This window comes from Mus caroli, unplaced genomic scaffold (genome assembly GCF_978045245.1).
Source record: "Mus caroli unplaced genomic scaffold, Mus_caroli_1 scaffold_11, whole genome shotgun sequence".
Lineage (NCBI taxonomy): Eukaryota > Metazoa > Chordata > Mammalia > Rodentia > Muridae > Mus > Mus caroli.
Window position 1 is genome coordinate 34,433,153 of NW_028227266.1, and position 70,928 is coordinate 34,504,080.

Sequence of the window (70,928 nt, forward strand, 5' to 3'; positions counted from 1 at the left end):
TTAGCGGTAACAATCTCCACCAATATGAGATAAAATAATACTGCCTGACATCTAAGGAAGGCCTGTTTAGTTCCAATAACCACTTGGAGCCGATTCATTGTAAACATCAATTTTTCGTTGATTTATTGAGTTAGGGTCTCAATGTAAAGTCCCAACTGGCCTCTCAGTCCCAACTTGCTGTGTAACCTGGGCTGCTCTCACACTTGAGATCCTCCTGCCTCAGCTTCCCTAGTGTTTACCCTACAGATGTGTAACACTGCAGACTTTACTGCAGACACCTAAGGTAGGAAGATCAACTTTTTCTTAAAACCCCCAGAACTATTTTAGACTTTGAACCCTGTAGTCTCTGATAATGCTCAATTTTCATTGTTGCAGAGAAACTAGGCACAACCAACATAAAAAACAAACGAGCACACCTATTTGGCAGTCAAATGTCAGTTATGGCCATAGGAATTTGAGTTTCACATAACAAAGTGTTTTTCTTTTGAGAAGATATACACACAAAAAATCATGGCTCTCATGCAGAAAAGGTTTGGGTTTTGTGTGTGTTGGGGGTGGAGTTGTTTTGAGACAGGATTTTTTTTTTCTCTGTGTAGTCCTGGGTGTCCTGCAACTTGCTCTGTAGACCAGGCTGCCTGGAACTCAAGAGGTCTACCTGCCTCTGTCTCTGCCTTTGCCTCCTGAGTTCTGAAATTAAGGGTGTCATCCTGCCCAGCTTTGTTTCCTTTTGAGAAAAGATTCAGTGGTTCTCAACCTTCCTAATGCTGTGACTCTTTAATACAATTGCTCATGCTATGGTGACCCCCAACCATAAAATTATTTTTTGTTGGTACTTCATAACTGTAATTTTGCTGATATGAATCATAATGTAAATATCTGTGTTTTCCAATGGTCTTAGGTAACCTCTGTGAAAAGGCTGTTCGACCCTGAAAGAAATCACAACTCATAGGTTGAAAATGCCATTATAGCATAACCTAAGCCAGCCTTGAATTTATGGTGATCCTCCTGCATCAACCTCCTAAATTTGAGGAACACGGGTGTTCCCCACACCTGATCCAGAGAACACTTTGATAACTAAAAAAACATACTGGCAAACTTTAAATGTCCCCCTGAGATCATAGTGTGTATTAACTTAAAACACCTAATGGCTTATTTTGCCCCCCCCCCCCGCCTCTATCAAGAACAAATGATTTTACACATTTGAGAAAAACAACTAAACATTACTCTGAGTTGCTTTTGCTTTTGTTTGCTTGGGAGAGAAAAAAAAAATAACTGTTTAACAAAGTTTGTTATGGCTTGGATGTCAAAGGCTGGCTCTGATGAGCTTAAGAGTGACTGCATCCTGAGGGCTCATCAGTGAGTTAATTACCTTAGATGGGTTCATAGTTAGACAGGCTGCTGGAAAGAGATGGAAACTCTGGCACAACCTCTTCTTACCTTTAGGGATATGTGCATGCAGGTGGTACACATGCAGCCTGTAGGCAGAACATGCATACACAGGAAATAAAAGTTTAAACAACAAAGTGTTCTCAAGTGTCCTATCCTCTGGAGTAACTAACTATAAATTAGATTTACACCTTGCGTCCTTGGCCTGCCATTACAAAACTATGTAAAACTCATTAAGACAAGAGTTACATTTTATTTCTTGTGTATTCTCTCAGTTTCTAATAGTGCATAGTTACAGTAACAATAGCATAGCTCCTCAATAAGTCAGCTAAGGTTCAGTCGTTAAAGAGGTAAGGACCTATAGGTCTCTACAGTCAAGAAAATTCAATCAGCCTCCACTTCATTCATAATTCAGAAAAAGAGTGCACTGAAAGCCAGGCTAGTGACCCATGCCTTCAATGCCAGTACTAGGGAGGCCGAGGCAGGCACATCTGTGAGTTCCAGGACAGCCAGGGTTACATAGTGAGAATCTGGAGAGAAGGGACGGGAAGAGAGAAAGAAGTAGAGGGAAAGAGGGAGAGAGGAAGAGACAGACACAGAAGACAGGCGAGCAGGCAGATAGAATACATTCAGGCCCAACTTTGTCAACGGACACAGCTTCCAGGACCGGAGTTCACAAATCTTATATTGCTTTTGTTTTCCCTTCATGCTTGCACAACGAAGGAGGCAGACTTTGACCTTCTACTGGCCTGATCTTTTGATCAGACACCCTTTAGAATGTATACAAAATCTTGACACATTCTGAGTAGCAGTTAGGGAAGAACACTCGTCCACAAGTGTGGACCAGTATAGGGTGGCAAGAAGGGAAAAGGGTTTATGTGACCTCGGGCCTCTTCCCAAGTCTGTCTCTTGGTTTCACTGATCCTTGCCTTGTCGGTACATGTCAAAAGCTAAAGGAAGAAAAACTACCAATAAAATAAGGCCGAGTGAGGAGAATGTGTTGTTATTTAACTAGTGATCTGCATTCAATTCGGGAGGGATGTTAGGGATCCTGAAATGCCAAGCCGATTTGATTGTCCCCACAATCCCAGGCTCCTCCTGCGGACTGGTCAACAGATAGCGGGGCAGGAGTTGGTGTCTAGACCGCAGAACAGCTCTCTGCAGTCTAGATCGGTCGGAGCAATCTCAATCAGGACAGCAAGAAGCTATGAAACCGTCTTCCTGTTATTGTCCAAGGGTTTAATCCTTACCGAGGTGTGATTGACAAGCATTGCTATCCAATCGAAACTGAGGACAGTACATATCGACCAATCGGAGGACGTAAAGGAGACTGACGTACACACCACCCACCCACCACGCTTTGCGTTGCCTGGAGCCACAGCAATCGTCAGCTAGTGAGGAAGCCCTTAAGTGCCGAAAGGGCGGCTTTGATTGGTCCATCTTAAATTTCTTAAATGAACCCCTACTTGTGATTCGTCCAAAGTAAACCAAAGCCCGGGTGAAGAGAGCGAGGGGTGAGTCCTGGTGAGGAACCTGAGAGCCGGGTGAGGACCAGAGGCTGGCCCCAGACGCCTGGAAGGTGAGGGCTGGAGGCGCGCGGACCACCGAAGGTCATCCTGGCCGCAGGCCTGGGATTACTGCTCAGTTCCCAGTGTTCCCAGCTGCGGTGCTGGGAGCTGATGTGTGGTGAACCCTGCAGACTGAATCGCTGCCTGCCCAGTAAAAAGGGCAGGACGCTGAAGCACCCTCTTTCTGTCAGTCAGGTGTCACCTGGTCTTTAGGGGTCGTGACAGTTGATTTTGCTCAGAGGTGCATGTGATTAACCAACAAAGATTAGGAGGCATTAGCCTAATTTTTTTTTTTTTTTTTTGGTTTTTCGAGACAGGGTTTCTCTGTGTAGCTCTGGCTCTCCTGGCACTCACTCTGTAGACCAGGCTGGCCTCGAACTATGAAATCCGCCTGCCTCTGCCTCCCGAGTGCTGGGATTAAAGGCGTGCGCCACCACGCCCAAACGAAGCTGAAGTTTCTAAAGTAGGAAAAAAAAAAAAAAAAAAGTGTAGGCTCTCAGGCTCTCACTCCTCCAGTTTGTTGATTTTTGGGATAGGCCTTGCTAAATATCCCCGGGAGGCCGCCTAAAACTTACGGTCAGTCCTCTTGCCCCAGCCTTTTGAATGCTAGGATGACAGATGTGTACTACCACATCAGGCCATTCTAACTATTTTTGAAGGTTTGGAATAAGCAATTAAAAAAAAAAAAAGTTAAAAAGAGAGCTGGGTGTAGTGGCGTTAATCTTTAGTCCCAGCACGCTGGAGGCACAGGCAGTCAAATCTTTGTGAGTTCGAGGCTAGCCAAGTCTACAATGCTTTACCGAGGGGGGGAGGGGGGGAGATTTCTCCAGAAAGGCAATCTTGTCCAGTAACCTTTCATTTCTATTGCGTTCAAGGACTTGGTCCCGAAATTGGGGGTACGGGCAAGGTATCATCCACCAGCAGCCTTAAACCACACTGCCTTATCTGTAATTTCCATCTGCCCCAGACAGCAAGAAACGGGTATTAGTTTTCTCCCTTAAGATTCTCAGCTTGTCTTACAGAGGTGGCCCACGCCTTTAATCACAGAGGCTGAGAGTTCTCTGAGTTTGAGGCCAACCTGGTCTAGTTCCAGGACAGCCAAGGGTACACAAAGAAACCCTGTCTCCGAAAAACAAAAACAACCAAACAAAGATCCTCACACAGCCTAGTGGTGGGCACGATTTTCATCCAATGAGCCCAGGGTGCAGGATTTTTGTTTGTTTGCTTGTTTTTCCCTGGAAATTGGGTGAAAGGGGCTGTCAAACCAACCTTAGGTGGAGGAAGAATTCAAGACATATAGATTCAAAAGGGTCCAGAGAACTTTATAAGGAACCTCACAGCCTCCATCACAGGGAGAAAAACAAACAACAAAGCACGTGACCTTGTCTTGCTTTTGTCAACTGCTACACAGTGTTTAAATTTATACAAATTGTTTTTTCCTACTCTAGGTTACTTGTTTCTAACAAGTTAGAATTTACTCTTAAAATTGTGTCGGCTTAAGCATCAACTCTCAGAGAATATTTGGATGGTATTCTGTGTCTTAAGTAAATGGACTTTTTTGTTTTGTTTTGTTTTAATCAAATCTCACTAACAAATAATTTAGCTATTCTCAAGACTTGGTGTTTTAGCTCAGATGGCACAGTCACACCTAGCATGCATGAGGCCCTGAGTTCTACCCCTAGTGTGTCATAAACAGGGAGTGGCCCACTGTAATCGCAGGGAAGGTAGATGCAGGGGAATCAGAAGGTCACTGGGGCTGGAGAGATGGCTCAGTCCAGGCTTAAAGCTCCCTGTAACTCCAGTTTCAGAATCTAATGTCCTCTTCTGGCCTCCATGAGCGCCGGCACAAACATCACACAGGCACACACACACACACACACACACACACCAATTAAAAAAAATCTAAAAGAACCCCAAAAGAATGGTTTGGTTACGAAGGGCTTGGAGCTGTGTGTCCTATCACTTAAGAGTACATCCCATAGGTGTAACTTGATGTCATCTGAGCCTGTCAGCATCCGTGGGGATGGAAGATCAATGCTTCTGATGTTTCCAGCCTCCGCTGTCATTTATCCCGATTTCTAGGTGATAAGAGTTTGTTCATGTCTTCCAGGTTGTTGTATGATATCCAAAACAGCACAGCTAATCCTAAATAGACATTTCCTTCAAAGAAGCCCATCAGCTCAGCCAGTCAGGCTAGTTGTTTCTGATATGTCTTTTGACCCCTTTCCATTTCCATAGCTAGGATAAGTGTTCTTATCTGGAGAACTGTGATAGTCTCCTAACTCATCACCTGTCTCTGCTCTTTGCTCTCTGCTCTCTGCTCTCTGCTCCCAAATCCTGTAAGGTACACTCTGATGTGGGGGAAATTGGTTCTAAACAAGAGCTCTGCCACTGGGTAACTCTGACCCTCCCTCATGTTTGTCTGTTTATTTATTTTTGGTAACTTTATTTTTAAACGGTCTTACCAAATTGCCCAGCTGGGTCTTGAACTTGAAATTCTTCTGCGTCAGTAACTCAGGACGTGGTATAAGCCTGAAACCACTAAACCTAGCTATTAGTTATAAAAATGAAGAAGTCTCATACGTCTCAGCCTGGGGATATGGCTCAGCAGTTAAGAACACTATCCGAGGACCGAGGTACAATTCTCAGCACTCACATGGCAGCTCACAACTCTCTGTAACTCCAGTCTCAGGGGATCTGACACCCTCACACAGACATATATGCAGGCAAAAGACCAATGCACGCACAATAAAAATAAACATTGAAAACAATTTTAAAAGTAAGTCTCACAAAGTGTTTAAGAACTAGAGGCTATTGAAATCTCTAGTTTGGGGAATGTAGTAAGTAGTGGAGTCTGCCAACCAGATTAATAAATATTCTCATTCTGCTTATGGTTTTTATCTTAAAGAAATGAAGCATCACAAATTGTTAAATTCCTTCTATTCTCTTTGCTGGTCCCATTCTGGTTTCTTCCTCCTCCCCGAGACACTTACCAGAATTGCTGTGTACAATTTATACTCGTTGTTCTGTTGTTGTTGTTTATTATGTGTGTTTGGGGTTGGCGCACTTAACATGTGTGTGCCTGCAGAAGCTGGAGGATAACCTCAGGTGTCATCCTTAAGAACTCTTGTCTACTTCATTTGACACAGGGTCTCATTGCTCTAGAGTTTGACTAGGCTAGACTGGCTGGCCAACCAGCTCCAAGGATCCTCCTGTCTTCTGCGTCTCCAGCACTGGAGTTAAAAGCATTTCTTACATGGGTTTAGTCATCTAACTCCTCCCACTTCCAGAGCAGGCACCTTATTGACTGAACCATTTCCCCAGCCATTATATTTTTGCTGTATGTATATGTGTATATATATGTGTATATGTGTACATATGTATATAATTGAAGATAACTTCAATTTTTAAGATCAAAATGTAAATCATATACTTCAGATTTCAGTTTACAGATTACTTTTATTTACTTTTTTTACCCTCAAGCTATGTTTTTCTTTTAGTTTATTACTTTAAAAAGTTCCATGTTTATTTTGCCTTCTGACTCCATGCCTTCAACGGGTCCACAATGATTTTCTGCTCCTCAATAAGGAAAGCCACTTGACCCCGTCACGGACACACTTAGCACCTGTGGAACCACCCCAGGTCCTGCTGCCCTGCTGCTTTGTCTTAGGCAATCTCATGAGGACTTTATGTCTTACAGCAGGAGCCCCTTGAAGTCTGCCTGGATGTACCCTGCCTGTGGGTTTAGGTTTTCCCAACCTTCTTGGTATAAGGGTGACCCATCCTGCTGCTAGGGGCTTGAGACAACCTAGTTTTCTAGAGGCTGTACTGAAGGAAAACCTACAACAGCATATCAAACACTTGGCCATGACGAGTGTCTCTAAACCCTGTCCCTGGAAGAGGAAAAAGAAAGAGCAGCTGTTGATTTGCTTCTGTGTTTGTGTGTGTGTATTTGTGTCTGTGTTTGTTTAAGACAGGGCCTCACTAGCCTGGATCTAGAGACGCTTCTGCCTCAGGCTTCTACCACAGACACAGCCCCCCTGATAATACAGATGCAGGCCACTGTTCTGGCTTGCAACCTTCTTTTGTCACTCAGCACTGCTTTTGAGTTATATTCATGTGTCTGTGTATATAGATCATGTCTGTTCATTCGAAGTGTTCGTGATGAGAATATAATAAATACATTTAATAGGTGTGCAGCTTTTACGTCCTCTTTGCTATTGAAATTACAATGTCCTCACGTGTGTCTCCTTATATGAGAATTTCTAGAACTATTTTTTTGAACTTTCAACGGAGGTGTGTACTGCCAAGGGACATTTGAGGATCTGTGAGGCCATATTTAGTTATTATTGTGGTTGGAATATGCCAGAGAGCTGAGAATGTTGAATGTTGCAAAATGTTGGGACAGTCCTCAAATGAATTATCACCCTGCATCTTGTATAACTTTTTTTCTAGTGCCCTCTAGGATATTCATTTAATAATTATCTGGGCCTAGAACCTAACTCCATTTTTTTTTGTGTGTTAACATAATGTAATTTTTGGCACAGTTCAGTGAAGTGTAATTTCCAGGAATGTAATTCAAGGGGAAATTATACTGATCTGTGGCTTGGAACTTGTTCCTTAGTCTAGAAAAATCATCTAACTGAAGGCAGCACAGCTCGTGGTATTTGAGTTGCCAGCACAACACACCTGCATGGTCTGCATGCGGAGCTTTCGTTCGCACTCATGGTGATGCTAAGTTTAGGCGAGCATCTGACTACTGTACTTCATTATGTATTCTTGTGTCGTCAGCCCGAACGTTCATACACTTAAACATATGCCGTTTCATTATGAATTACTTCCACTAAAAATCGACTTCTGTACATGCTACAGAGTAGAGGTCGAGTTTTATTGTTTCCTGGTTAGATAATCATCTGTGTTACCACCACTGTGAAACCCTTTATGAACTGGGCCATGAAGCCAGCCACTTCTAGGGAGCATCTCACAAATGCCCAGATCTGTGTCTGGGCTTCCAGTTTCGTGCAATTGGTCCACGTATCTTTGTCCCACTGTCACACTGTTTTAATTACCTTGGTTTCATAACATGTCTGTGGCAGTTGGTGACAAGAAAAGCACATTGCCATTCCTTGTTCTCAGAGTGGTGTTGGCTATTCTTGGCTCTTTACTCTCCTGTGTGAATTTAGGATTCATTTTCCCACTCCTTAAAAAAGAAGTATTTTTGGATTTTGGTTAGAATTGCACTGAGTTTTCACGTTAAGAAAAATTGAGATCTTTTAATTAAACCATCCCCATCTGAAAGTGTGAATTACTTCTCTGTGAAGCCTGCTTTATTCCACTATCCAGGTACTTTTCAAAGGTCCTTGCATAAAGTTGCATAATTTTAGCTGCAAAAATCTGACAAATATGTGTTGTACTTAATCCTATTTACACATGTGTACATATGCCCGCCTATTTTTACTATGCCAGTTTGAACTCTATTCAGATGTTTAGAAGATAGTGAAGGCAATATCGCCTCACCTATCACCTAGCTTTAAGAGATAGATCATGGTGCTGGAGAGAAGGCTCAGCAGTTAAGACACTGACTGCTTTTGTAGGGGTCCTGAGTTCAAGTCCCAGCAACCACGTGGTGGCCCCCAATCACCTGTAATGGGATCCAATGCCCTCTTCTGGTGTGTCTGAAGACAGAGACAGTGCACTCACATAAAATAAATAAGCAAATCGAGAGGGGGGGGCTCGTGACCACCTGGTTCACATCAGCACTTTCATTTTATCCCCGACAACCCCTAAATGATGTGAAATGCTGGGGTACCACATTCTGTTGGCTGTCATATGTTGTATGTGACTGTGTAGATTCATGTATCGTAAAGAATCACTACCTTTTTTTTCAGAGATTCATTTATTATATGTATGTGAGTACAATGTAGCTTTCTTCAGACACTAAAAGAGGACATTAGATCCCATTACAGGTGGTTGTAAGCAACCATGTGGTTGCTGGGAATTGAACTTAGGACCTCCGGAAGAGTAGTTAAGAGTGCTCTTAACTGCTAAGCCATCTCACCAGCCCCAAATCACTATATTTTAAAAAATGTATTTCACTTTAAAAAAAAAAGCTCTCTTTGTTTTATTAACTCTCTAATGACCACTGAGTCATCTCAGAAAAGGTTTTGTACTGAAATATAACACAGACAGAAATGGCATAGCCCACTATGTATATCTAGATACAGATTACTAAAGTTACAAAGTCAGGTGACCAACACCCAGATCAAAGAACAGTTTTATCATCCAGGCCCCATCCCATCACTCAAGGTAAACAGAGCAGTTGGACCTGTTTTCGAGCATTATGTGATTGGAGTGAGTCTACAGTGAACTTTTCACTCTGCCCTTGGCTTGATGCCTGTGAAATTCACCCATACTGTCAGATGCTGCCATGCCCATGATGGACGCGTGCATAATGTTTTGCATCCCTATAGACTGTCTGCCATCATCCTTTTGGCCATTCTGGTTAGACATAGAGATTCTTCACTTGGTTTTTAATTAGCATTTTTTTGGTGGCTAGTGAGGTAAGGACTTTTTACATGTATTGACCAGTCATCCTCTGTGTGAAGTTGGTTCTCATTTTTTTTCTTCTCTTATCTATTTCTGAAATAATAGTAAAATCCATTAATTTGGGTGTGCCATTTATTGTAGTGCTCTTGTCTGTTTGACTGTGTATTTGGAGGTTTTGTGGTTAGGTTCATATGTCCTCCAGGTTACATCTCAGACTAAATTATTTCTCTCAATCCTGTTCTTACTGATACTTTCAAACCTTTACATATGCTTTCTTGTTACAAATATTGGTCCATTATTTTATTTTGTTTCACCCTTTTGTGGCGAACCTCACAAGATGAAGTTCTCCATCCTGGCCATTTGCAGTGTGCAGTTCAGCAGTGCTAGCCTGTTTACGTGACTATGAAGCTAGGACCTCTGTGTGTATTCGGTGTCTTTGCCTCCGTTCCCTCCTTGCCCTGTCGTTGCTTGTGTCTTTTGTGTGTCTGCCTTGTGTGTCTTTTTCAAATTCAGTGTTTTCTCACTTGCCTTTCCTGTCATTTATGTAAAGAGCTACTTTAAAAAAAATCCAGAATGAGAATCTTTCAGCAGTCAACTCTGCGGTGATTGCATTTACTATGATCATTGATGCATAATAAAGTGAAAACTTTCACACTCTGTGTGGCCCAGTGGACTGCAGCCACTGCCTCATTTGTGGTAGACAACTGCTCTGCCATTGATCCCACCCTCCCAGCCTGTTTTGTATTTATTTTTTCTTTAAAATTTTTGTGTGTAATTTGGGTGCATGCTTATGTAAGTGTGTGCATGTATGTATTCAAGTGTTCCTGTGTGTGTAATAGTTCTTGTTACTAATATGCAAGTGTTTGGTAGAGGCCAGAGGTCAATGCCAGATGTCTTCTTTGGTTGCTTCTCCATCTTATTTCTTCAGACAGGATTTCCCTCAGGACCTGGAGCTCACCAGTTGGCTGGACTGACCACCAGTGAGCTCCAGGACCCTCCTTTCCCACTTCCCAGTGCTGGCGTTACAGATGGCCACCACTGCTTTACATGAATACCAGAGATTGGAACTTGCTTGAGCGGTAGGCATAGGCACGTCACCGATTTAAGCACCTCCCTAGTCTGCTGAGATTTATTCTTGAGGAACCTTGTATGCCTGCTGAGTGGTATCCCAACAGCGACTTTACTTTAGCCTCTTGGGGATCCTGTAGGTTTCTCACTTTTATTGTAGTTCCTATTAGGAACCCCATGATGCTTTAACTCTGCTTGCAGAGAGTGTAGGGTTAGGATTTAGATTTCTTTCCAGTTGGTCTATTTTTGCCATGGCCTGAGTGAGTCACTTGGCCAGCTTTAACTAAGTCCTTAGCCGATTTTTCAGTATCTATTCAAACATGGCTTGGCCCCTTGAGGTTCCAGCGTTAGGAACTGTCCTTGTGCATTATGAGCTGTCCCTGCGCCATGGGCTGAGGCACCACTGGAGAATCCTATTAGGCCTCCATCTCCAGTCAGATCCCACTGCGGACTTTGATCCCAGTTCCAGCTTACCCATCGGGCTTTGAGGGTACATTAAATTTAACACACTGTAGAATGTTACCTTTTTCCACGTATGGTTTTAAAAATTCCATTTTGTTAGGCACTTCCGCTGTTCTGTGAGGCACTTCTGCTGTTAGCCCAGTGTAGTGCATTAACCAGCAGTTCCCATCTTCTCCCCGTTAGCAAACCAGCAGTTCCCATCATCTGTCTACAACCTGCCACTGTGGCCTTATCTCTCCGTCACCCGAATTTAGCAGACTGGTCAGCATGGCTTCATTTACTCACCAGCAAATATTTGTTTTACATAATCTTTATGCTGAGAACTGGCGAGAACAGGGTGGGCAGAACAGTTTCAGTCTTCAGGAGTTTAATCTCGAAATAAGAGATAGAAGCCGCGCAGTGGTGGCACACACCTTTAATCCAAGCACTCAGGAGGCAGAGGCAGGCAGATTTCTGAGTTCGAGGCCAGCCTGGACTACAGAGTGAGTTCCAGGGCAGCCAGGGCTACACAGAGAAACCCTGTCTCAAAAAAACAAAACAAAACAAAACAAAAAGATAGAAAATGAACTTGTAAACAAATGGCTAGAAGAGCTAACCATGGAGGCAGAGGCTATAGATCATCAGATAGGGCATTTGCCTGGTCTGCAAGAGCCTGGGTCATTAACTACAGTGGAGAGTGCTCTGAAAGAAAGAGAGACTAACTTTTGGAGAGTTACTTTAGATGACAAGTCAGGGAAGGGCTGCCTGAGGACGACCTTCCTCTGATGAAGCCACATTATGAACTATGAGGAGAGGCCAGTCCAGCAACAAAAATCACCAAATAGCAGGTGCCTGCCCTGTTGGGGGCTGGCGGTGGAATCCTACCTCTGGAAACATCAAGTACAGAGATCTGAAGACAGGGAAGTACTCTGTGCTGCAGTCAGTGACATGATGTCCATGGGGCTCTTAATGAGGGCATAGTGCTCTGCCAGCATGACAGAGGCAAGTGGGAACTCCCTCTACTCTACCACCCTGCCACACTGATTGCTTCCCAAGTGTGCAAGTGCTGGTACCACCCATAACCCTCTCACTGTCTCAATATGCTTTGCTTTTGCTGCAAGTAAGTATATAATATGGATAGGTGTTTGCATCACATTGTTCTCTAGTAGACCTTAAGCTTCTGCTGGGATATGTGTCTTATTTACCTTTGTCATCTCTAGGAGCACAATGCTTTCCATGGTGGGCACAGCACAATGGTGATTGAAGAAATTTCTTTCTTCTCCCCTCCCCTCCCCTCCCCTCCCCTCCCCTCCCCTCCCCTCCCCTCCCCTCCCCTCCCCTCCCCTCCCCCTCTCCTCTCCTTTCCCAGTCCATGCTTAGAGTCTCTTTCCAACAAGCTTAAAATGGAACACCTCAGTCTATTTCCATTGTGTTTAAATCATAAGGCAAAGAAACCCAGAAACCTGAGGAAGAAGCTGTTTTCCTAAGATCTGTCTCTGCCGCTATAAAAAGGAAACTCAGGAACCTGATCTAGAATGGTGTTGCCTCATTAGTGAAGTGAATGGTGCCCCGCCCCCGAGATATCCTTACTTTCAACATCTGTACATGTGATTTATTTGGCAAAAGGATCGTTGCACGTGGGGTTAGAACTTAAATCTGGCGGTAATGGGCAGACAGAAGACAGAGAAGGGAAATGTCCTGTGAAGATGACAGTTACTGGAGACACAAGCCAGGGAATGCCTGGCGTCACCAGAAACTGGAAGACCCAAGGAAGCATCCTCCCTTAGATCCTGGGGGGGTGGGGGGTGGGTCGCTCGTGGCCGCCTGGACACTTCTATTTTAGATCTGTGGTCTCAAGAACTGAAAGAAGGAGTTCCTATTGTGAGCCACAACTAGGAAACCAACACTAACTTGCCTCTTATCGCTCAGATGTAATACCTTTCTGATTGCCATGACTAAACAGGCCAGGTCTTATAAAGCACTTAGCATATCCTATGTACCCAAAGGGGTGATGTCTGTTCTTCTGTGAATGAAAACTTGACAACAGAGTGGAAATGTCTGTGTTGTGATTGCCTGCTGAGTCCAAGTTCACACCTCATTTTTAACTGAAGCCTTGGCTTTCTGCAGCCTTCAGAGAAGACTTGGTTAGGGTTTGTGAAGGAAAAGAGCTCAGATTTCTAATGTGGGCTCCAAAAGTCAAAGTGGAGTTGAAGAGGCCAGAATTTGAAATGACAATAGGCTGAGCAGAAGGCAGCCTTGCTCTCCCCCCACTCCCAAGTCCCCACCCCTATTCACACATAAAGAAAGCTCTGGGTTCTGCATTGCCGGTTTTCATTAAGGGACTCTGGGGCTGGACATTCCTGAAAATTAAAGACCCACCATGAGTGAGCCTCCTGACATACTGGCCATCAAGATTCCTCATACTGAGCTCAGGCTTTCTGTGTTGTAAGAACAGTAAGTGCACACGAGGTGTGTGTGTGTGGGGGGGGGCAACCAGAGGCTAATGCTGCTAATCTCTGTCCCCTAGGATGACTGGCATGGTACTCGGAGTGGGTGCTGGCGTGTTCCTCCTCGCTCTGATCTGGGTGCTGGTGCTGCTGCTGTGTGTGCTGTTATCCAGAGCCTCTGGGATAGCTAGGTAAGGCATTCTTTCCAGCCAGGAGTCCTAGGTAAAAGCAATTAGAGGCAAAAATCGCTGACGCTCATTAAACATTTAGAATTCAGAAGATCATTTTTGTAATTACTGGCAGTTTGAACGAGTTGCATTTTAACCTCTTATCATAAGCACTAACTGTGTTATTTATGCTCTGAGGCAGAGGTGGGAGGGGAACGGAAGCGTGTTCTTCAGTTCTCACTGTGGAGAAGATGGAGGGTGGGAGGGAGACCAGAGCTGACAAGAAAATCCACCTTGACTGCTATTGAGTTCCTTGGGAGTTGTAGGTAGAAGTTTTGTCTAATTGTTCAGATTTATGGCACATGCTTGGTCCAATCCTTAAGGCTCTACCCTGGGCCCACAGACACTGACGTTTACAGTGAGTTGGCCTGGCCCTCTGTAGCAAGCCATAACCTAATCCCGGAGACACTTGAGATACACACTCTGTCAGAGTCATGTCAGTAATAAATGGAGAGCTACAGTATTTGTCGAAGTATTCTGGTCTGAAAGAACAAAGGTGTGTGGGCATGGGAGGGATGTGTATGTCTGTATGCATGAATAGACACTTTGTGCAGAAAACTATGACTTCCCATTGTTAAGAATTGGGAGTTACCAGGAATAAGTAGGAATATACCCTGCTGGCACCTATCTGAGGTGGAAGAATTAGTGAACCTTCAGGGACCGTGCCCCCAGGGACAAGCCAGCACAGGCTTGTCCAGTTAGAAGTCAGCACAGTTAGAACTAGACTGTCCGCAGTGCAATGCTTCTGATACTCAGGTCTCTTTGCTCCCAGGTTCTCCATCGTCTTTGTCTTCCTCGGAGCTCTGATCATTACTACAGTTCTATTGCTTTTCCCTCGAGCCAGTGAATTCCCAGCCCCAGAAGGAGAAATGAAGGTAAAGCTATTTGGTTTCATTTTGCCCCTAATCTCAGCCCTTCCACTCTACCCTGTGGCTGTTCAAACAACAATGGGGCTCCAAGGGAGCTGCCCAGGAAAAGGGTCTTATGAATCTCACCTGCAGGGTCACCAGGCAGTGATTTACCTGGTGGCCATCATTTGCCACTCTCATCAAGTTGAATGACTGCAGAGAGCCACTCCTTCCTTAGAGACAGGCAGAGAGTTAGGAACTAGGAACTGGCTGGCTTAGGCTGTAAGTGTGGTGTTCCCCATTCCTGGTAGTATTGGTTCAGAGTCTCAGATCCTGGTCAGAATGGGAGTGTGTTCTCAGGGTGCTGAGTGACATGATTTTCCATCCTGAAGTTGACTTTTCCCACTGTGGTGTCAAGAGAATCATTTCCATCAAGAGCAGTGGGTAAGAGGAGTCTTTCCACGGGAAGCAGAAGGTGAAGTTACAGATGCGTTCTATGCTAATGACTGACGTCTTCATCCCTTAGACCACAGCTGCCAGCCCCTACTTCTGGAAATAGATTTGTATCAACTCTGTCATCACCCCATTTCTGCAGATCTCACTTGGTCTAGTTCATTCCTGACATGGGGCTCTGGTTCTACCATGTGTGGCTGGTCTCAGACCCACTGGCTCTTGCTAAGGGTACTGACCTGTCTGCCCCATTACATCTTCTTGTGGCATTCTGGTTCTTTCCAATAGCTATTTTAATTTTGAAGTAGAAGCCATGCTAATAGCTAGCATTCTCAAAGGATTACTGAATTCTGAGACCTGTGCTAAACATCTTGTTTACATTGTCTCACTGAAACCACACAGCAATCCTAAGTTAGGTACTATCGTTTTCTGGGAAAGAGGGTCAGGTGACCTGACCAGATTCACACTGTCCTGGAAAAAGCAGAGCAAGGATTTAAGCTGAGTTCTGTCCTCAGAATCTTCAAACATGCTGGGCACTGGTGCCTATACCTTTAATCCTAGTGCTTGGGAGGCAGAAACAGGTGGATCTCTGAGTTTGAGGTCAGCTTGGTATATAGAGTGAGTTCCAGGACAGGCAGAGCTACACAGAGAAACCCTGTCTCAAAAAAAAATCACACCCCCCCTCACCCCCCAAAAATCATCACACTTGTTGGAACTCAATAGAATATCAAAGACGATTTTCCAGACCTGAGAGATTGTCAATTTGATATAGTCCACAAAAGTTACATAATTTTTTAATGTAAAATGAACACACACTTCCAGCTCTACGTAAGACTAATGACAGCGAGAGGAAGAAAATGAGCTCTGGAAACTCTAAGGGAAATTATGCTTACCACAGATTCCAGGAGTTATTCCCATGGGTGTCAGGCTCTTCTCTGCAACTGGCCTACCCCAGTGTCTTTGTTTTTAGGAGAAAAGAGTGATACGCACTGCCATATTTGTAATTATCGCAGATGTGACTCCTAGAAAAGGCACAGAGCAAGCATCCTTTTCCAAATCAATCTCTCTCTTCTGTCACATGAGTTTCAGACTCAGGAGACAATCGGGCTTGAGCAAAATATGTTTGTCAGCATGGCCAGCAGAATCGGAGTTTTCCTTTTCAGGTTCTGAGAGCTGGCCCCTGCAGCAGCCTGGCTCAATAGTGTATCAATAATACATGGCCTGGGCCTTCTGCACCCAAGGCCTGCTAATTGGCTAATTAAAAAGTGAAACAGTCGAGCGAGCAAACATGTAGCCCGCGAGAGACTTGTTCAGTACCAGAGCCAAGGTCAAAGTTATGTTAAAGCTGTTTTATCAAACTGACCTTGGTTGTAAGTTGACTGTTGGGGTAGTCTCTGGAGCAGCTGGGGTGGCCACAGCCTTCTTCTTGATGTCTTTGGATCTCACCCTTACCACTGCTTAGATTATTCAGGTAGTTTGTGCATCTACACTGTATTAGCTTTCTGTTGCTGCTGTAACAAATTCCTGCTGGCATAATGGTTTCTACTGTAGATTTATTATCTACAGTTGTGTGAGTTAGCAGTCCATCACTAATCTCCCCAAGTTATATCCAAGGGTGGGCAGTGTTGTGCATCTTTCCAGCAGTTCTGGAAGAATGCCCACTTGCTGACTTCTTCCAGCTATAAAGGCCAGTGCCTGGCCCATGGCTTTTGTCTATGGCCATCTGCACAGCCAGCAGTGTGTCACCTCTCTGACTGTGTCCATCTCACATCTCTTTCCTGAACGTATTTTCTGCTGCTTCTTTCATCCTGTTTTGTTTCTTGAGACAAGGTCTTACTGTGTAGTAGCCTTGGCTGGTCTGAATTACAGTGAAGATCCTCCCACCTCTGCCTCCAGCATGTCTTTAGCTTTTAAGGACTCTGTTAACATTGGGCCTCCCTGGATGGAATAATCCAAGCTAATTGGCCTACTTCCAGGTCACAATCTTAACTCCACTTTGTCATGCAATCCATGAATTCACAGGCTCTAGGGATTAGGATCTCTGGGCCCTTCTTTAGACTGTGACCATTACTGTCAGGTATTTGGGAATCTCTCCAAGAAATGGCTTCTCATAGTTTCTGTGAAATAAGTTAGGCACTCATTTGGTTTACAATACCTGCTTTCCCTACCTATTTAAGCACCACTGCTTAGCTTTGGGGAGACAGAGCTCTGTTCCCTGGAAGTAGATAGCAGACATCTGGGCAGAGCCAATACCAGATACAGATTTTTGTCAACAAAGACCAGTAGAATTAGGGCTTCCCATATGACTGGTTACTAGGCAACCAACTGTATGATGGGGCAAGTTCCATACCCTTTTAGTGCTTTAATATCTTAGATAAGTGGCCACTTTCCCTCACTCCCTTGCAATTAGGGTTCAGAACTCTTCTGATGAAAGCTTCAGGGTCACCTCATTCTGAAAGCTACTCTTTCCCCTAAATTGAGCCATTTGTTTCCTGCTCCTTATCATTATTAGTTGTTGTTGCTCTTCCTCCTCTTAGTTCTCCTCCTTCACCACCACCACCTCCTCCTCTTTTTCTGTGAAAACCTTGTATTTTCTGCTTAGGAAGCTGAAAGTTTTCTTATTGAAATGCAGAAGGAATCCAGAGCAGGATGCTACTTGAAGTTACAAAGAAACTCTGGGCACAGCCATCAGATATCATCAGGTTCACACAGGCAGGGCGCTGGAGTGGCAAACGATTCCGTTTTGATGTTTTCTTTCTTTCTCCAGATTGTGGACACCTTTTTCATTGGCCGCTATGTCCTGCTGGCTTTCCTCAGTGCTGTCTTTCTTGGAGGCCTCTTCCTGCTTCTCACTCATCATGTGCTGGAGCCAATCTATGCCAAACCACTGAGGTCCTGCTGAGCATAGTAACGGAAACACGGGACATGTTGACATCACGGATGAGCACAAAGGCAGTCTGGAACCTGACCACCTTCATGTCTTCAGACCAGAGGGATAACTATTTGTCACTAAGGCAAACCTCCTGAGCCCTGGCCTCCAGAAACTCAGTGGCAAAGCAGGGTCCATGGATGTAAATTGTCACCATCAAGACAGGTACAGCAGTCTTCTCGGAACCCACATGCAGGATGTCTGTCTGTTTTGAATGAACAGTAATCACAGTGATCCGCTTTGGGTAAATTGTTCAGTCAAGCTGTGAGTAGTAGATTTGGGGAAAAGGAGTTTTGGGCTTTGTTGTCCAACAGAAGAAGCCAGTCCTTTTTAATAACGTATAAATTATAAGTTCTCAGTTGAGTATTTGGAACCATTTGGAAGAGAGAAGCATTCAAACACAAATTTGCTTTAATGAGATAGTATGGAAGATGTATTAGGCAGCGGTTATTGACCATTCCTTATGTGCAGTTCCACAGAGCTCTGTAAAGACTGTGTGGCACTTGTCTGAATTCTAATAAAGCAATAAACAGCTACCAAAGGGCTTGCTCTTCAAGCCCCTGGCTACAGCTTTGTTATGTTTACATTTAGTGTTTGCTTAGAGATTAGAAGGGAGGTATGGAAATGTTAGCTGTCTTCCTGCCATGTATCTTGGGTCTTTTTCTCCCAAATTTGGTGGCCTCTGGGTGCCTTATTTAAGTATTGAGTATTTTGTATGAGTCCACTTTGGGCTTTGGCCTTTTCTTTTTTCTTTTCCTTTTGTCCTACAGCAGTACTACAGATTGAGCCCAGGTCCTTGTACACATACTCATCCATCCTATCCCTCTACTTACATTGTGTCTTGAAGAACAATTGCTCTGTTTCCTAGGCTGGCCTGGAACTTTCTCTGTAGCCCAGACAGGCTCTAAACTTGCCATCCTGCCTTAGTTTCCCAAGTAGCTGGGATTTTAGGTCCGAGCCATCAGGCCTGGCTCTTTTTATCTTGTCAATTGGTTAGTTGGTTGATTCCAAGGTCTCACTAGGGACCCAGAGCTGATTTGAACTCTGGCTCCTTCTGCCTCAGGTTTCCTGGGTACTGGGATTACAGATGTGCCCCACATGTCTGCCTCTGTGTTTTCATCTTGGAAATTTTCTCCAGAATTACCAAGGAATGTGTATTCTCAGCGTTGTTGTATAACTTCACATTTGTCTAACTTCCCAGATCAATTAAATTAGTCACTAACTGGGGTGGAGGGTCGAGTCTGGTTCTGCTTTGGAAATGCTACCTTGTGCTTCCAGAGCAATGTGAAGAAGAGTCTGAGAGCCAGGAGAACAAGCAGGAAAGGTGTTAGTGCCAGCTCGATGCCTGGGCTGTAGCAATTCCTTTGAGACTTAAGTTTTATAGCAATTTATTATTATTGCTCTTACTTTTAAGTAGAAAAATCTTGAAGTTTAAGGTGATGAACTCTCCCAGGCTTCTCACAGCAGCCAGTTGGCAAACCCAGATGTGGCAGAAAGAAGCCAGTCTCTCTCACAATAGGAGAAAACCTTCTATACCAGTGGATTCTCAACCCTTCTGATGCTGCAACCCCTTAATCCAGCTCCTTGTGTTGTGGTAAACCCCAACCATGAAATTATTTTCGTTGCTACTTCATAACTGTAATTTTGTTGGTTATGAATTTTAATGTAAATATCTGATATACAGGATATGTGATTTCCTACGTGCGTGAAGGGGTCATTCGACCCCCAAAGGGTCACAGCACTCAGGTTGAGACCTGCTGCTCTAGGATTTGTGACCCCCTGGTTGGGAACTTGAGAGAGGTTAGGGCCACTTCTCTTTCCTATTGCTCCTTGATATTGTTGATGGAGTATAGAAAAGTCCATTTCTGAGTTCAAGGCCAGCCTGGTCTACAGAGTAAATTCCAGGACAGCCAGTGCTACACAGAGAAACCCTGTCCTGAAACCCCACCCTACCCCAAAAAAAAGAAGAAAGAAAGAAGGAAAAAGAAAGAGAGAGAGAGGGAGGGAGAGGGAGGGAGGGAGGGAGGGAGGGAGGGAGGGAGGGAGGGAGGGAGAGAGAGAGAGAGAGAGAGAGAGAGAGAGAGAGAGAGAGAGAGAGAGAGAGAGAAAGAAAGAAAGAAAGAAAGAAAGAAAGAAAGAAAGAAAGAAAGAAAGAAAGAAAAAGAAAAGCCCACTTCTACCATGTCATTGGAGCTCAGCCTAATGACAAGGGGCTGAAACCAATGTCTACTGGGAGTCACTGCGCTGCAAGGGCCAGATACAGTTGCCTTCCACTTGAACTGGCTTCTTTATCTGCACAACTTGGGGAAAACTTTCCAGATGAACTGTCATTCAGAAACCTTCAAATGAAATTGATTCTTAGTCTGACCTAGGACTCATGGCAAAGAAAGAGAGAAATGTTCTGAGAATGTAAGGGAGAGGGGAGCGTGTGGAAACTGTGAGGGAGGTGGGCAGTCTGGAGCTCAGGCTTATTCTCCTCGGTGCACAAAAGCTTCCAGGGACCTGTGAGCCTTCCTATAAAGTGGAGCACTTCCCAAGTGGAGCACCGACCCTGACAGGCACAGACTGCCATGTGCTTCCTCTCAAGAAGTGTTCTGGAAAGGGCCATATAGGTTCCTGACCACGAATCTGTCTTTCTCATTCCTGTGCAAAGGTATCCAACTAAAGACCAAAAGATACCAAAGTGTTGGGGATGGGGGTGGGGGTGGTGGGTGGGGTGGGGAGAGGCTCTGATCCCTGATCTAGCTCATAAATGATTTAGGGTTACCTAAATCAGAGGGATGAAGACAAAGCTTCAGAAGGAGGAATGTTACAGTAACAATCAAGGCCCATTCAGGGTGAACTGGTCAAAAGAATGGAATTTCTGGCCCGAGTAGGGACCTAACAGACTAGTTGGCCAGGTCAACCACCTGGCCAGGGGACCACACTAGGACAGCAGGCTCACTTTAGCTATACTTAAGAGTGGCTGGAGGGGGCTGGTGAGATGGCTCAGTGGTTAAGAGCACTGACTGCTCTTCCAAAGGTCCTGAGTTCAAATCCTAGCAACCACATGGTGGCTCACAACCATCTTTAATGAGATCTGATGCCCTCTTCTGGTGTGTCTGAAGACAGCTACAGTGTACAGTGTACTTATATACATAAAATAAATCTTAAAAAAAAAAAAAAGAGTGGCTGGACTAATTATCCTTTTAGTGAGATACCACACCTTTAGGAAGGTCTGCTTACCTTTCTAAATACTGACTCAGAAAGAGGCAACTTTTATTTATTTTTTTCTCTTTCTTCCAGATGTTGGCCAGAACCTAAGCATGCTTTTTCTGATAGTTTGGGCTTCCTTACTCTTTCTCTAAAGCCACTGGCCTCCCTGCTATGTGGTGCCAGCTTCCAGTCCTGGATGAATGCTGGTACCACAAAGCTTTTCCTCCTCCAGGCAACTCCTGGGATCAACAGCCTGGCCTGGAGTTTTTCTTTTAAATTGTAATAAAGTTGTCCTTGAGCTTAAAAATAAAAACCTACAAAAGCAGGACTAAAGAGATGGATGGCTTGCCTGGTCTTCCAAGGGTCCTGAGTTCAATTCCCAGCAACCACATGGTGGCTCTCAACCATCTGTAATGGGATCTGATTCCCTCTTCTGGTGTACATGAGGACAGAGCATTCATAGATATATAATTATTAAATAAATCTTTAAAACCTATAAAACCAAAATGGTCTATAAAGCCAGTAGCTAGTATCTGTGAGATTTTAGTTATCTACAGAGAGAGGAATTTTTGGTAAAAGTGAAAAAACTAAATATCTCCCCAGATATCATTGTTATCCAATTTTTTTTAATTGATGTCACAGGCTTATGTATTAAGAGCTGACTTTATACAATGTACGTACACACACACACACACACACTATATCAAGTATTTCATCTTGGTTTGCCTTCCACAGTTCTTATCTAGTATGGTGAGAGGAAATGATTACTTTCGTTTTTCATAGTCAAGGTAATCAATAACAAGAACAACAAAAGTGCAGAAGTGGAAGGCTAAACAAATGCCTGGAGACAGGGCTAGCTTAGGGTTATCCCTCAAACACCCACCCAGATCTTCTCAGGCTCCATCAGCCATTCTCTCAACAGGGCAGGTTGTACTGTTCATTCACTGTCCAGAAAGCATGGCGATTCTCCACTGTGTGAGAGAACAAATCCTTGGATAGCACTGCAGGATGGTGTCCTGGCAGGTTAGACCAGCAATACCCTCCCAGCTCCATTACGGTAGAATGTTTGTCCAGTCAGTTAAGCGATACTGTGTAATATTTTAGAAGTGTCTCAAACCAGCCAAGCATATTGAGTAATATTTTGATAAGCAACTTAAAAATTTCTCACTGGTAGTTGGGTAGAAAAGCTTGATTCCTTTCTGATCAGGGGTTTCAGAAAGTTAATGTTAAAATGCACCCGAGGGATTGTATCAGCGCACAGGCACTGAGAGCACAGTGCTTCCTCCACGTAAACAACACATCTGCACTTCAACACCGATGAGTGCCCAGTGGATGTGTGCTGCTGGAGAAAGGCACTGGAAGGATCAGGATGGAGGTATCCCAGGTATTCCAAGTGTTTTTATTCTAATACAGTGATGCGTTTCCTATTCTATTCTTCAAGACCTAACCTTTCCTATCAACTCAGTCCCATCGCTGAAGAAGCTAGGTGTTTCTATTTGATTCCCAGCGTGCAAAGAAACGTGCTGTTATTTCACAGATGGGAAACAGGCAGAGGAGAAAACGGGTTTGCAAGTTCACAGTAGTCGTGACTCTCAGACTTGAAGTGCCAGCACTAACTCCTCTTCCATTCATTTTCATCTTGTACCTTAAAGATCAACTTTGCTTTCAAGCAACTCCTTAGTTTTCCACTGGTTAGCAGTTTGCACTCACTGTCTCTCTCACTCATATCTGTAAAGGTAAAAATTCTTTAGAACTACTAACACTGATAAGAACAAATGACAAATGTGTCAGTCCATCCTTTGGCTTAACCAGATGCGAGAATTAGATACAGAAAATAATCTGGAAACCTGTTGATTACCCTGAGTGGAATGTGACAGTTTAGGACTGGAAAAGACTTTTTATAGTTGATAGAACTGACCCTTTAACCCCATCCCCAAGCCTGGGAATAAGCATATATCATACGTGCAGACAAGACAGTCTTTATTACATGCAGCAAAGATGCCAGGTATTCTCAAAGCGTACTGTAAACGCTTATGTCATCGTGTATCAGATCTATTAAGTGGGTCTTGTTTGTGTCTCCATTTGATACAACAGGTACAGACTGGGGGAATTGTTCAACAAGGGGGATTCAGGAGTCAAGGTTGGAAGTGAGGTAGTTTGGCTCAGTGTTCAAGCTCCTAACACTTATACTATGTGTCTGTTAGGTACAAACAGGATTAAAGGGACCAGATTCAGGCAACACAGATCTACTTAAGAGAAACCCCTAGAAGTAGCTGTTGATTGTGGGGAGGAAGCCTGGAATTGGGCGGGAGTGGGGGACAAAGTAGTTAAAGTATACTTAAAGATGATGTCATTGATGAGCTCTGATTGGGGCACACTGTGCAGCAGCCAAAAGAGGGAGCATCCTCTTTAGAGTGATTTCTAAAAGGATGGTAAGGATGCTGCTGTACTCAGTGCTATGTGGCCACCCCTGTATGCGTGTTAGTCTTTGAGGATTTTGACTCATGCACATGCACATGCGTGGTGGATGTGTATGCAGGTGGAGGCCATAAGTTAACCTCGGGTGTCATTGTCAGATGCCATCCATCTTGATTTTTGTTTGTCTTAGGTAAGTTCTCACCAGCCTGGAGCTTGCTATCTGCCAGTTTCTGCCTCTCGAGCGCTGGATAATAACTTGCCCACATACTTTTCTTCTTCGAGCATGTTCTGGGGGTCAAACTCGGGTCTTCATGCTTACCCAGCAAGCATTTTACCCACTGAGCCAGCGTCCCAGCACTGGGGACTCCGTTTTCCTATGCTTCTGACTGTAAGTTGGTCATGCCTGTTTTTCACTAATGATGCGTATTAATTTGCTATTGCTGCTGTAAAACATTACAAACTTCACATGGCACATGTATTATCTTACTGTCTCACAGGGCTAAGGACAATACTGTAGGAGAGATTCTAAGGGAGGACCTATTTGCATTCTTTTAGCTTCTAGAAGTCCCTCACATTCCAGGGTTGATGAGCCCTTTCTGCATTCAGAAATCAGCAATGTAACATCTTCCACTGTTTTCTACCTCTGCCTGTCATTCATGAGAGCCTTGTAGTTATCCTGGGCTCAGTTGACAACCCATCTCAAGGTCCCGAAGTCTTGTTTATCATGTAACACAATATATTTATGGGTTCTAAGAATTAGGGTGTAGACAGCCTGGGGGGGGGAGGCATTACACCTTTTACAGGATATAGGGTTCCATTTCTCAGCTGTAAGGATGGCCTCCTTCCATCCCTAAACCTCCCTTATTCCCATAGCCTCGTGGACAAGGTCGGTTGCTTTGTCTAGGTCTCATGGCTCCCTGCAGCGGCCCTCCCCACCCTCAGTCTGGTCCCACGTTTAGGTCCTTCCTCACTCCTTCAGTGAAGCCTCAAAATGCTCAGCTCTACAAGAGGCTCTTTCCCTTCCAGCTCCTTCCCACCTGCCGCTCCTCATACACACTAGCCCAGCGTCCCAGTGGGTCTCTAAAGGAGAAACACAAAGAGTTATTGCCTTTTAATTACACGTGCTATTGTAGCATCTATAAGGAAGAACATTTTAAGCTTAATTGAGACCAAATGTGAAGTTAAATTAAATGAATAAGTAATTAAGGTAATGTTCCCGCATTAGCCCCGTGTGAGTGCAGAGGCCTGAGAGAAGACAGGTACCAGGCCTCTAGTGAGCAAAATGTACGCAGAGCTGGGGGGTTGGGGAGGGTGCAGAGAACCTGGCCTGGCAAGTGAGTGCAGAACGGTCCATGGGGGTGGTGATCCTCCAGCTTTTGGGGTTTTCCCCCACCCTCTTCTTACACCCCCAGCCTAAGCCCTCATTTTTGAAGCCTGGCTCTGGTCTCTCACAAATCTTTTGAAGCTTTCTAATGTCTCTCTTGCCTGCCTGGAGTGCATGTGGGTGTTTGTCCATGCTCTGGTCCTTATCCCAGCATAGGACAGCATGACAAGATTTATATTAGCTTCTTCTGTCTTCTGCTTCTCACTGCCTTGTCATATTGATCATCCAAGGCCCATGGATTCTTCCTTCAGATACTGTCACATATGAAGCCACCAGGATCGCTCCTACTGGCCCTGCCCACCAGTCCTGTCGCATACTAATGAATGATGTAGCCCTCAACTTAGGTCATTGCTTTGTAGCTTGTGTTGTTTCTATTTTCATATTCTGTCTTCTCTGCTAAGGAGACAAGAGCAGTAAGTGTGACTAACACTTATCTCCCTTCACACCAATCCCATGCCATGAGCAACGTTATTCCCCTGTCTAGATGAGGAGACAGGAAGAATGTGGTAAGTAATGAGGCTGGGATGGAAAAGACCTCCGAGAACCACTCCTTCCACACTGACCTCTCAAGAGGCTGGTAGGGACGAATCCGGGTGTCAGGAAAGCAGTCTTCCTTCTCTGAAGAGGAAGGAATAGCAACACCTGCCTGCCCTGGACTCTACTACGGAATGCTATCACCATCTAGTGTCCTACAGAAGTAACACAGCTTTGCCTTAAAGTCTGTCCTTTCCACATAATGTCAGTCTTTCCGGTCTTGAGGGATTTGTGAACACCGAGCAGACTACCATGTGTCAGCCCCTGCCCTGTACCAGGTCCTGAGTATAAGATGTGCCTGACTGAATGCTTTCTGCAGGACTAAAGTGAGAACCAGGCAAGTGAGCTTTATATTTTATTGCTGAGGCCAGTGTATCTAGTTAACACACTGACTGACACAACATCCTAGTAAATGCAGTGGATGTATCTTGTATGGGGGGTCTAGGCTCCTGCTGTATTGCACAGTGTTGTCAATGTCATGAGCAATGCCCTCTGGGAAAGCCAGCTGTCACAGCCCCAGAACACCAATCTTTGTTGTTCATGTGACAATGCTTTACTGCCCCTCATGAGCCCCATGGCTGCTGCTATGCCAGGCCCTACCAAGGATAAACAGTGGCACAGTTGGCAAAGGAAATCTGTATTGGTGCTGATGGGCAGCTTAGAGGTCAGGCGGAAATGCCAGGAGTCAGCCTGGCATGTCGTGAACGAGGACTCAGGAGCGGAAGGCACGTGCATCAGAACACCAGGCAGAGGGTGGCTGCAAGGTGTCTCCTAGCAACTGCTCAGTAGCAGTTACTCAGATGTTTCCAGTGGTATCTTCATTTCTTGCTAAACTTGGCACCTATGTTCAGGGTTAAGTCCTTCCCATAGCCACTTCCTGTTTGTTCTTAAAGGACAGCTGCCATGACATGAGCACCCAGTGCTTAATTCACACTGGCATTTGCAGTTGTATACAACACCTCTTAGTCTTCACGGCACTGACCCCGATGTCTTCATCCACTGATCCATCTTAAGAGTGAGGCAAGGAAGGTACTGGGCTCTGAGGGTGGACATGGTCAACATGGAGAGCAAGTTCCCCTACATTTAGTACTTACAACAGCTCCCTACCCCATCCAAGCCTTGACTCTGCAAAGGCAGTGCTAATGTTTCAAAGTGGCTGAGTTATCAACAGGATTGAGTGGAGGATAGATCAAAAGGGTCCTACTTAGAGAGATACAGAAAGAATAATTCACAGACAGAGACAGAGTCAGAGAGAGAGAGAGAGAGGCCCGACACCTTTGAAACAAGGTGAAATCCCTCATAGGTACAGGATAATTACAGAGGTTTATAATTTAACATGGGAAGGAGAGAGAGATGCACCTTTTCCAGGCCTTGGAATCCAAACAAGCAAGAGTCTGAACCTGTCCTTCCTTTCTGCTTTCAGCCCATTCCTTCTGATTGTAGTTCCCAGAGCTCAGGCCTTGAAGTCTGCCATTTTCCCATGCTTGGTGCTCAGCAGCCCCTTCCCATAGAGTTTTCTGTACCCTTCCTTAGTGGCAATGTAGCTTGGGGCTAGACCAGTTAGATCAGGAGGCTTTGCCTCTCCCTGTGAAGGAAGCTTCCATTCTCTTGCTCATAAGTTGGGTACCCAGCAGGGGTGGCCCATGTTGCTCTTCCAATTGAGGCTTCAAATTTGTTTGTACCTGCATGAACAGAGGGTGGGATGGAAGAGAAAGTAAGCCATAACTTAATAAGCTTCTGCCTTTCATGTCTACTGCCCATAATTAGGGTTCCCCCTTACTTGTTGGGCAGGCACTAACAAGCCAGAATAATATAGGAAACGAAGTGTTTCTGCCACATTTGGCCACTTCACAAAAAGCATCACTCCCTATCTCATTTTCTCTGTGCCTCAAACCAACCCTGACAGGCATTTGAGGAAAACACCCCCATTATGTTCAACGATGCAGAGCCTGAGGAGTCTGCCAAGGTCTTAGATAGAGGTGAGTGTACAGAGAAACCAAGAACTTCAGGGACTTCAGGTTCTCAGCCTAGAGCTCTCCTTACCCCAGTAAATCACCAGCCATTTCTTAATGGGCCTGCCAGGAAGAACCAGCCTGGGAGAGCTGCAGTGCCCAGAAAGACAAGCTACCTCCACAAACCTGGGTTCCACTTTAGGTTCTGCCAGGACTGGCTCCTCACTTCAAATGAGAATACCTGCCTCTCAAGGAGGCTAAGAGGTGAGCCATAGGGAGGTGAGCTTGGCCTCCACTCCAGCTCACTACATACTTTTCTCCCTTTCTGCTTTTCTTTCTCTTCCTGGCTCCCTTCAAACCTAGCCCAGAGAATGTAGGTGAAAGGAGGAAACTCATGCTGTCCAGTCCTCTGCTCCCGTCCTCCAGAGCAGCGCAGGGCAGGGCAGACCCTGTGGATGCCTGCACGTGCACCACTGCTTCCTGCTTTCCTGCCTGTGTGATGCCTTCTTAAAGTGCAAGTGCTTCCCCAGCTGTGTGGGTTACCATGACCCCAGGAGGTGGTTCTTCACATTTACCATCCAGCCCAGGTCCAGGCTTTGCCAGCTCCTTTTCTTAGTAAGACGCTTCTGCCAGAAGAGCCAGAAAGGCCCCAGGAACAGTCACCCAGTCACCAGCACCTCAGCCTCTGACTCAGTCACTGACCTCTGCGTCTCCCACATCCACCACCTCTGGACACCAGGCAGAAACCACACCGGACTAAGCACTGTTTGCAATTTGTTCCGGAGGCTTTGATTGGTTGTTGCCCTTTTCTACACAGCCCAGGCAAAGGGGTCAGATGATTTCTGACATTTAGGAGGCATCGGCAGCTCTGCCTCAGTTCAGAGAAGAAAAGATTCCAGATCTCTGGCCCCTTTGCCCTACGGGTGTGTTCAAAGCCCTCTGTAGCATCTCAGATCCCCCGAGAAATAGGTCCCAAGCACCGAGCTCTGACTAGCTTGAATCTCCAGGTATGGCTCCCAGGGAAACAGAGAAAGCTGGCGGGCAGGAGGGAAATCACACGCAGGAGAGGAGCGGGTTCCCATGCAGCCCACATTCCGATGGCGTATTAGTCATACTTGAAGAAAATACTCACAAAAGTCATGGGACTTGAGGAAAATACTATCGCGGGTGGGTTAGGGCCAGACTAGAGCTATGGAGACACACGGGGACAACAGAGGCAAGGTTAGTAGTTCCGGAGTGGGATGGGGTCCAACAGCACAGCAAGGGGCGCTGCTTCAGGGTTCCTGAGGCCCACAGTGGACCAGCACAGACTCAACATAGAGTAACTGAGCCCTGGCTTGAGTCCTAGAAGTGAGGTTAGGAGAATCGCTTCCACTGCTAGGAAACTCACCCACTGCTTCTGCCGCAGGCCGTCTTCCAGGCCAAGATCTCTTTGTACACCAACCTGCAGAGGAGCTGTGGGGGGTTCAAGGTAGAAAGGGAAGGGAAGACACTGTGAGCTTCCAGGCTCAGCTGATCCATGGGACAGGTGGCTGAGAAGTTAGTGGAACAGCACTCCTCACAGGAGGAAGTAATTCTGAGCGAAGGGCAGCTACCATTCTCTCCACCCCAGAAGCCCCAGTGCTTGCTTTATACCAGAGTTCCAGTCTGTACACATAAAGCATTCCCCAACTGACATCTGTGTAGCCCAAGAACTCTTACCAAGCAAGCCAAGACGTCAGCAGAGATGAGCATGTAGAACACATTGTTCCAGCCTGTCGGGGAAATGAGCCCAGCCAGTAAGGGCCCCAGAGCCGCACCTATACAGAACAGTCTCATGAAAGAAACATACACACCTTCCCCCACCACCTTCGGTGGTGCACAGGGGGGTCCACCCATAACAAGGCTGGGGTTCAGCTGCTAGGAGCCCAAACCAGTAACAAACCTATAGAACCGGTGCCGTCGATGATGGCCGTGACAGTGGAGAGGGCCTTGGCGTTACCCTTCAGGCTCTCATGTGTGCCCTGGGGAGACAGAGTAGAGTGGGATAGCTCAGGCTAAGCAAAGCCACCCGGGAAGAGCAGTGCTGGGAGAAAGCTAGCTCGAGGTGGGTGGTGATGGGGCCCTGAGGTTGAAAGGAAAGAGCCCGTGGAGGTGCTGCAAGACAAGGAGTGGGAACAGGAGAAGGGAGAATGGACTTGCAGACAGAGCCCCTGACCACGCCCTCAGACTAGCCTGGTGCCCACAAGTGGCCCACTCACCAGGTCAGCAGAGACCGCTGTGGTGATGAGTGCGTAAGGGCCATTGACCAGGACCCCACAGATAATTAACATCACTAGGAAGACAGCAGAGATGGCATTATTAGAGATGAGGTGCTGTGTACAGCCCCAAGTCCATAGCAAGTGACTTCCTTGCCCTTGCCTCCACACCCATGACATGGAGTTCCCCAGGCAGAGGGTCACTAGTGACCGGGTGGGAGTCGCACCACCTCCTCACCTATGGAACTGGTTATCCCATTCTGGCCAATGTAGTTGTACAGGAACATCTGAAGGAAGAAGGACATGTTTTCCTCTTGCTGGGTGAGACCTGGGCCTGGACTAGTCCCCACCTGCTCTGGAATTCTACATATCACTTGGTTTTCCCACCTTGTACATCTGCACCTCTCAGGGCTTTATGTGCCTCAATAGATGGTCTAACTATGGTAATCTCTAATTTCCTCTTATTTTTCTTATGGTTTTGAAATGAGTATCATGCAACCCAGGGTTTCCTGAAACTCACTCTGTAGCTGAGGAAAACTTTGAACTCCTGATTCCCCCTGCCTTTACCTCCCAAGTCCTGGGATTACAGGCATGCATGGCTCTCTAATTTCCCCTCTCCCACAAACATCTTCTTTTGTGTCTATCCTCAATCTCTTCATTATTCCTTGCTCAAAAAATGTCACAGCTGGTGTTTCCTTTCCCCACCAAGGCGAGAGAATCACTAATCCCATTAGGGGATTATTAATCCTGGTCTCTTTTCACAGAGCCTGGTCCTCTGCTGACTCTCACTTTTCTGTCTCTACATGTGCCCAGGAATATACATACACATGAACAAAGACATAGCTGTGCAGGCAAACATAGGGATGGATACATGGGTCCATCCAGGCCCTAGACACCTGATCTCAAGCATATGCATGCTGAGACTGTACGTACCATGGGAGCAGCCAAGATCAGCATGATGCAGCAAGTGGTGGCCCTGCTATTGGTGTAGTCACTGATGAGCCCTGCCATGATGCCACCTGAAACACATGCTCACTCACAAGCTGTCTTTGACACTACATGCTGTTCCTCATCTGCTACCCAATTTTGTCCCAACACCCTGCCCAGTGCTGGGCTGGCCTTAAGAATCACCACCTCCCTCTGCAGTCTTCCCCTGTTCCCATCACTCCAAGAAACCACAGCGCAATGATCACTTTTCTTAGGCCCACCCAGTCTAGCAGGAACAGAAATGAGAATACATAAGGAGGCTTTCCCTCTCTGCCCAGATCATGGCCAGCTGTCCCTTCTTTCTGTACCTCTGATGCCAGGACAAAAGGACAGGGCCTCACCTATGATGCCACCAACATCAAAAAGCGTGGATAGGTCCCCAGCCTCCTTGGCACTAAAGTGAGCTATGGAAAACACAAAAACATAATCAGACACTCAGGGAGGTTTGGAACAAATCTCCTGAATGACACAGCCAGCAGAGTTCCTGTGGCACATTAATCCAGTCCAAGGAAAAGGCTGAGGCTACATGGTCAAGTGATTGGCTAGAACCACCAGGTGAGTTTGCAGCAGCCTGACACACACACCCTCAGAGCCAAGTCCTAAACTGTTCTCTTTGCCTGAAAGATAACCTAGACCTTTCACAGCAAGGCTCTCCTGCAGGCCTGGTACCTGCCCATGACAGCATCTCTAACTCTTCTCCTGGAGTATAATGGTTCTGACTGAGCATGGGCACAGCTATCTTCTTGACCCACTCCTAACATAGAAGCAAGCTCCATAGGGGCTCTTCCTAGGCAGGCCTAAAAGGTCTGTACTAATGCTCACAGCCACAGAAGGAGACCTGTAAGAAGATGGGGATTCTGGGTTTAGAAAAGGGGAACATTTAGAAGCTTGATTTGCAACTCCACCTCAAGGCTGATTCATACTTTGAAGTCAGCAAAAAAGCCACAAAACAGAGTCATAGTGTCTGCAAAACTGCCGTAGTACTCTGCCAGTATCAGAGACAGGGGCCCTGATGTAGAGATATAGGTCAAACTACAGCTGGAGATCTGGCCATGACTAATCCCCATGGTTTCCTGGTCTTGTGTGTGTGTGTGTGTGTGTGTGTGTGTGTGTGTGGCAGGACAGTTTCTGCCTGTCTTTCCCCACAGCTGGGAAAGAGGAAAGCAGCTCTGGGCAAAAGGTCTTGGGTATGGGGTGTGGCTCTCTGAATCCTGGGGGCCAGCAAAGCAGAGCACGTTGCTCTTTGGTATGCTACCCCATGGCAAACCAGAGACTCTGAGCAGGTGGGAACCAAACAGCCCTTTTAACCACAACAGTGTTCTTCTTTTATCTTTGCAGCCTTGGTTAGGAGCAGTGGAAAGTAGCTATTGTATTGGGGCAGCTCCCTCCATGTAGACCCAAAGGCCACAGTACAAACACATCACTCCCATAATGGTCCTTGGAAGAAGAGTCCTGAAGTCCATGGAGTAGGAAAGCTCACACAGCCTCTTCCTTGAATTGGAGGTGTTCAAGGCAGACCACCACCCACCTTTGAACCAAGCAGCCCAGACTCAGGCTAGGGAAAAGAGGTTTGCAGGACAGAGTTTTCCTCCTAAGACCCAATTCAGCTCCAAGGGGGCAGGTGGCTGGAGACATGCATGGGGCTCAGCCTTGCCTGTGTACTGGAATGAAACCCAAGTATGATATCCTCCCTGCACCGAAGTGGCCTTGGCTTCCTTAGAGACCCTTTTTCTCAGTTCCTCTTCCCCTGGACTTACCCACATTGAAGATGTACAAGGGCAGCCAGTAGAGAAAGGTATAGCTGACCAACTTGGCAAAGAGCAGACATAAAGAGAACTCGATCACTCCCTGGGAAACATGAGAGAAGGCACAATGGAAAGGGGCTCAAGAGATCCCCAGTCTAGTGGAGGCCCCCTGGGTGGCTAGTACTACCCCATGACTGTCATCATTCCTACACAAAGCAACCACAAATATACACTCCACCCTAACTGCAGCAGTGTGCCTAATGCCTAATGCATGTCCTGTCAAAACAGGCCTCTTCTCAAGCACGGCCCTTCTCAAGCAGCCACCCCACAGTCTGCATGGAAATCCTTGAAGCTACCTGTCACCCCTAGCACCCCATTCCCTCGAAGCTAATGAAAATCACTAGAGAGACCATCTTCCCTTCATTCCATAAACATCTCACCGGGATTCTGAGTGCCCCCAGGAAACTGATGGCTTCAGGCTCAGGGCCCTGCTCCTTGGAGGAGCTGGCTGCAATGTCCACATTACTCTCCCTGCTGCTGTAGGGACTGTTCACAGGATCCTCAGGGTTGTCCTGTTCCTTCTCCGGGTCATCCTGAGGAAAGAAGATGATCCCTCCTTGTTGGCAGGGCCATGTACCAACCTTCTCTGATGGGAAGGACAGCCCCATTGAGAGGTAGGGGATGGCCATCCTGGGGAAGGTGTATGTTTTTCTCTTTGGCTGACAGGCATATCAGGTTGTGGGGCATTTAACCTAGGAGCCCAAAATTGGGTCTGTGAAGCCACTAGAAGACCACAGCTCTCTCCTCCAACTCTTGGCCCTCCCATGGCCAGTTCCTGTGATGTGGTGAGAAGGGCAGGGCTGGGGTGGCAAACTCACATGATGCCGAGGAGGGGTACAGTCCACATCTTCTGGATCTGGGGGATAAACAAGTACCTTTCTGAGAAGGTTACCGATAGGTTAGACCCTCACTTTACAGTGAGTCTAAGCTAGTGCCGAGTTAGCCCTACAAGTCCCATGTGGCCCCCAGCATTAAGGGACTCTCTAGGCCTGCCTGCCTCTTCTAGAAACACCTGGCCTTGCCAACTCAGGGAGAATGGAGAAGAAACACTAGCTGTCCACGCAGCCCTTTGGCAGAGCACACACTACAGACAAAACACCGAAGATACACTGTCCCTCTTACACTTTCAGAAGTCCTACAGAGCAAGCATTTTATAGATGAAAGGACAGTTTCAGAGTCACAGAGCTAGTCATCCAATACCCTGAGCAGCAATGCTCACAGAATATCCAGCTGCTTCATCTCATGAGCACAACTGGGGCATGGAAAGTGTGGGGTGGGAAGGGTCCACTCACATTCAATAAGAAAGAGGAAGGTGATGACGCCCATGATAGCAGTGATGATGCCGGGCACGATGAACGACAGGCCCCAGTGCTGGTTCACCCAGACTCCAGCGATCAGAGAGCCCAGAATGTTGCCCACAGATGTGTGAGAGTTCCAGATGCCCATGATGAATCCCCGCCTGAAGAGAAGGGAAGGGAAGGGGGGTAACTGGGAGGGGGGCAGTGAGTGAGCATGTAAAGTTAATAAGTAAAATAATATAAAAAACATACAAAAAAGTGATATATGTATATATGTTTTTCATTGAATGAATTTTATTTTAAATTAGCTTTGAGTGATAAAATTAATTTTATGCTGAAAAAGAATACATTAAAAAAAACAAAAACAAAAACTCTGGCACAGCCAAGCTCAAAAGGCTGGCTGCATCTAGCCTTTGGGATGTACCCACAGCTGATCTTCTCAGAGTCCCCAGATAGTGCAGCAAAGGCCCTGGCTGCTGTCAAGCAGGCGAGAGCACTGCCCATTGCTTTAGCTGGCCCCTAGGACAAGCACAGATGGGAACTCTGACCACAGGGAAATCATGAGCCTTCCATTCTTCTTTTTGAACCCCAACAGTATCACTCTAATAGTAGTCTTTAACTGGGAGGGGAGTGATTCTGCCCCTTGGGGGACATCCTGAAACATCTGACAATTTTCAATGGGCATAACTTGCTGTGTTTCACTACTGGCATCTTGTGGGGAGATGCTATGCATACTGGAAAAAAAAAAAAAGAAAGAAAGAAAGAAACCAGTAACCCCCAGAGCCAACAGTTGAACAGCTCAGACCGTTAGAGCTGAGGGTGAGAAACTGAAGCAAGCTAACCCAAAAGCCAGTCTAAGAAAAGAGAGTGGTGGAGCCTTTTAGCTTCAATCAAAAATGGAAATTCACCTGTTATAGGAATTATAACTAAGGCTGCCTGCTCTGTCGACTAGATAGAGAAATAGCACTGCCCTTTTAGCCTCAGAGATACTCCCCTCCACCCCCACACAGGGTCATTCCCACTCCCTCATTACACTCACTTTCCCTTCCCAAACCAGTTGCCAACACAGGTCACCACAGACGGCCAGCCCGTAGTCTGCACAAGCCCGTTGCAGATCTGTAGAAGGGAGGAAGGGGGAGTTACCTCGAGCGAGCACCTTGGGTAGAGGTGGTTCAATGGCAGGGCTCAGGAACCCTCACATGCCCCCACACTGCAAACCATGCCTTTCCCTCACTTGCACATCCACATACAATGCCACAAGAGCTGCCTTCTCCTAGCTCAAGATCATGTGAGCTGAGACCTAGCTTCTCAGGCATCTCAGGCAGATTCACTGCAGTACAAGGCAGGCTCACTGAGCCAGTCCTGTGAGACTCTGGGGGAGTCAGAACAGGGTCCTGAGCAGGGTGACAGAAGGGACCAAACAAAGAGACCAAGTCCCTACCTGTTCTGACCTGGGGATGGCCAGGGACCCAAAAGGACCTCTCTTTGAGGGGAACAAAGGCCCAAGTGCTACACAGACTCATACCTGGATGAGCACAAAGTACCAGAGCATGTGGATATTCCAGAAGTACCCCAGGCCAAAGAGGGAGGTGAATAGGCCACTTAGCACCATTCCAGCCGAGAGGTAGTAACGCAGGGGCAGCCGCTCCCCAAAGATTCCACTGGAGAGAAAGATGGGGTGAGCTCCAGGTTAATGCCATGTCCACTCTACCACCCCCCTCTCCCGGCCCATATTACTGAAGCCACTGTGGCCATGGTGACCAATGCTGAGCTGTGTCCTACTGCATCCCAAGGCTGACCCCAGTCCTCCCTTCCAGAAGTCATCTGCTTTATTTGACACGACTCTGACAATTCTGTTGCCCATGTCCCTTCTTGCTGACTAACCACGTGCTTCCTGCCAGCTTCATCAGCTCTACCTACCATGATGTGTGAAACATCCCCTCCTGCGTGTGTTTGGGCCCCATGTGTCCCTTCATGCTTTAGGGTCACATTCAGATTGCCTTCCGGATACCTTTACTTGGCTGTCCCTAAAGCAATGCAAACTCAACCCTCTAAATTCTAAAGTCTCCCTCCTTTTACCATGGGAGCCTCTGAAACACCACCTGCCCCTGAGCTCAGCAGCTTAGACAGCAGGCATGCTAGCTTGTAACCTTCCCTGTCTGCCTCAAGCCTACCTCAGAGTTTCCCTCATGCCTAGCTAAACTTCCATGATTCTCCCATTCCACATTCTGGAGCAGGCCCTCTGCAAATGACCTTATCCTTTAGCCCTGTCTCCCTGGCTGTTGCTTCTGTACCCCTTCTGGTAACCCTGTGAGAGGCTCCACCTACACTCCATGCTGTTCTCTACTTGCCCCACTGTGCTCTCTGATGCCTCCAGCCTGGGTGTCCTTCCCCACTGCCAACACCCATGGTTCTTCACATGTCAAGGCTCACCTCCTCCAATGCCTTCCTTAACTCCTTGTCTTCAATCCAAGCTTGCACTACATGACTATCCAACACTTCAACAATGTTGAATTAGCTGCTAAGCTGAGGGTCCTTCTACTAGGCTATGAGCTCCTTGAAGGCCACACACTGCCTTGTCCATCAGTGATTGCTGGTAGCAAGCTCCATGTTTGCTAGGTGAGACTCACACTGGTTGTATAGTTTAGACAGCACTGGGTAAGCTCTCCTTGGGAATCTACATGTGCAGGGCTGTGCTTAGAGAACCCTGGTCATACCCACCAACACTTCCTTAAATGGAGCATCTAGGGAGCTTTATAGGAAAAGGGCTGCTAATAGCAGGATCCATCAGTAGCTGGTAGAGGAACAGTTTGGTGACCATAGAGAAGGAAGGAGGCTGGTCATGGGCTGATGGCCTGGATGGGGTCTTGGCCTCAGTCCCATACAGAGACACTTTCAACTCTCACATTAGCCTGCAGCCCAGATCAGTAAGGAGAAACAGCAATTATCAAGCACCCACCCACCCTCTCACTGGGCACGGGCTCTGCCTTTCTCTTACCTAATAAACATGCCAATGGCATAAGCCACTAGGAAGGCATTGTCCACAGCTCCTAGTAACTCCTTGTAGTCATCTTTGTCTGAAAGCAGATGGGAAGGACAGAAACTTGGCTGGGTGGCTGCCCCCAAGGAAAGTCTTTTTAATTCCAAGGAGGGACTGGGGTTTAGAGGCAGCAATGTATTCTCCTGTCCTTACCGAATGGACTCCAGCTGCACCAGGTGGTATCATTGAGATCGTGGGTGTCGTTAACAGGTCTGACCATCTCTGAGCAGTTCTGGTGCAGGCGGCTCTGGAAGGCAATGGCATATATGGGTCAAGGGCCACACCATCCCCTGGAGCCCACTTGACTCAGAGAGAAGCAAGAAACCTGCTACTCAATCATAAACACTGCTTCCCACCACAGTCCAAGATTTTCTTCCTGCCAGTACCTCCTCCAACAGGGGTAGGTGGCCATCCAATATTCATGAATGGAATCCACAAAACTGGGACCCCCTGCCTTCTTAGCTTACCCACACAACCAACAGTGCTGTCTGGGAGGTGAATGTAAAGGGATTGTGTAGGAAAACATTGCAAGAGTGTCATAGGAAAGAGCCACCCACAATGGGTGTCTGCCAGGTGGAAGGGTCAGGTCCAGTGAGCAGGGTAAAGCAGATTGGGAGGGGATTATCTGAGGTTTAGAGCATCCAATTGCAGCACACAACTGCCACATGTTGTGTAGGCCCCACATATCCCACAGTCTTCCTTACCAAGCAGCCTCACCTTGACGATGCTGATGGGCTTTCTGGACATGTGATAACAGGCATAAATGAGGAAGGTGAGCAGCAGGATGAAGCCACGGAACCTGGAGGACAGAGGAGCATTCCAGTCTTCAGAAGCCCGGCTAGAGCATCCTCAAGGCCTCGGCACCACCAACATTTTGCCTTTAGGCTCTCTTCTAGGCACAAGTTCCTGGGGCAGAGACTAGGAGTGTCTGGGAGCAAAGGACCTCTGTTCACTCACACACACACACACACACACACACACACACACACACACTGTACATACAAACTACCCCTGCCACCTTCTTTCGAACCTCTTAGCCCCTGTAGAGTCTCCCCGAGACAATGCTGTCTCTGTGACTGTTTGTATAGAACAGGTATGGCCACAGATGGGCATGGGATGGAATTAAAGGAAAGAGGGATCTGTCTACAGAGTGATGTCCACATTTCCCTTGCACTTGGATGACAGCAGACTATGGAAAGAGATGACTCAGCTGAGACAGCTAGTGACAAAACCTGAGTCCTCTCCCTCAGGGTTCCTGGCTAGTTGATTCCACTGGGTAGAAAGATCATTATTTCCTCTCTGGCTCACATATCCCATGTTCTCTTCCCTGCCCTCCTGCCTATCTCATGGGCCAGCCAGAGGGAAAGAGTAGTCTAACGAGGAATCTCTCAAAGTTTCCATAGCAGCATACCCACTTCACCCACCCAAGGGTCTGGGGAGGATCCTGCAGCACCCTGCTGAGGCACTGTTTCCACAGCAAGGCATCAGCTGAGCTGAATCAGCAATCAGGGACCAGGAAGTATATGGAAAATAGATCTCAGCACGGGGCTGAGGGTACAGCTCAGAGGCAGAACACAGGATTTGTATACTTGAAGTCCTGGGTTTCAACCTACCAGCAAACGAACCAGCCTGAAAGAAAATGTTAGACAGTAGAAGGCTCGGTGCCTCTATTCATTAAAGAATAGGGTAGGGGAGAAGAGTGAGCAGGCCCTGGAGTGCTTATCTCCCTTGGCTTCGTGAACCTAAGACAGATAGATATTGGATGCTCACCCTGCCCTGTCTGGTAATCTGCCTCCAAACTCCAAACTCCCTTCCCCCAAGCATGTAATTAAGCAATGCAGGCCACCTCTTGCGAAATGAAAGGTGTTTCTGCAGAGCCTGAATTGAGTTGAGCTACCAAACCCTGTCTCACTTCACCCTGGATTTAAGTTTCCTACCCAGGCATCTGTTACTATTCTCTGCACTATATTCTTAATTCTTAACCTTGGATGGTTGTGCACACCTGTTGTCTCAGAATTGAGGAGGCTGAGGCAGGAGGGTTGGGAATCTGAGGCCAGCCTGGACTACATAATGAGACCCAATCTCAAAGTACCTCTTCAGCTACTTGTTTCCAAGGCACCTATGTGAATCACACAGGTCTTCTAGGGACGTCAAGGAAGCCAAGGCTACCCCAGATGCCTGCCTGTCCCAGTGATTAATATTAAAAAGATTGGTGACACGAAAGCTTTCCAGGTCTACCAATTGCCATCTAGCTGATTCCTAGTTCAGGGATTTCTAGAATTTTCTGAGAAACTTTAGAGAGAGTACACAGCTAGTCTAGGCAAAGAGCAATAGATAGAAGGAATCTGCAACCTTATAGTTAACTGGGATGTTGCCTAATCCAGGGAAAAGCAGGCAAGTTTGTGTGGCAACCTCCACTCACTTACCAGGTAAGCCCTTTCTGCTTCTGGCTTCTTCAACTGCACTATGTCACTCTCATCTTAATCCTTGGGTACCTGGTATACCAGCTTTAAGTGCCACACAGCTTGGCTTGTGTGACTACACAGAGGTGCCAAGGCCACATGTGTGTGTGGCCACAGTCATGACATATCAGGGCTTTTCTGGTTCTGAAAGATCTTTAGGAACGAAAGTCCCACCGGAGCCCCTGAGAGCACAACAGTTATGACCGGTCAACAGAAGATCCCAGTGTTACTTGAGAAGTCAGAGGCTGTACCTCAGCAGACATGCCAGATGCCTCATGAGCTGCAAGCAACCAAGGAGGCACAAAGGAGGCCAAAGCCAGCTGTTTGAACCCTTCCCTTCATGTCAACATTCAACATCCACAACTGCTTTACTCCCACATACCAGGAACATCCCAGGGAGGCAGATCCAGCCCACCTTTCCCTGGCTTCCACCCACCTGAGTTCCCAGGTATCCATCCTTATCGGTTCCATGCTCTTTTCATCCAGAGCCCTGACCCTTCCAACCATAGGTAAGAAAAGCCATTGGAGAGAACAGTCATACCAATGTCCAAATCTAAATTCCATATATTCTTGGAAAAAATAAGACTCTCCTTGCAACCACCTCTATGCCTACCATGTCACACTAGGGATCTGGTGACTGCAAGAGATATGGGAAGAAAGACCCTGCCTCCTGCAGCTCACAGGTCAGTGGGGGAAACACGGAGAATTGGAGCGCCTATGCCATAGCAGGAGGAAGCCTTGTGTCACAGGGGAGCATAGGAAGGACACCAAACCCGGTGGGATAGAACTGGTGCCAGGAAAAGGTTCCAGAGGATATGGTTGGTTTCAAAATCAAGCAGGAGATGGCTAAGTCAACCAGGGCTGGGAGATGGGTGAGGGAAAAAGCATCCGGTAAGGCACAGGGATGAAATAACACTGCGGGTGTGGGAACACTGCATGGCTTAGGATATCTGGAGGAGGAGCCTGAGCCAAGCACAGAAGCAAAAGTGGCTAGATGAGGTAGGGCCCAGGCCAGGTAGGGCTCTCTGTGTGCCAAGAGGTAGAGTTTGGGTTATCTCTTGAAGAGGCCGAGAAGCCATTGGAAGGGTGGGGCCTTCCTAGGAGTGGGTGCTCTGGCTATGATCCAGGTGAAGCCAGGGGGAAGCCCCACAGGAGCTTCCCCACTGTGGGGTGGGGCCCATCCCTTGCCTTTCTATCCTGCTAGCCACTTCTAAGCACATGGCAGCTTCACAGGATGCCTTAGATATATTTCAAAATCATGTCTGTATAGACAAGTAAGGACTTAAAATCAGGCAAAAGATAATCTTATTCTCTAAACCAGTTTACTCCTCTGAGAAGGACTTTCTCACCTTGTTCTCAGAAGTATTGACAGATGTTTGTTACAGATCTTATAGCATCCCTGATAGCCAGTGGACACTTAAAAACATGGCTGGTGTTTCATAGTAGCATAGGAAAAAGAACAGGAGCTCATGCTTTACAAGGCGAGTTCTAGGACTTCATTGCCTGGCAGAAATTTGGGGGCCATTAGTCCTTCCTCCCTACCTCTCAAGGATGCCAACCTAAGTCTCCTAAGACACAAAGACCCAGGGTTGCTAGTAACTTCCCTTGTTTATGGAAGGTAGGGTAGCTGCAAGAGAGTCTGCAACCACACAGGAAAGTGACTCTAAGTAGTTGAGGTCTTCCACAGGGCAGACAGGAAGATCAGCCAGTCCATACTAGTATTCTGACCTGTGATTTTTTTTTCTCAGCTCTGCAGGGGCCTGCCCAACCTAGATCCCAATCTCCCAACCAAAGACCTGCCCTCTAAATTAGCAAGCAAGACAGGATCCTTGAAAGACAGGGTTTCTAGCCTGTGCTGTACGGTGTTAGCCTGACACCTGCTTCCTCTGGGGCTTTCTGCCTGGCCTCTAGAGGGTGGAAGGTTAAGCTCATAAGACTGCTGGGCCCCAGCAGTGTTGGAGTCAGGCCCCCTTCCTACTAGCCAGTGCTCCTTTTAGGGCACATCAGATGTCCACAGAAAGGGCCCCAGGTGCTGTCAGCACAGGGGCCTAGGAACATGGGAGTGGGGGGGGGGGTTAGGTTAAGGGTGGAGCTAGACTAAGACTTCAAGGAATTCAAGCTCACAGCTGAGGACTCTGAGCAGGGCAGGACCTGCAGGTTTCACTTCTCACAAGCCCTTCCTTCCCTCAGAACCAAGATTCCCCATAGGAGGCTCAGGGAGACTTGTAGAGCCAGGGCAAGGAATGGCTGCCCTGGTGCAGAGCTGGACTGGGCAAGCAGTTCAGGGGCCAAGGAACATATGGGGGTAGACTCCCAGACTACTCCACATAGGCTCAGCTGTCCCATGACCCTGCAAGCCTTATTAGGAAGAGGTGGCACTTATTAGAGTCCCACCTCCTCCGCTATATGCTGGTTATTGAATAACCAAGTCAGATAGAGAGGGACTAGCTATCTCTTAAGTATTAGCTGACAATCCAACTTATTCTTTCCCAAGACCTCGATAATAGCTTTATCAACTTCATTAAGACTTTGCACTAACAATGATTCTGGGCTTGAACAGGGGACAATGTGTCCCACATTAGCAACAGATAATGATAGACACCACCCCTAAGTACTTCATTGCCGCCACCACCACAAGCCCACATGACCCCCAAGAGCAGACTCTGATCTCTGGAGAGGTAGAAACAGGCCCTCCTCTTTCTTTGTTCTACATCTACTTCTCTGATAGCCTTGCCCATGACTTAGAGACAGTCGGGGTTTAAACACTCTTAACCTGGGACAGCCTCAGGATGTGACCTCAGGACGAGGCTGCAGGTGACCTTAGCACTTCCCCTGAGGAAACAAACCTGGTGACCTGTTCCTGGGTGTGCCGATTCTAGGGTCAGCGGGTTCTGAAAAGGATAAGGCTGGGTACAGTAACAACCAGACCAGGATCAATTTGGGCTGTGCCACCACCTTCAACTTCTACTAAGTCGTCCATCAACCAACACTGGGAGATAGATATCCTAGTGGGAAAGGGACAGCCAAGGACAGATACCCAGGGGCAGAGTCCTGAGTCATGCCTGCAGCATACAAGAGCAAGGAGGGACAGGACAGGCTAGGAAGGCCTCTGAGGAGAAAGCTTTCTTGGGGCAGGGAGCAGGCCCGTGGAATACCAGGTCTCTTGTCCATACTGCTGAACATAGGCTGTATTCTGAACAGAGCACAGGTGGGAATATGGTGACAGCCGCATAGCTGTTGTCCTACTTTGGGAAACAGGATGGTGGCCTTCCTTCTAGGAGCCTTAAGAGTCCTGGTCCTAGCCTCACCCTCACTGTCTCCTGTGCATGCAGAAGTCAAGGCCCAAGGCCTAAGCTACAGGTTAAGAAAGTAGTGATACATCCCACCCGGGTCCTCCACCATCACACCAACTTAGTGACAATCATATGGGGGCAGAGTCTGATTTCAGGGCTCTGCCCCTATTGGCCAGCTCTTCTGAAGCCCACAAACTTGCACCCTTAACAACTCAAGCTGTACCTTACAGCCCTGTGCACTCATTCTTTCTGAGCTCTCAGGGCTCCCCTATTTGATTTGGCTTTCTTCTCAAATATATATCCCTCTTTTCAAAATAAATAAATAAATACATAAGTAAATAATCACCTTAGACACAAGTTTCATCTAGAAAGTTCTGACTTCCTGTGTTTACTGGCCAATGGTTTCTTCTCTGGGAAGGCTCTTGGGACCCAGTCTTATGTCCACGGATCTCTCTAATCCAACACTCAATCCCAGCAAGAAGCATGGGATTCCAAGGGCCGGCCCATTAACCCAGGACAGCTTTTGTGCCTTGTGCTAGTATTACTTTGGGACTGTCTAACTCATCTCAGTGAGTACTGGTACAGTTTGACTGAGGAACGATCCTGACCAACTATGTAGTCAACTCCCAGCTGTTTGCTGCCTCCTAGACAGTCCACACAGCTTGAGCTGGCAGGTGGGGGTTGGGGGGGGGGTTGTCACATGGATTTGTCTTTTAAGAAGGGAAAGAGGAAACATCAGCAGGAAAAGAGGAAGCCCAGAAAGCAGCAGCTGCTAGCTGCAATAAGATGTGGGGGATGGGCCCAGGTCACATGCTGGTGACAGGAAGATGAGACTCCAGCATCCTTGGGATCATTCCCCTGCAGGACAAGGCAGCTGGCTTTCACCACAGCTTTCCTTAAGCAGTTTTTGTTTGCTTGTTAGTTTGTTTTTTTAATATAAGCACACTGTTGCTCTCTTCAGACACAGCAGAAGGGGGCATCGGATTCCATTATAATGGTTATGAGCCACCAATGTGGCTGCTGGGAATTAAACTCAGGACCTCTGGAAGAGCAGTTAGTGCTCTGAACTGCTGAGCCTTAAGCTGAACTCCAGCCCCTTAAGCTGTTCTTTCTGCTGCCCTTATCAAGCATCTCTTTAAAAGAACCAGGAAAATAAGATGAGAGACAGGAACCATCAGGAACGCAGATCTGATTCCAGCCCTCTGGCCACAGAATAGGGAAAAGGACATCAGACTTAAGCCAAAGGAAGCTGAACCTTCATCTTTGGTTACTGTGACTTTTGAGCAAACTGTTTAATCTCTTAAGCCTCAGTTTTATTTTTAAAATAAAAGAATAAAGCACTACCCAAAACTGTCACGAGGACTGACAAACGCAATGGGTGTACAAATATTCAACAAGGACAGCATCTCTCCATGTGTGTCTGAGTACTTTTCTGTTCTACCTTCCTCACCAACTCCACAACACAGAGCAATCTGTCAGCATCGCCCAGCCTCCCAGGGAAGAGTAAGGTATGGGGAAAACACAATCAGCGTGGGAGTCAAGCTCCAGCCCCTCCTGCCTGTGAAAGCTGGCTCCCTCCACACCCATTCCTGCTCATCCAGTGCAGTGTCACCTCGCTCCCACCTCCAGGTCCTGAGTTTCTCCTCCTCAAAAGGCCTCAGGTAGCTCACCCAGCCCTATAAGCACCAGCTGCAGCCATCTCTCTGGAAAGATGCCCGTGCTGTCAGCTGCCCCCAGGCATGCCCATGAAGATAGTGGTACAAGGAAACAGGCAGTCCCAGGGCTAGGGAGCCCTGGGTGTTTGGTGGCTCAGAAGCACAATGAACTGGTGGTCTACTTGCTGTTGACAGGGTATGAAATAACACCTAGTGGGCTGAAACTCCACAGACTATGGCCTCCACACTCCTGGTGCCACCTGCTCACAGCCACACTGCAAGAAGTGCTTTCTGGCACACTGCTCCCTCTGGCTGGAGAACCAAGCAGTCAGCACCCAGACAAAGACTGACAGATTTAATGATTCAAGGTGGCCTCCTCCCAATGGGTGAACCCCTACTTACGACAAACAGTACAACTGCCTACCCAATCCCAACTACAGAGGCCTAAGTGCTTTAAAAAGCTTTTCATTTACATATGTATCTTAAAGCTAAAGAGGTTATCAACTTAAGGGAGAGGTTTGAGGGAGGGGAGCTGGGCGGATTAGAGGAAGGATAGGAGGGAATGTGGTATAATTCTATTTCAATTAAAAATATTCTTTTAAGGCTGGGGCGTGGTGACCGCACTCCGGTAATTCTAGCACCCAGGAGGCAGAGGCAGTTGGTTTAAGGTCAGCCTGGTCTACAGAGCCAGTTCAAGGACAGTCAAGAATGCACAGAGAAAGTCTGTCTTGAAAAAAAAAATATGTATATACACACACACATGTATATATGTGTGTATATATATGTATAAATATGAACTAAGTAAATGTAAAAATTAAGCTCATTTAATCTTATTAATATTGTCATAAGATATACAAATTGCAATTATTCTCTTATCATTAAGGAAATGTAGCCTCAGAGAGATTAAGTGGTTTGTCTAAAATGACAAATGACAGTGTAATTGCATTTTCCATCCGCGTGATCATCAGGAGTACAGTGGGAAGAGGAAAGGCTTAGGAGTCAGATTAACCTGGATCCAACTCCGCTCAGTCATTTGTCAGCAACACGATGCTGTACAAGCTACATGCTTTTCTGTCTCTCATTCTATCAGTGTGTCTCATGGGGGAACTAACAGTTCATTTTTTTAAAAAAAGACAAATTAGTAATCCATGGTATACACTAGTATGAAAAGTTTATAGAATGGCATTTAGCAGTAAAGCTGCTTCTTGTTAAGTCTTCGGGATTTAACGCAAGCCTGGCACCCATCCAGACACTTTCCCGTTTAAACCTCAGCAATCTGAGGAGTAGGTATCCTGTTATCCGTACTTCACAGGTGAAGAGTCCAAGACTGTCTGCTATCTTCACATCTATTTCGATGCTCTCCTTAGGGCCGTGTGAAAGTAATGTGTGACAGAGTTCATTTCTAACTTTCTTTCATACTGTAAGTCCTTACCCTGTTGTCCCCACCTCAGCTTATGTTTTGTTTAGCTCAGGAAATGTGCATTGGTTTAACATCTGTCTATAATGATCTTTGGTACCTACAGAGAGTCACCGTTAGTTACTGCATGCTTCTTACATGCCAAGCAGTTTCTAGCTCTCCCTCTATCCAGACGTCCTCACAGGAGGAGGCTCTCTTCACAATCAGTTCATCTGGCCACTGAGAGGCCCAGTGTGTGTGTGTGTGTGTGTGTGTGTGTGTGTGTGTGTGTGTGAGTGAACCATTGCCCTTTGGCGCGCTCAGTGCTACCTCTAAAACTGCCAACAGTGCTCAGCAGCAGAGCACTTGCTTGGTTTACCCAGGACCTTGGCTTCCACACCTAGGGCAACAAAACCAAATAAACAAATAGAACAAAGTAAAAATACGATCAATGACTGCTGTGGGCACAGCAACTCTTCAGCTCTACCATTAATTCTGAGGTGAGATGATGCTTTCATTTTCTCTGTGAGCCCCAGAGTTCAGTATAACATTTTTTCAGCAGAACTATACTTTGGTTCTTGGGGTGGGGGAGCATCTAAAGTCACCACACTCTAGGAAAATAGAAGAGCACATCTACTGAGGGTCCTCCATCAGCCACAGAAGTCAGGTGTCTTTCCGTGTGCTACCAGACACACCCTCTAGAACCACCTCGCCTCTACTGATGAGGATCTAAAAAGTGAATAACCCTAAAGTGCAGTGTGGTCAAAAGATTCCTATCCCTGTATGTCTTGAACTTTGCAGAGTTTAGCCGTTAGTCTCACTTAAGTGTGCAAGTGGAACTGAGCTGTAGCTCAGTTGGTAGAGTGCTTGCCTAGCATGTACAAGGCCCTGAGCCTAGGAATTCAAGGTCACACTTTGCTACATAGTTCAAGACCAGTGTAGACTGGAGACATTAGTTTTAAAAGACATTGCACATGTGATGTGTGTTTAGAAGGCTGTGTTGTATGCATTTCTGTACTGAGAGGCAGTTGTACAATGGGTTCTTTATCACGATTCATCCTCATTTTCTCTAATATGTGCTACTTTGGGCTGAGGGTGTAGCTTGGTGGTAGAGCATTTGCCGCTCGTAGTTATGGGATGTGTTTTGTGGATGGGAGTGCGATTTGCCTTGGACTATAGTAGGTGCAAGTGTTAAGTCTGGAAAGAAGCAAGTGAGTGTGATAAAACCATGTCAGGGCAGGCTCAGGCGTGGTGACTTGTTTCACATAATGGTGAAAATCAGAGTTCCTGGAAAACCATCTGGATTTTATCTTTTACCTTTTAAAAAGGGCAGTACTGAAACTAGGATGGCTTTATAAACCAATGCTCATCAGTTAACATTAGCATCACTGGGAAATCAGAAGATAAAAATAGTTTTCTCCACATTAAACTCATATAGATAAAATGCCATCATTTGTATAAATAGTTCAGAAATTTCTGTATGATAAATTACAAAGATTTTGGAATGCTGTCTCTGTCCATGTTTTGTTGTTGTTGTTGGTGGTGCTGTGTTGTGGTATTTGGGGATTGAGACTAGGGTCCTGCGTGTTTTAGGCAAGTGTTCTACCAGTAAACTGCAACATCAGCCTTTCTTTATTTTCTATTTTGAAATAGGGTCCCTCTACTTGCCCAAGTTGGCTTTGAATTCACAATCCTCCTGCCTCAGCTTTCTGAGAGTCAGACAATCACAGGCCTAGCCACGTGTTTCCACTGATCCTGATGTTGCGTTGCCTCACGGCAACATGCAGAGTTATCTGCCATAATTTCAGCTACCGGCCAAAATGTTAACATAGGTTGCAACTCTATTTCTTTAACTTGAAATACAGCAACTTCTCAGACCACTGATCCTTCCCTACAAATCAGATGCTTAGGGACCTACCCCAAACTTACTCTTTTGTTTATAGTCTTTGCATATTATATGAATGAGTTTCAAATTTCTTTAGGGATGTATTTATTTTTATTTTATGTGTTTGTGTGTTTGCCTGCATGTATGTGCACCACTTTCATGTTTAGCTCCCATTGGGTTAGAGGGTATCAAATCCCCTGGAACCAGATGACAGATGGCTGTGAGCTGCCATGTGGTTGCTGGGAACAGATCCTGGGTCCTCTGAAAGAACAGCCAGTGCTCTTAATAAATGAGGCATCTCTTTAGCCCATCTCAGATTTTTTTTTATTTTTTGTATGTTGTATCTAAGAGTTTTTCCTCTCTAGAACATGTGCTTGTTCACTATAAATTGAGTACTTAGTCTTCTGACAGTCCCACTTGGACAAATTTAAGTACACAGTAGTGGACAGTTAAGGAGACTCGTCTGCTCTTCCTGAGAAACTGTGTTCCAGAGACTGCGAAGCCAGGATGTGCAGGACCAGCACTAATCTCACAGGAATAAGTGAACTACCAATGACTGTCACTTATACTTGAAATGTTATTACAGTGCTCCCTTCTCAGGATGCCAGTATAAGGAAGACCTTTTTCTTTCCTCTTAGGTGATCCATAACCCATGACAATTTAATAGGCATTGTGTTTTGTTTTGTTTTTTAAACTGAACTCCTCAGAATGCAGAAACTTTCAGTGAGTCTTCTTGTTTTCCAGGGTGATATGGCTATTTGTAAACTTTCAATAGGAATATCTTCTTTTTTTTAACAAGAGCCTATTTAGAACTGATTATGTAACCAGGGCCTTGCCTGGATGTTGTGGTAGACCAGGATGTCTATTTAATATCAACTATATCAGCCCCTTTGAAGAGACTGAGGCTCACTGTATGGTGTCAATACTAATAGATCACTCCAAGGAAAGTGGTTTTCTGAGTTCCCCGTCTTACAGGTAGAAGAATGTCAGTCAGTTTTTCAGATCTAAAAGCCTTATGATATTTGGGGGGGGGGGGGTGTAAAGAAAGAGGGATCTGCCCAAATCTATAGCAGGTAAAATCTGGTAAAGACGGTTTCTTGGCATCTTATCTCAGGGCAGTAAATAGTAAAATGTCTATTTTTAAAAAACCAATGCATGGCTACTTATGAGAGAATGGGGCAAGCGCAGTCAGCAGAGCACTTGCTGCACAAGCTGAGCGTCATCCTCAGCACCCACCTTAAAGCCTGACCAGGTGGCAGCTGCATCTGTGCTCCCAGGCCTGGGAAGGCAGAGACAGGCTGGAGCTACTTAAAGCTCTGTGGAACTCACTGGTAAGTTCCGGGTCCCAGTAAGAAACCTGTCTCAAAAACTAAGATGGATGGCTCCTGAAGGCAGACATCTGAGGTTGACTTCTGGCCTCACAGAGACACACATGCACCACCACTGCCAAAGGACGGGGACGGACACACACCTTAAAATTTCTTTTTAAAAGATTCCTTATGAAAACTCCCAAGAGCACTTATCATGACCTATTTGGTTAATTAATGTTTTTGCTGTACATAAGTAAACAATGAGATTAAATCTAAGGAGACCCACTTTATTGTGTGATCAAAATTTTTTCTTAGAGATTAAAAAAAACAAAACAAAACAAACCTGAAATGGAGTCTACAAAGAAAATGACGTTTTACAGAAAGAATACCTTCCAGATTATCTGAATCTAGTCTGTCATTTATCCTGATTTTAGTTTTTCTTGACATGAGCAATTTTACTCTCTGAAGTTGTAGCTAATTGGTAAGTCATATAAAATATGTTCACTAGTGAGATAGCTTCAAGAGTCTTAATGTATAAATGAGCTTATTTATATTATACTTTTAAAAATTGTGGTAAAATATACATAGCACAAAACCTTATCATCTCAGTCACCTTGAAATGTAAAGTCAGGGCAGCTAAAGTCAGGGACAGCAAGTATACTGTGCGCCCATCGCTACCACCCACATCCACTGAACGGCAACTCTCTCCTCCCCTTGAATTATCTTTCTACCCAATTATGACATCTTCTAGCTCCTTCATTATGAGGGCAGTACACGCTCTCACTCTCATGTTCATCTCCTTTTGAGAGACTTTTTCTATCTTTCTGAAAACATAAAACTGTTTAATAGTTCCAAATTTAAAAAGGACCACATAAACCATCTAAAGAATTTTGTATATGATGATTAGCCTGAGACACCTTGAAACAAAATGACATATTTTAAAACCAGGCCAAATTGATCACTAAGTATCTGCCCAATCTGACTCTTAGTTTAGTTTGAGAATTTAGATTTGGGATTGCTGTGTCATCTGTTTTGTTTTGTTGTTTTTTTTTTTTTAGAAGCCAGCAACTATTTTGTTAAGTTTTATAGTTTATAAATGACAGTAACTAACAAAATGTTTTAACACTCTTCCTTTCCCACCTCTTGCAGATCAAGTACAGTGCTCCAAAAGCTCAATGGAGATTGGCTAAAATCTTTTCTCCCAGCACAAGGGTGACCTTGTGGTCCTGGGAACAGCTGCTGTCAATGCCAGCTCATGCTTTTAAGGGTGAGCACCCAGTGTTGGAGCAGATGCAGCTCTGATCCCAGAGATCTTGCCCTAGCTAGGTATCCCTGAGACTGGAAGGGTCAGACAGGCTTAATAGAACCAGTGATTTCTGGCTTGTTAACTAATCCAATCAATACGGGACTTAAGCTCTCTGGCTCCATTTATATTCTACCAGTTCTTGGCCTGGGTTCTTCAAAGGCAAATCCGGATCCCCTAAATACACAGATAAGACTTGGAGGTACTCCACAGGTACCGGCTTGTGCGCTTGTGTTTGCAGATACGGAGTGGCAAACCAGAAAGGATGAAGACTCCTAGGCACCCTGTTCTTCACCGGGATTATACAGAAGTCTGGGCTAATGTGGAATTAATAGTTCTGTATTACTAAACTTCCATGCCTGCGCCACCGAAGGAGCCCTGCCAGATAGAACTAGAACCCCATCCCCCACTCCGGGGACAAGCAGAAACATCCGCCCGCCCGAGCAAGTCTCTGCGCGTCTTGGCAGCCTCCCTCCCCAGCCCTGCTCACCAGCTGTCCCTAGAGAAGGCGCGGAGGAACCAGACACCCGGAGCCAGGGAGGACCGCATCTTGAGGAGCCGGTACTCGAAGCTGGGACTACAGAGGGTGCAGAGCCGGCGCGCGTTCCTGCCAGCGGCGGCAGCGATTTAAATGCCCCGCCGACTGGCCCGCCCCAGGCAGGCCCATGGCCAGAGCCCACGCCCCTTGAACATGACCGGCCTGCCCTCTAGGTCGCGCCGAGTGCAAGTCCTAGCTATCCCTCTGTGCTCACTAGCCACTGTTTTCTATGCACTGCCATCTGTTTTCTCGAACTTTCTCTCCTTGTCCGAAACCAGCAGTCTTGAGTTTCCTGGGGCTCCTCTTTCTTGTCTGTGCTTTTCCACTTCACTACCCACGAGGGGGATGGGGAACTGAAAACAGCAGCCCTACAAGTCATCAACTCTGTGTGATTGGTTCTGGGTTCCTGCATTGCTACTTGCCTTGAGCAGTTCTGTGCCCTGACACAAAGCAAATCCGGTGCTCTGTGTAAGTGAGCGCAGTGGGACCACCACGCTGACACATGATCTGCGGGCTCTCTTCGGGAGCCCTGGAAGTGTCTCAGGGAGGAAAAGGATCCTCAAACCCACCTCTCAGGTTCTGCCTGCTCAGATTCGAGTTCACTGAGCCTGCCGGAGTCTTCCTAAAGCTCCACTAGCCAGTTCTGCTTGCAGTAACTATGTTGCCAATACTCCAATCTCCACTTTCCAGGCACGCAGCCAGGTGGCAGTGAAGAGCTACAAGGGTCTTCCGTGCTCATAAAAATGACTGCCTCTAGCTTAAAGATTCAGAGTATATTTCCACCTATAAAAAGACGCTGTGACGAGATTCTTGTGTACGAAACCAAGGGCAAAATACCGAGGGTGGAAAGGGAAAGTATTCGCCTCAAAAGTAAACTTGTTAATAGTACATAAAATAGGAATGTGTCTGTGCAAATGGGTTTCAGCCCTTACCCCACCCACCCCTAACTCTTAGGAGTGTCCAGTATTCAGAGCAAGGTCAAGGAGGTGCAGTAACAGCTCCACCAAACAGTGGACTCAGGATAATGGGCTTGGCTTGTCAGCCCTGGTATCAAGCAGAAAAAGGGTAAGCAGAGTTATAAAACCCTTGGATAATACCAGCAGTTGGGAGTATGGGTCTAGTGCCAGAAATAAAGGCAACAAGTCAAGGGCAGGGGTAAAGGATTAGAGGAAGGAGAAGGCAATAGGCAGGAGGCACAAATGCCATGTCGTGTAAAATGCTGGAAACCAAGAGTATCATGTAGTACAGTTCAGTGAAATCCCTAAGTACAGGGTCTAGGGAGATGGCTCAGTAAGAGCACTTCCCGTGCAAGCATGAGAACCTGAGTTTGAATCTCCAGCATGCACATAAAAAAGCAGGCATAGCTGCCCAGGCCACTGACCTCAGCACTAGGACAGGAAGACAAGTAGACCTTGAAAGTCTCACTGGCCAGCCAGCCAGCCCCCCAAACTGAGTGTCTGTTATTCAGTAAGAAACCCTGTTGTAAGACAATAATGGAGAATGACAGAAGAAGACACTCAGGGTCCTATTCTGGTCATCATATGTGCATACACAGGCAAATGTACCAAATAAAATCGACATACACACACACACTAAATAAACTCCACATACTGCCTAAGTACTCATCCATTTCTGTTCTCACCCCCCCTTTTTTTTTTTTACCATTTAGTGAAGTGGGAATTATCAAAATAGGTAGCATGACTTTAAGCTCTCATTTGCCCGGGGCACTCCAAACAGAAGACACAATAGAGTGAGCTGGCATCCTCAGAATGACAGCTACTGATTTCTAGAGAACTAAGAGAAGGATCTGGTTGCCATACAAATGAACCAAGGAAGCTGCAGTCATGTGAGGTTACTCAGTAAGTAGATATCAGTAGAAGAATGGAGAGACTACTGCCAGCGCTTTTGTGGTGCTAGCTAGACTTCAGGAGTGGAGGACAGCTGTCTCTCCACTTGAAAGATAGCCACACTACTGTTTGTTTCACATGCTTTTCTAGAGGTGCGCTGGCATCTTCCATAGTTGCATCTGCTGAGTGCTGGAACTGTAAGACTAGGTGCTCATAAGCTCTTACTCTAAGTGCTCTGAGGCTATAAGTGTATGCCCCACTATGTGCCAACAAGTACTAAGGAGCAGAGCTCAAACAGTCTTTGCTGCCTATGGATTCGAGCCACGACTCCCTGTCCAGGCATTAGGATGGCACATAGAGCATGTCTATCAGCCCTGGAACCCATTTTCACTTGCTCCTGTAGGTGACCTGGATGCAGCTTCCTGCTGCTTGAGAGTGACACAGAGGGATATTACAACCCAGGTATTCCTTCTCCCCTACTAACAGCACTTCTCCACTCCTGTCTCACCTTCCTGTTGTGTCTGACACCCCCACACAGCACGTTCTCAAACCCTGTGAGATGTGACCGGTGTTTGAAGAAATGAGGAAGGGAGGAGCCACTCAGTCAGCCACCGAAGGAAAAGGTCCTAATTCCTGATTGGCAGCCCTCTAATTACTGTGGTTCAGTATTAGGCACTTGGGATGAAGAAACTCAACGTTATTATCCATTTTAGCCACCAAGTATCAGTTTCAACTGCTTCTGAGTTTCACTGACCGCCCACGTGACTTTCTAGGCTTTCTGTTTAGACTCTTAGCAATGAGTGTCTTCCTTGGTTTTACGGATGGGATAAAAGGCCGTGAATGCTCCTGAATATTAGTGACCAAAAGCCAAAAGAAGTTACTAGGCTGAAGAACATAAAATATCAGCACACACACACACACATAAGCATCTCCTTAAAAATGCATTTCCCTCCTTCCATTTCTGTCTTATAAAGCAGACAATAGAAGAACTTTGTCTCAGAAGATGTGACTTAATGGGCAGGAAGTCAGGATATTGGAAGAAATATAATACTAGGAATTTTCATTGAGAGATGGTTACTAAAAGTATAAAACACTACTTAGAGTCAGGAACAATTCTTATTCTCAGTTTCCATATCTACAAAACATGGACAGTAACACCTGCAGTACGAGGTAGATGTAAGAACTATAAGTTACTTATATGAAAATGTGTAATAGTGCCTGACATGTTCAGTAATTCTTGTAGGTAGAGAAATTGTGTGTGCATTAGACATCAGATCAGAGTTCTTACAAGAGCTGATGTGTATAGTGGCACGGGTTTGTCTTGCAAAATCCTTCAGAGGGTGCTTGTGTACAAGACAAACCTATGCAATGTTGCTCAATGAATGCTACGTTTCTGAAATGCCTATCCAGGAAAAGCTCTGCCTTGACAAAAGTAGCTACAAACAGGGTTTCAATTCACCGAAGACTGGACTGGTGGTAAGTAATATCCTGAAGAACTGGCTTCACACACCACATCTGCTGCTTCTCCTGTGTCCAGCCTCCTCGGGACACTAGTAGACCAGCAGAACAGCAACAGCACAACCTCAAAGTCCTTATAGAAGGGGGAACAGTGTGGCATGAGTGCTTAATTTTATAATTTTGCTTTATAAAGTTGCTTTAAGGGAAAACTAAGAAGAAGCAAATGGCAATGGTAAGAAGGAGTTTGTCTCCGTGACCTAGTCTCACAAGTTGCAGATGGTCTTTGTTTTTGTTTTTTTTTTAAATTTTTAATATTTTTATTACATATTTTCCTCAATTACATTTCCAATGCTATCCCAAAAGTCCCCCATAGCGCCCCCCACTTCCCTACCCACCCATTCCCATTCTTTTGGCCCTGGCATTCCCCTATATTGGGGCATATAAAGTTTGCAAGTCCAATGGGCCTCTCTTTCCAGTGATGGCCGACTAGGCCATCTTTCGATACATATGCAGCTAGAGACAAGAGCTCCGGGGTACTGGTTAGTACATCATGTTGTTCCAACAATAGGGTTGCAGATCCCTTTAGCTCCTTGGGTACTTTCTCTAGCTTCTCCATTGGGAGCCCTGTGATACATCCAATAGCTGACTGTGAGCATCCACTCCTGTGTTTGCTAGGCCCCGGCATCGTCTCACAAGAGATGGCTATATTTGGGTCCTTTCAGCAAAATCTTGCTAGTGTATGCAATGGTGTCAGCGTTTAGAAGCTGATTATGGGATGGATCCCTGGATACGGCAGTCTCTAAATTCTTCTTGAGTTTCATGCGTTTAGCAAATTGTATCTTATATCTTGGGTATCCTAAGTTTTGGGCTAATATCCACTTATCAGTGAATACATATTGTGTGAGTTCTTTTGTGATTGTGTTACCTCACTCAAGATGATGCCCTCCAGGTCCATCCATTTGGCTAGGAATTTCATAAATTCATTCTTTTTAATAGCTGAGTAGTACTCCATTGTGTAAATGTACCATAATTTCTGTATCCATTCCTCTGTTGAGGGACATCTGGCAGATGGTCTTTGGATGAAAGTAATAATTCATCCATTTACCAATTTAATAAACATTTGCTCAGTGTCAGTTCTATGCTAGGCAGAGGACAAAGTGATGAGGCAGGCTTAGTGCCTAACCTCAAAGAATTTACAGCTGAATAGTTCAGAGATGTATAGCACAGTCTCTCCTCAAGGGTAAGTTGGTAAATCGATGCAAACAAGAAAACACACTACAGAGTGTATTCATAAGGTAAGGATAACCCTGAGATGGGATCAAATAGTTCTTAATATCAGAAAGCTTCACCATATGTAACATGCCCAGATTTGAGTAATGGCTAGCTGCTTACCATGTAAAGACGATGAGAAGGTGGGAACCAGAGAGCACATCTGCAAAACAACATGCCACAAAAAGCATGGTACTGAAGGAAATTCTGCTTAGCTGGCGGGGCACGTGTGCACTGTGGGAAACTACAGAAGTTATGACTGTTCTTAACTGTAGTGAGATGGTTAAGAGCAGTGAATGGCCATGCTAACAGGTTGAAATTTTATCCTTTGGACAGCAGGCTGTTATGATAAGAGGGTTTCATGAAGGGTTCAAAATACTGAGCCTAGTGGTCCATATTTGAAACCCCAGCACATGGGAGGCAGAGGCAGAATTCTAGGTTAAACCTAGGCTAACACAGACACTGCCAGGAGGGAGGAAGGGAAGTGCCTAGAAAAGTTAACCATGTCCAGACCAAGGACCAAGCAAACTGCAGCCAAGCAATAAGCAGCCCACTCCAAACAAACACAGAATACTATCGCTTTTCACTCCTGTTAGCCAAGACTAGAGGGGACCTAGATTTCTGCTCACACCTGTCTACAACAGATCCCCATGCCCTGAGGTGGCACCTGAGAGCTTCAAATGTGAAGAAACTTTTACCTCCTTTCAGTGATGAGTACTCCAACCCATACACCAAAGTACTGTTGTAAGTCCTTCCTCCCACATGGCTGTCAATAGAGGCTGTCTTAGTCAGGGTTTCCATTCCTGCACAAACATCATGACCAAGAAGCAGTTGGGGAGGAAAGGGTTTATTCAGCTTACACTTCCACATTGCTGTTCATCACTGAAGGAAGTCAGGACTAGAACTCAGGCAGGTCAGAAAGCAGGAGCTGATGCAGAAGCCATGGAGGGATGTTCTTTACTGGCTTGCTTCCCCTGGCTTGCTCAGCCTGCTCTCTTATAGAACCCAAGACTACCAGCCCAGAGATGGTCCCACCCACAAGGGGCCTTTCCCCCTTGATCAATAATTGAGAAAATGCCTTCCAGTTGGATCTCATGGAGGCATTTCCTCAACTGAAGCTCCTTTCTCTGTGATAACTCTAGCTGTGTCAAGTTGACACAAAACTAGCCAATACAGAGGCCTAGTCAGAATTCTCACCCATAGCAATGAGGTGTACTTGGTCCCACAGGTTAACAGTGAGGACCAAGTAGGCAACCTCCATTTTTACCCATTGACACCTAGCAGAGCGTCAAAAACAAACACATGACCCCCGGAACATACTGTCACTTTCCTAGGAAATGTAAACTGCGAGTCATTAAGATAGCTTAGCAGGTAAGACACTTGCTGCCTTGCCTGAGAACGGGACTCAGTCCCTGGAACTCACATGATGGAAGGAGAGAACTGACTTCCGAAAGTTGTCTTCTGATCTCCACATGTGCACCGTGGCACACACATGCATGCATGTACACAGAGTCATTTTTAAAGTTTGAAATGGGGGCTGGTGAGATGGCTCAGAGGGTAAGAGCACTCCCTGCTCTTCCCAAGGTCCTGAGTTCAAATTCCAGAAACCACATGGTGGTTCACAACCACCTGTAACGAGATCTGACCCCCTCTTCTGGTGCATCTGAAGTCAGCTACAGTGTACTTATGTATAATAATAAATAAACCTTTGGGCCTGAGGGAACAGGGTTGACTGGAGTGAGCAGCGGTTCTTAAAAGAAACTCAATTCCTAGCAACCACATGAGGCTCACAACCATCTTTACAGCTACAGTACACTCATATCTACATAAAATAAATAAATAAATCTTTTTAAAAAATTAAGTTTGAAATGTACTTACCATATAATTAAGTTCCATTCTTGGGTATGTATACTGATTAAGTGACCATTTCTATCCACACAAAACCCAGTACATAAATGTCCACAGCAGCTTATCTAAACAGCAAAAATGTATAAATGTTCCTCAGTAAGTTAATGGTTATGAGCCTCATGTAGGTGATGCAAACTTTTAATCCCAGCACTCAGGAGGCAGAGCAGAGAGATCTCTGAATGTGAGGCCAGCCTGGTCCAGGACAGCCAGGATGTCTTGAAATCCTGTCTTGAAACAAAAACAAAAACAAAAACAAAAGTTAAATGGTTACATCATAAAGGCAAAAAGTACATGATTTCATATATGTATATGTTACAGTGAAAGATTATGAAGATGAAGGTGTTAGGGATGGTGATGAGGGGGAAAATAGGAGTTTAAATTTATAGCGTAATACAATCTTGGTTATAATGGAGTCATTCTCTATCTGGATTGTGTGTTGCTTATTTGGATCAAAATATGATATATTGAGACAGGATATGCACACATATTGGCCAGCCTTTGTGTAAATTACCTAACAGCCAGGCAGGCTGCAAGACTCAGGGATTAAGTGTAGGATTGACTTAAATTCCCTGATTTGAGATCTGTCTTGTCAGAAATTCTTATTCTCAAGCCCTAATCATTTTTCTAAACATTTTAACTAAATATTTCTGCCCCTACTTCCTAGTAATGAACTGGAACAAGATCTTTCCCAGTTTATAGTAACTGTGCTCTCGCTATAGAGATGGACAGACATCACTTGAAAAAAAGCATGCCAGGGGCTTCCAGGCTCTTATCACATCCTTACATTACACAGAATGAGGGTTGTGTAGCAATGCCCGGAGTTAAAACATTCAATCCTGGTGCTGGAGAGATGGCTCAATAGTTAAAAGTCTACTGGTCTTTCAGAGAAGCCAGGTTTGGTTGCCAGCACTCAAATGATGGCTCACAACCATCTGTACCTCCAATTGCAGGAGATCCGACACACTTTTCTTGCCTCTAGGGGTACCAGGCATGCAAGTGGTACAGGCATACACGAAGGCAAAACACCTGTACACATAAAATAAAAATAAGTAAATCTTAAAAAAAAAAAACAAAAAACTATAAATGGCTATCAAGTAAAATGGCTATGTGCTAAGTAGTCTAAGTAGCTATACTGTGCTGGGAAGTTTCTGGCCATAAGAGACCAGGCAAGTTTTCAGAGAGCACTTGACCTCAAAGGAAGTTAGTGTTTAAAGTTGAAAAATTCAAAGGGCACTTCACTCAAACAAAAGCCAGTTAATCCTAAGGGACACTCCTACCAACTGATCTAAGTGCTCCCAGCTCTCTAAAGCCCCAAGGAGAGGCTATCAACCCATGAGATTTACAAAGGGGCAACACCCAACTTAAACCCATCTTAGCAAGATTTCTAGTCCCAACTACCAAAGATAAGGGCTCCTGGCTAACACAGGCACATAAAGGGGCCTCACAGACCATTTCCTGGATGTCAGACAAACAGAATTATACCACGTATAATAGCCTGAGCCAATTCCCAGTTCCTGCTGCCTCAGTGGGAAAGGATATAGAAATGCAGGCCCAACTGTACTACGCTTTAGAGCCAAACTAATTCATAAACTATATATAGATGAGCCACTCATCTACACATTTCCATCTTGGCAACTGTCAAGAGGAAGAGGTAATAAATAAGGGGTTTAAACAACAGGAAGCAAGAGATAAATATTTACTGAGCATCAACTGTCTTCAGCTATCATCACTTGTCTGTGTCAGACACATTCCTTAATCAATGGACTTCCAGGTTGAGCTATGACATGTAAATCTACAAAGGAATAATAAACAGCAACTGCTGTCACGAACTCATGACTACCTAAACTGCCCATTCCTGTTGTGTTAGTTTATGCTCCATCCCACTTTGCTTTGGACTCTCCCTTTGCTCTCCCATTGTTAGTTCTATTCTCAGTTCTTGCTCCTCATGTACCTGTGTAACCCTCTTCTGGGCTCCACTGTATCTAAGGTGAATGACTGAAATTATTGACAGGGTGAGAACAAGTTAGAGTCACATGGAAAAACTAGCTGATACCAGCCCCTCAAAGACAAGAGTGGTATTACAGTCTTTCCTTTCATCTTAAAACTTTTTAGGCTTATGTGAATATTTTGCTGGCATCTATTTATGTACACCATGTGTGCTCCTGGTGCCAGCACAAGTCAGAAGAGGGCATTGGATCCTGTAGCTGGAATTACAGGTGGCTAAGCCAACATGTGGGGGGTAAGAATCAAACCCGGGTCCATTACAAGTGCAGCCAGTGTTCTAAACCCCTGAGACATCTCTTCAGTCCCCCTCCCCGATAAGCTGCCTTTCCTTTCAGCCAAAGTCAGTTTTTTTATGTATACAATACAATGTTCTGATGCATGACAGACAAAGATGTTCTTGTACCTTTACTTTATGACAAGATGTTTTTAATTCCTTAGAGAACATATTGTGTCCACATGGGAACACAGGGTAGGCTTGGCCTCTTTAGGCTGAACCATAACTCAATTTTAGCAATTCAAAGGTGGGTGGATCTCCTTTGATGAGGGTACCTACAGCTTTGAACCAGGAAGGATTTTACAAACAGGCATCAACTCACCCTCAGATTGAGCAAGAGGGAGGGCAGACTGATTTGCAATTTAATTGGCACACCCACTTATTTGGCAAACTCTCTTTCCTTCGTCTTCCACCTTCAAAAAAACTTGTTTTTTTTTTTTTTTTTTTTTGTGCTAAGTAGATTTAGTATAGGAACAATGAATAAAATCAAATAATCAAGTTCTATGTCATCATAACCTAGGGACATAGAAAATGTCTTTACTTAGGCACTAACATAAAAGCCATACTAAATGTACTTGTATTAGCTCAGCTCATTAAGGGACGCTGAAACAGCAGTGGACCAATGTGCTTGTGTTATAGAGAAGGCCTTGCCTCTTGAATTGTTAAAGAACATCTACAATGGCTGTATAGGGATATTCACATATGGCTATTTTTTGTTTTTGTTTGTTTGTTTGTTTGTTTGTTTTGGTTTTCTGAGACAGGGTTTTTCTGTGTAGCTCTGGCTGTCCTGGAACTCATTTTGTAGACCACGCTGGCCTCGAACTCAGAAATTCGACTGCCTCTGCCTCCCAAGTGCTGTGATTAAAGGCGTGCGCCACCATGCCCGGCTTTCACATACGGTGTTAAGAATGATACTGGAGATAGTAATTCTGCTGTTAGTGTAAAATATTCACTTTACTTACTATGTGCTAGCCACTGTACATATGTTATCTCACTGATTTCTCAGACTACTATGGAGTTTTGTTTTTCCCATTTAAAACTCAGATACCTTCAGTAACTGACTCAAGGTCATTCAGCTGGCATTGGGAAGGACAAGGATTTGAAACATAATCACAATCTTAACCCCTCCACAAACTATCCCACAGGAGTACAAACTGAAGATAACGCAAGAAAGAGCTTCAATATCAAAGGACAATTTTGGCATGTAAATAGAAACAAGCCATACTTATAAGGAAGCAGGAATCTGGAACCTGGGCCATTTTACTGGAAAACTGGTCCCATTTCTAAAACAAGCTAATTTTATTTTTAAAATGGGGAAGTGTTTATAGACTAAACATTTATAGATTTACATGACATCAAAGTACAAATTTTTAGTTTCTAGAGTTTATTTAGAGGGAAGATAGAAATAGAAATAATTTTTTAGCATCTTTGAATTAAATGGAATATTCTTATCCCCATTTCAGCCAAAGATTTCAAGGATGTTTTAACTAAACTACCGATTTGTCCTTTTCATTTTTACCTAAGTTCTCTATGGCTTTTCTTTCTTGATTTCTCAACTTTTATAGGGCTGGGAAATCACAGGCATACTTCATAAAACCAGGTGATGAGGTGCCTCTCTGATTACTCATGGTGTGAGCAATGCTAGGGAGCCTCCATATGGACCCAGCCACTAGCATGAACCTCATTTCTATTTAGTCTGCAGCTTCTAGGTTCTATTCACCATCTGAAAATGCCTATGTCAGAAGTTCCAAATCTGTGAAATAACACTTTCTCCTTCAAATCTCCTTATATAGGGAGAGGGTCAAGGGGCAAGTAACATAACATTTCAGGCTTAAGGCTTACGCTGTAAATTACACAAACAAACCAACAACAAAAACTTCAACCACAAAATAAAACAGAGAGCATAATGATTCTCACAAACCTGCCCCCGGGATCCAGTATTATCAAGCTTTTTTACCACTTACTTGAATCAGCTCTTTTGTCCTGTTTTGCTGAATTAGGATGAATCTCAAGGCTAAATTTCATTTCACTCATACCTACCTCATTGTACATGTCCATGTTGATATAGATCTCTCCTTTTTCATCGCTGGCTTCTTTTTCCTTTTGGGTTTGTGGTGCTGAGGACTGAACCCAGGGCCTTGAACAAGCTAGGACATTTGCTTTAGTGCCAAGTTGTTGGGGATTGATTCTAATGCTTCAAATTAATCTGGCTCCCCAAACTGGGAATCTGTATGTCTAAATGGTGAAAGTTCTTGTCCCCAATTGGTTTTTGATCAATCAATAAGGAGTCAATGGCCAATGTCTGGGGAGATAGACTGAGGCGTGACTTTGAGGAGAGAGGAAGGAAGCAGAGATTGCCATGATGGTGAAGAAGAAAGACCAGACCTAAAGTCACCATTCTCTAACACACATGTTAAATACTGTTCTAGATGAGTAAAAGTTAATTTATCATATATCATGGATCCTGAGAGTTTTAGGACTCAGGATCTGTTTTGTGTAATAAATTAACTTTTTTTGGTTGTTGTTGTTTTTCGAGACAGGGTTTCTCTGTATAGCCCTGGCTGTCCTGGAACTCACTCTATAGACCAGGCTGGCCTTGAACTCAGAAATCTGCTTGCCTCTGCCTCCCAAGTGCTGGGATTAAAGGCACGTGCCACCACGCCTGGCTTGTAATTTAAAAAAAAAAAAAAAGATTTTATTTATATGAATACACTGTCTCTGTCTTCAGACACACCAGAATAGGGCATCAGATTCCATAGCAGATGGTTGTGAGCCACCATGTGGTTGCTGGGAATTGAACTTGACCTCTGGGAGAGCAGTCAGTGTTCTTAACTGCTGAGCCATCTTTCCAGCCCATAAATTAACTTTTTTGAGACGAAGTTTTACTATGCAGACTAGGCTGGCCTTGAACTCAGAGATCTGTCTGCCTCTGCCTCCTGTACTGGACTAAAGGTGTAATGTAGCTTTTACTTATCCAGAATTATATGCTAGCCTTTAGTTTTCTTCCTGAACCCGGGTTTTTAAAAAATGCTAAAAGACTGACACAGTTATAACCCTTTCCCTTTTTTTTCTGCAGAAATCCTTTATGAGAGGCATTATCTGTTTCAGTTTCTTTTCTTTTTGCGATGCTAGGAGGGTTAGGAGAGTCAGACAATGGATGACCTGTCCATGCTTGGCCCACTGAAGAGTGCTATAGCTACCGGAGCCCGTGGGGAAGCATACAGCCAAAATTTCAGATAGGGGCCAAGAAGAGATGACTCCTGCTGCAACACCAAATACCTTAATTTTTAGAATCCAATTTGTGTGTTTGACATAGCATACCCCTTTAGGATTATTAGCAATACTGACAGCATTGTGAGATGGATCATTTATTTTTACTTAAGAAAGCTTTAAAAGTCTAAAGCAAATTTTAAAAAATTCACCCAACACAAAGAGCTGGATACACATTTGTTTTTGTCTTTCTTTATATTTTCAAATCTCTCAATTTTTTTGAGGGGGGGGGGTCCGAGAAAGCTGAAAATACCTACAATGAGACACAAAGTGATGACTACATGTAAAAGATAAACTAGCGGAAATATTTTGCTTCTAAAAGTGGAATACAGAAGTGATACCTGTTATTTCCTTTTCTCTAATTCAAATGGTTAAAAGGCAGAAGCAGTTTCTAGTCTTAGCTTACAGTAGGTGGTCAATAAAGTTGTTGACATCCAATTCCTGCCCATCATAAAAGGGCTAAAAAGGTAAGGGTGAGGCCTGGATAATTAAGTAATAACTGACAATACAAGGGAGAGAACATAGACATTTCCTAAATTGAAGCATCTGGAACAAGCTCACGAAGGTTGGACTAGCTAGAAATTCTTGTTGGCTGTTATCACAAGGGAACAGGCAGACATCCCTGTTAGTACATGATCTTAAACTTGCCTCTTTGACAGAACTATCTCTTGGCATAGTCATTGGCGGGTAATGAAGGAAGTCTCTGGGTAAGAGCTGAAGCTGAGCTCTCAATGCTTGTAGCCTTGTGGCTAAATTCATACCTTTACTGTAAGTGCTTCTGCTATTCTGGTGCACTCTGACAAGATCAGTGGGCAGCAGAGACCTTGTTGTAGCCTTATTTCTGACAAGTCAAATCTACCAGTAGTCTATGCTCAGCAAGAAGAGCAAATCAACTACAAATGTGAGAATGAGGGCAAAAGTAAAAACAGAACATAGGCATGCTGTGTTAGAGCTGTGCTCAAAATCACACTGTGCAGTCCTCTTAGTTTATCAAAAATCACTGCCCAGAGACATCAAATTATTTGACCTAAGTTACAGCAGCAACAAGGGAATGTGAAACCAGGCAAATGAGTCCCAATGACTTCTCTGAGGAGATACTACATTAAATAAGACTATTTATCATGAAGAATTACCTTTAATAAATTCCAACGGTCTTTATTCTGGTCAGACTAAGTCTACAGAGAGAGGATAGGAAAGTCTTAGGAAGGGGCTCAGTAGGATCACATTCTCTACAGGCACTCCAAATGAGGGGATCATGCCACCATTACAGGTCCAGAGAGAGGTGAGGCAGCTCTGCTATGTTAACCCTGGGTCTGGATGCTTGTAGGACTTGAGTGTGGTTAAATGTTTATTTAAAACTATTATACTTAAGTACTACCTCCATTTACGCTCAGCTGAATTTTGCAATTATTCTGTGTTGACATTCTACTGAAAACAATGAAAACAGAACACAGAAGAAAAGGGGGAGGGAGACAAGTTTGTTTAATTATTTAATAAATATTGACAGAGAGTCCAATAAATATCAGGCACAACCTTAACATTGGAGACCTATAACAGAATTTAACAAATACAAATAAAAGTATACAATCAAGTGGAAAGAAAAACAAAACAAAACAAATACTCCAGCCCACAGGCTAAGTAGTATAAAGGAGACATTTAAAGAGAGGATGTAGAGCACGGGTGTCAGGGGTGAGTAGGAAGGGGCACTTTAGTTCATTAGGGAGGCCTTATGATAAACTGCGTTTGACCAAAGATGAAGGACGCAAGCCAAATATTATCAAAGGCACAGGACAGCATATGAAAAATCCTTAAAGCAAAATTGTCCTTGGAGTGCCCAAGTTAGAACAAGTCAGTGTGGCCAATCAGAGCAGAGAGGAAAGAGGCAGGAGAAAAGTCTCAGATCAGCCTAAAATCACACTGTCATGTCCTGCATGACACTGGAAGGACAAGCCTTTTCTGAGAAAAATCCATAGACAAAGGAGAGTTTGTGCAGGAGTGGCATGGCAGGACGATCTTTCTAGTTCTGAAGCAATGTAGGAGTTGCACATAAACAGAAGCAAGGAAAACAAATAGGAGGCTGCTTTAGTAACTCAGGGAAAACTCAATGGTGATGTGGACCAGCATTACTATAATGGGGCAAGCACTGTAAAAACAGTTGAATTCTGAGTGTATTCTAAGGATAAAACCAATAAAACCTGTGTGCATAAGAAAGAGTGTAGAGTGTCTCCACAATTTTTGGTGAAAATAAATTAGATGGAAATAGCATTCACTGAGATGGATAGGAATATAATAAGGAACATTTGCTGTTAATTTAAAGTGGACTGGGGTATGTATACACTGTGTTGTTAGGAGGTGGAGAGGGGAAGATTGGCTTTAGAGGAAGATGTGCTAAAGTTGGAGCTAAGTATAGTACTGCACACCTGTAATGTCTCACTTGAGACATTGGATGCAGGAGGATGAGACATTCAAGGTCATTCTTGGCTACAAAGAGAGTTTAAGGCCAGCATGGATTATGGGATGGGCGGGGGAGGAAGGGGGAGGAGGGGAAGAAAGAGGGGGAAAGGAAAAGGAGAGGAGGGCTGGTGAGATGGCTCAGTGGGTAAGAGCACCCGACTGCTCTTCCGAAGGTCCAGAGTTCAAATCCCAGCAACCACATGGTGGCTCACAACCACCCGAAATGAGATCTGACGCCCTCTTCGTGTGTCTGAAGACAGCTACAGTGTACTTACATATAGTAAATAAATAAATCTTAAAAAAAAAAAAAAAAGGAAAAGGAGAGGAGGAGAGGAGGAGGAGAGGGGAGGGGAGAGGAGGGGAGGAAAATGAGGGAGCACAGTTAGGAAACTCACAAGTAATCCACAAGAAAGATGGTTTGGAACATGTCAAGCAGTGGAAATAGGAACTAGAGATAAAACTCTGAAGATAGACACATGGCATCATTTGCTAATGGAATGATGAAGGATGAAAGAAAGAGAAGAGCCAATGATTTCTACAAGGTTTGGGGCAGAACTGTCATTAACTGAGAGTGGGTAAAGTGTGAAAAGCACAAATCTTTGGGAAACCAACCATACAGGAATGTTACCTATGCAGACAACTGTATGAATCTGGAGATGAGAGATGAAGTCAGGAACCAGAGAAATAAATTTCAAAGTTGTTCATATATAGTTGATACTTAAACCCACAGACCTAGAAAAAAGCTCAAAGGAGCAAGAGGAAGGAAAGACAGAAGAGAAAAAATTTAGAACTTTGGTGGTGGGGAAGCCAGGTGATAGGGTGATTAAAAAAAGAAGAAGAAGAAGATGGATCACTTATGCTAAATTCTGTTGATAATTAGGATGAAGTTTGAAAAAAACCTTTGGATCTAGCAATGTAGAAGCCACTGGTGACTTTGGCCTGGAACACAAGGTCCACCTGCCTCAGCCTCTTTAGTGCATGCACCACCACACCCTATCTGAAGAATGTTTTCACTAGAGTGGTAAAGACAAACTGTATAACCAAGGCAGAACATAAGAAGGAGCAGTAAGTACTGAGAACTCAGGAATGTTGTTTTAAAGGGAAGCAAAGTTGTTTAGCAGTAACTGAAAGTATATCAGGTAAACCAAGTTAGTGTTTTTCCCTTTTATTCTCTTCTACATTTTTTTTTAAGTTGGCTGGTTTTCTATATGGAAAAAAAAATTACAACAGTTCTGTGCACCTACAGGAATGTTTTAATAGTTAGGGACTTTTGTTCTGTTTTTTGTTGTTGTTTTTGTTTTTTTTTTCTTCGTTTGTTTTTTTTCAAGACAGGGTTTCTCTGTATAGCCCTGGCTGTCCTGGAACTCACTTTGTAGATGAGGCTGGCCTCAAATCCACCTTCCTCTGCCTCCCAAATGCTGGGATTAAAGCTGTGAGCCACTACGGCCTGGCTTTTTGTTCTGTTTTGAAACAGAGTGTCTCTGTGTAGCACTGGATGTCCCGGGACTTGCTCTATATACCAGGCTGGCGTTGAACTCTTGAGATCTGCCTGACTCTGTCTCCTGAGTGTTGGCATTAATGGCATGTGCCACCACCATGCCTGGTGTGGGAGAAATTAATGATGTGGGAAAGAGAAGTACTGAGGAGATGGGGGGACTCACTTCAGCCACAGGATAGGATAAGACAGGATGAGAGAGTCCCACAGTAGCAGGATTAAGTAGGGACAGGCAGGTGTGCCTGTGTAGATACAATGGTAGGAGCTGTGAAGGTTCCCTGCTGTCTATTTTTTTCATGCCTAGAGAAAGCTGTGCCATCAAATAATAGTGAGGAGGAAACATATACAGAAAATATGAACAGCTATCCAATGACTATTCATTCTCTTACTTTAATTTTTATGTGTATGGGTGGGTGTTTAGCCTGTATGTATGTCCGTGCACCATGTGCATGCAGTGCCTGAGCCTGCAGAGGGCATCAGATTACTAGTCCTAGAGTTACAGATGATTATGAGCTGCCATGTGAGTACTGCGGCGAATTGAACCCAGGCCCTCTGGAAGACCAGCCAGTGCTTTTAATCATGGAGGCATCTCTCCAGCAGCCAATATTCATTCTTATTCAGTCTCTTTTTTCCAACTGAAATGCCTACCTTCTACCCTGCTTACTTATCTATCCCCTCCCTCCCTCCCTCCTTCCCTCCCACACACTCATCAGTACTGGGATCAAACTCCCAGCCTTACACATGCTAAGCAAACACTCTGAGGGACATTCCTCAGCCACACACTACTTTAAATCCTGGGTCCAAACCTAGTCGTTTTCCTTACCCACAAACTATTCCTGCTCCAAAAATCAAAATCCATCACTTTAGGATCACTTTTTATCTTTAAGCCTCTTCTTCCTTTAAGTTCTCTGCTAATCTAGGAAGGTGATTGAAGTTTACCCTGCAAATTTTGATTTACCATTGTCTTAGTTAGGATTTCTATTGCTGTGATAATGTACCATGACCAAAAGCAAGCTGGGAAGGAAAGGGTTTATTCTGCTTATAGTTCCACCCCACAGTTTATCATCAAAGGAAGTCAGGACAGGAACTCAAGCAGGGGAAGAACCTGGAGTGGGGAGCTGATGCAGAGGTCATGGAGAGTGCTGCTTACTGGCTTGCTCCCCCTGGCTTACTCAGCCTGCTCTTTTATAGAACCCAGGACCACCAGCCCAGGAGTGGCACCATCCACAATGGGCTGAGCCCTCCCACATCAATCACCAGTGAATAAAATGCCCTCCAGGCTTTCCTACTGCCAGATCTTATGAAGACATTTTGTCAATTGAAGGTCCCTCCTCTCTGGTGACTCTAACTTGTGTCAAGTTGACATAAAACTAGCCAGGACAACAGTCTTGCAAATTTAGGAACCAAACAAGAAACTTGGATTCCAGGTTTCCTTCCAAAGCACATGTGTCACTTCAAACAGAATTCACCACACTACCACCATGTGTGACACGTGACTTGCTTCTTCTTGGTCAATGCTATTACTCTCAGACTTCTATAAGTCACAGATGGAACCACAGGCCACTGTTAACATATGACCAGACTGCAGTTCAAGAACATTCACATCTGTGGGGGTTTGTGGAAGAATGGTCTCCATAGGCTCATAGATTTGAATGCTGGTTACCAGGGAGTGGCACTAGCAGAAGGTGTGCTCTTGTTGGAGTAAATGTCAGTGGGGTGGGGTTTGAGGTTTCAAATGCTTTAGTGAGGCCCAGTGTCACTCTTCCTGCCGCTGCCTGTTGATCGAGATGTAGAACTCTCAGCTCCTTCTCAATATCATGTTTGCCTGCTGCCATGCTTCCCACCAAGATGATAATGGACTAAACTTCTAAAACTGTAAGCTAGCCTCAATTAAATGTTTTCCTTTATAAGAGTTGCTGTACTCATGGTGTCTCTTCACAGCAATACAACCCTATGACATCTATCTTGAAACTTTTATATATAGACTGAAACTAAAAGACTTAAAAGTTTTGTAATGATATTCAATGGCCCAGTTTTATCATCATTTTACTAACTTGAGCTCACACAAGTCAAATCACCTGTTTCAGAAAACCAAACTTAGAACAAACAAACAAAAACCTGTGTGAGGCCTACAGAAACAAAAGTCAATACACAGTATCTTAGGAAAGTAATGTTGTATTAACACAAGAAAAGCAATTAAAAAACATTTTTTTAAGGCAAGAGCATAAGTTTGAAGCTGGCTTAGTCTACATGGCAAGGCCCTGATCAAAAAACAAAAACAAAAAAAACCAAAAACACAAACAAAAAAAAACACCTAAAAGAAAAACAAACCAAAACAAAATAAAGAAAAAAAACCCGAAAGAATAAATAATAATATTTAAGATTTAAAAATTCTTTGCTCTTAAAGTACTGTACAATTTTGTGCATGATGTTCTAACCAGTAACAAGACTAGTAATTAAACAAGAAAAAGAAACAAAACGCTGAGCTGGAAGTAAGGTTCTATTTTAAGATGGCAAGATTCAACATATAAAATATTCTTGGCTGGCACTGGAGAGATGGTTCAGTGGATAAAAGTACTTGGTGAGCTAGTCTGATAATCTGAGTTGTATCCTTGGATGCCAGTGGAAGGAAAAAAACAACTTTTGAAGTTGACCTCTGACCTCCATATTTAAGCAGTAGTTAGTCTCCCTCCCCGCCCCCCCCCAATATGCCCCACAACTATAATTAAAAAAACAAAATTCTAGGCTGAGGATGTAGTTCTTGCTCAGTACTCACAAAGTCCCAGGTTCAATCCCTAGCACTGCATCAAGTGGGTATGGTGGCACATGCCTATAATTTCAGCACTCAAAAAATAGAAACAGGAGAGGTTCTTCCTGACTACATACTGAGTTTGAGGCCTGCCTAAGTTACATAAGACCAGGCTCCAAGTGGGGGGGAAAAAGGTAATTTCATTTAAAATAACATCAATATAATAACATCAGGAACATGTTTAACCTACATACAATTTTTGTCCTCTGTAAATGTAAAATATAGCCAAGAAAAATTAAAGCCATACACATATGAGATCTCATTCCATGTTCATGGGTCAGTTGCCAATTATTCCCAAGTTAATCAGGAATCCAGTATGTTTCCTATCAGAATCCAGCTACTCTTTTGTGTGTTTGTTTGTTTGTTTTGCTGTTTTGTTTGTTATTGTTGTTTTGTTTTTGGTAGAAAAATGACCTTAAAAATCATATGAAAATGTATGGACTCAGAAAAGTAAAATATCTTTTTAAAAAAGGACAAAAAGGTAGGGCTCACACTTGTCAACTTCAAACTTATCACAAAGTTATAGTATTGTAGAAATATTCAATACAAGGACAGGCACAGGATGGATGGAACACAACAGAGATCTTACAAGGAAGCTCTGACATTTCCAGTCAATTCTATGTGGCAAATGGTAGTCTTTAACAAGTGATAGTGGGGTACTAGGTATCCACATGTGAAAGAATGACATTTGACACACATTAGCTCCAACTGACTAGTAACTGGAAATATAAAACCAGCACTTTTAAAACTTGTAACAAAACATGTAAGATAAACATTTGTGGCCCCGGATCAAGTAATGGCTTTTCAGAATATAGCAAAAACACAGGCCACAAATATATAAAAATTAGATTTCATTAAATCTACAAGCTGCAGAAACCATTAAGAAAGTGAAAAGAAGTAGGTGTTACACTCTTTAATCCCAGCATTTGAGAGGCAGAGCCAGGGAAATCTTTGTGATTTCAAAGCCAACCTGGTCTGCAAAGTGACTTCCAGGACAGCCAGAACAACAGTGAGACACTGTCCAAAAAAAAAAAAAAAAAAAAAAAATCAATCCCCAGAATGGGAGCAAATACTAATGATACAGCTCATAGAGGACCTGTGTGTAGACTACATTAGGAGCTCATCTAATTCTGTTGAGGTTTGGTCTTGCTATCTATTATAATGCTAAGTGGCGGGCCCCAAGACCTGGAGTCCTCACAAAGACCTGTGACTCTGACCCCAAGCTATTTCTGATTGGTAAATAAAGATGCCAACAGCCAATAGCTAAGCAGAAGAGACAAAGGTAAGGTTTAGGTTTCCAGGGCTTGGGGTCTGAGGAAAACCAAGAGAGGAAGAAGTGTAGGAGGAAGAGAAGCAGCCATGGGTTAGGTGAGCCATAAAAATGTGGGCACCAAGGCTGGCCAATTGGAGTTAAGAGCAGCCTAGATGAAACATTGTAAGTAATACCTTGGGATTATCATAAGAAAGTAGATTCTAATAGCATAGAGGGCAGGTATCTGCCCTGCTCTTGTGCTATTTAAGGCTTACTGTAAAAATAA

The 70,928-nt window shown here is 45.0% G+C and overlaps 3 protein-coding genes across 6 annotated transcripts in view; 1 reads left to right on the plus strand and 2 right to left on the minus strand.

Annotated features, from left to right (window-relative positions):
• Nucleotides 1-2,779: 2,779 nt before the first annotated feature.
• Nucleotides 2,780-18,494, plus strand: Tmem218 (transmembrane protein 218). Its single transcript, XM_021172386.2, has 4 exons — nt 2,780-2,965; nt 13,537-13,647; nt 14,456-14,558; nt 17,749-18,494. Exons 2-4 carry the CDS (start codon nt 13,538-13,540, stop codon nt 17,881-17,883), a joined length of 348 nt encoding a protein of 115 aa, XP_021028045.1. The 5' UTR covers nt 2,780-2,965; nt 13,537; the 3' UTR covers nt 17,884-18,494.
• A 7,289-nt stretch (nt 18,495-25,783) lies between these two features.
• Slc37a2 (solute carrier family 37 member 2) lies at nt 25,784-50,752 on the minus strand. 2 transcript variants are annotated; one of them, XM_021171576.2, is made up of 19 exons: nt 50,555-50,752; nt 37,478-37,559; nt 36,914-37,007; nt 36,719-36,797; nt 35,246-35,381; nt 34,760-34,836; nt 33,715-33,881; nt 33,241-33,278; nt 32,803-32,955; nt 32,375-32,465; nt 30,959-31,021; nt 30,564-30,649; nt 29,869-29,917; nt 29,634-29,707; nt 29,318-29,396; nt 29,095-29,192; nt 28,784-28,848; nt 28,526-28,582; nt 25,784-27,123 (listed from the first exon to the last, which is right to left on the minus strand). In XM_021171576.2, exons 1-18 carry the CDS (start codon nt 50,611-50,613, stop codon nt 28,552-28,554), a joined length of 1,521 nt encoding a protein of 506 aa, XP_021027235.1. In that variant the 5' UTR covers nt 50,614-50,752; the 3' UTR covers nt 25,784-27,123; nt 28,526-28,551. The 2 variants fall into 2 exon arrangements, with proteins under 2 accessions (XP_021027235.1, XP_021027236.1); XM_021171577.2 differs by lacking the exon at nt 28,526-28,582.
• An 18,545-nt stretch (nt 50,753-69,297) lies between these two features.
• Nucleotides 69,298-70,928, minus strand: part of Ccdc15 (coiled-coil domain containing 15) — a 71,664-nt gene continuing 70,033 nt past the window's right edge. For all 3 annotated transcript variants that reach the window (XM_085844527.1, XM_085844526.1, XM_085844524.1), the window contains one exon: nt 69,298-70,928. This exon is cut by the window's right edge and continues 2,024 nt beyond it. The gene's annotated coding sequence lies outside the window, so the exon portion shown is untranslated.

Excerpts from the sequence above, each read along its gene's own strand:
- Tmem218 (XM_021172386.2), top strand. The coding sequence starts at position 13,538 with ATGACTGGCATGGTACTCGGAGTGGGTGCTGGCGTGTTCCTCCTCGCT. Across the intron at positions 13,648-14,455 it reads AGAGCCTCTGGGATAGCTAG|GTTCTCCATCGTCTTTGTCT; the intron begins GTAAGGCATTCT and ends CTTTGCTCCCAG. Across the intron at positions 14,559-17,748 it reads CCCCAGAAGGAGAAATGAAG|ATTGTGGACACCTTTTTCAT; the intron begins GTAAAGCTATTT and ends TTCTTTCTCCAG.
- Slc37a2 (XM_021171576.2), bottom strand. The coding sequence starts at position 50,613 with ATGCGGTCCTCCCTGGCTCCGGGTGTCTGGTTCCTCCGCGCCTTCTCT. Across the intron at positions 36,798-36,913 it reads GTGCAGCTGGAGTCCATTCG|ACAAAGATGACTACAAGGAG; the intron begins GTAAGGACAGGA and ends ATCTGCTTTCAG. Across the intron at positions 35,382-36,718 it reads GCCATTGGCATGTTTATTAG|TGGAATCTTTGGGGAGCGGC; the intron begins GTAAGAGAAAGG and ends CTTTCTCTCCAG.